The 72,089-nt window shown below is 33.6% G+C and overlaps 1 protein-coding gene across 3 annotated transcripts; it reads left to right on the top strand.

Moving 5' to 3' along the window:
* The first annotated feature begins 31,351 nt into the window (after positions 1 to 31,351).
* Positions 31,352 to 37,932, top strand: LOC120071160 (AUGMIN subunit 8-like). 3 transcript variants are annotated; one of them, XM_039023262.1, is made up of 7 exons: positions 31,352 to 31,636; positions 33,140 to 34,577; positions 34,909 to 35,028; positions 35,639 to 35,755; positions 35,834 to 35,923; positions 36,675 to 36,782; positions 37,234 to 37,932. In XM_039023262.1, exons 2-7 carry the CDS (start codon positions 33,270 to 33,272, stop codon positions 37,303 to 37,305), a joined length of 1,815 nt encoding a protein of 604 aa, XP_038879190.1. In that variant the 5' UTR covers positions 31,352 to 31,636; positions 33,140 to 33,269; the 3' UTR covers positions 37,306 to 37,932. The 3 variants fall into 3 exon arrangements, with proteins under 3 accessions (XP_038879190.1, XP_038879191.1, XP_038879192.1); XM_039023263.1 differs by lacking the exon at positions 31,352 to 31,636 and adding an exon at positions 31,905 to 33,004; XM_039023264.1 differs by lacking the exon at positions 31,352 to 31,636 and adding an exon at positions 31,905 to 32,689.
* The last annotated feature ends 34,157 nt before the right edge of the window (positions 37,933 to 72,089 follow it).

Consider the following 72,089-nt stretch of genomic DNA (forward strand, 5'->3'; position numbering starts at 1 on the left):
GTAAGTTTGAGTCGGCGACCTGGCCACTCGTACCCATGTAAATCAAATGACCGCCTCAATGGCAGGAGTTCCCAACTCACTCAGGATTGAGGTCATGTTACCTATAGTCATCATAGTAGTGAAGTCTCTATCATGGACAGTGTTATATAACGAGATGTTAACACTTCGTGGTCAAGTCTTATAAAAACTCTTTGTGTAGGATGCCCCTGCTCGCATGTTCCTTATACGAATGATCAGGATCAGATCATCTATGATAAGTCACAATACTTGTGATCATTCTACAAAGCGGGCCACATCCGTAGCTTACCAGGATAAGGTTTCCCTTCTACATCCATATACTACAGATCATTTTGGTTATCACTTAAGACATGATCCACTTGTATGTCACCATATACATACTTAAGTTACATATAAATAACCAGGAATTTTAGGTTTATTGGTTTGTGGTAAAGCAAATAAAACAAACAACTGAGCAAAATCAAGAAGTGAAATAAAATATCATATATTATACATCACAAGCGTTTGTACAAACTACAGGATACGAGACTTTAGGGCATCAACCCCAATAGATTCTGCCTAGATCCTTAATTTAAGTGCTACTAACCACATCAGTTTCTCTTACCAAGGATTTAGTTCCTAGCAAACGTTGCCACAGGAAAAGTTGACTCTTCGAGTCCGTACTGGTGAAGTTGTTTCAGCTGTTGTTGTAGGCAAGCTGAAGTTATTTTTTGACAAGAAAAATTATTTGTTTCTGGATAATGTTTTCATAGTTCCTCATATCAAGAGGAACTTAATCTTGGTTTCTTGTCTCATTTGACAAGCCTATACCGTCTCCTTTTCTGAGAGTAAAGTGTTTACTTTCAATAATGGAATGGAGATTGGTTTTGGTTCAATGGAAAGTAACTTGTATGTATTAAGGCTGTTAGTCATAAAAGCCTTGTTTAATACTGAAATGTTCAATATGACGACAACAGCTAAAAGACCAAAGGTTTCTCCTAAGGAAAATGCCCATATTTGACATCTAAGGTTAGGTCACATCAACCTCAATAGGATTGAGTAGTTGGTGAAATGTGGACTTATAAAGAGATTAAAAGAAAACTACTTGTCGGTGTGTGAATCATGCCTAGAAGGCAAGATGACCAAACGACCTTTTACTGGAAAAGGTTACAGAGTCAAGGAAATCTTAGAGCTTGTACATTCAGACCTCTATGGTCCAATGAGTGTTAAGGCTTGATGTGGGTATGAATATTTTATCTCTTTCATAGATGATTATTCAAGGTACAGGTATCTCTACCTAATACAACATAAGTCTAAAAACACTACGATCTAAAAACACTGCATAAGTTCAAGAAGTATAAGGCTGAAATTGAAAACTTGTTGGGTAAAAAGATAAAAACACTACGATCTGATCGTGGTGGAGAGTATATGGACCTCCAATTCCAGAACTATATGATATAACATGGAATTACGTCCCAATTCTTGGCCCCAGGTACAGCTCAGCAGAATGGTGTATCAGAAAGGAAAAACATAACTTTGTTGAACATGGTTCGGTCTTTGATGAGTTATGCTCATCCAGACTTGTTTTAGTTTTTTGCAGTGGAGATTGCTTGTATATTCTAAACAACGTTTCCTTGAAAAGTGTTTCCGAAACACCTTTTGAGCTATGGAGAGGCCGTAAAGTTAGTTTACGGCACTTCAAGATTTGGGGGGTCTCGGGCCTACGTGCTTGTGACTAACCAGAAGAAATTGGAACTGCATTCAAAAGTTTGCCTCTTTATAGGCTACCCCAGGGAAACGAGGGGTGGATACATCTATGATTCAAGTGAGAACAAAGTGTTTGTTTCTAAAAATGCTATCTTCTTGGAAGAATACCACATCGGGGATCATAAGCCATGAAATAAGCTTGTTTTACGTGAGATTTCTAATGAGACTGAGACTACTGAGGGTTCAACAAAAGTTGTTGAACAGACTGACAGATCAACAAGAATTGTTGAGGTCGGTACATCTAGTCAACCAACTCATGAGTTAAGACTGCCTCGACATAATGGGAGGGTTATGAACCCATCGGAACACTACATGGGTTTGACTAAAGCCCAGAACGTCATTTCTAATGATGGGATCGAGGATCCATTGTCAAGAATAAGTGGATTATGGCCATGAACCAGGAAATAGAATCTATGTACTTCAATAACGTCTGGGAGTTTTTGGATCAGCCTGATGGGATCAAACCTATAGGGTGTAAGTGGATCTACAAGCAAAATGAGGTGTGGAGGGAAAGGTATAAACCTTTAAGGCTAGACTCATGGCAAAGGGTTATACCCAGGTCGAGGGAGTGGACTATGAGGAAACTTTCTCACCTGTTGTCATGCTAAAGTCTATTAGGATACTCCTGTCCATAGCCACATTTTATTATTTTGAGATATGGAAAATGGACGTCAAGACTGTCTTTCTTAATGGTAACCTTGAGATTACCATCTACATGGCTCAACCATAGAGCTTCATAGTTTCAGATCAAGAGCAAAGAGTTTGCAAGTAATAACTGACAGAAATGCCAATTATTATAAGCCTTTTATTTAGAATTATGAGGGCTAAAAAGTAGAAAATGCGGTGATAATACTTAGAATTTGCGAAAAATTGAGTTTTGCATCGATTAGCACCTAAATCCTCACTGACCCCAATATTATGCGTTACTCCGTGCCAAAATGTCTATTTTGTAGCTATCATAGGAATTAAACGCATGCGTTGGAAATAAGCAATCGCAGACAAATGCATGCGCTGAAGCCAAGCGACCACAAAGACAAACGCATGCGTTGAAAATCAAGCTATTGCATAGACGAATGCATGCGGTGATCGCATGCGTCCCTGTCTCTTATACACATCTAGATGTGTATAAGAGACAGAGCCAAGCGACCACAAAGACAAACGCATGCGTTGAAAATCAAGCTATTGCATAGACGAATGCATGCGGTGATCGCATGCGTCCATCGCATGGAAGTTGCGGTGATCGAATGCTGTCTCTTATACACATCTAGATGTGTATAAGAGACAGGCAGTGAGCCATAACGAAATCATGATAGCTGTCGACGTTTAAACTCTATAAATAGCCCCTTGGACCTTCATTTCAAAGCATCTAAACTTCTGTGTCAAGGTAGAGGTTTGCAATCACAGATGAGAGCATGAGCAAGATTTTCAGTGAGAATTCTTCATCTCCACAAACCAGACTGAGTGACGACCGAAGCTTTCGCTGGAGATAGATCTCGAGAGAGACATCTCCACCATTCAGCCATGGCACCACCGGCAAACTTGACGTAGAGTCTTTCATTTCTCCTCTAACCTCTGTACTGTATTACATTTTAGCTTAAGATATTAAGACATTTTGTAATCAATTCATATGTTGATTCCTTCAATGCCATCTTCTTCATCATCTTTATCTTTATCTTCATTTACCTCCATCGTTTATTTATCAAAGGCGATCGTATACTTAATCGTGTAGCCTAGAGATAGAACGTGTAGCATCCTACTGAGAGGTGTGCGTTGTGCAAGTATAGTGAGTTAATCCTCTTTGCTTGGTGAAAGGCTGTAGCAACACTTGTCAATGGGTTGTTGCAATGCTTGTCTATAAGTTAATTAGCCGCGTCTAACTGCCTGAAAAGGTAAGAGATGGAACGAACTAAAGCAAAGTATGTATTGTTCCTAGAGATAGGCATAATCTTATGCTCGACGCAACCATGCACTATAGAGATATAGTCATGCGGCTGATAACCGAGAGGTGTGCGATGCGTTAGTGTGATGAGCTGGGATTACTTGAGCGATGGAAGATAATAAACATTACTACATGTTAACGGTTGTTGTGTATCTACCAATTCTCATCACAAATCTCCTATTGCTTAATCTGTTTAGTTAGAAGTAGGAGTAGTGTGTATTTCCATTAAAATTCTTCTTTTTACTTTTATTCATCGCCTTAAACGCATTGCTTCACAAGCATTATTGAGTGACAAGTCTCTGTGTTCGACCTCGGATTACCCAAGAAACTTGCGTTTCCGTTATACTTGGCGAGAAGGCAAGAAAACTTGTGATAGGAACGCATGGTCATTGCATACTAGATTAACGCATTTTCATTCCAATGCATGACCTCCGACACATGGGCATAAATGCATAGCTTAAGCATGTACAACGCATGATTGCGTGCAATAACTTCATCACCGTTCCCTCTTATCCAACAAGTTCTTGGCGCCGTTGCCGGAGACTTGGCAGTTAATGCTATGTTAAGTTTTGTGTTTTTGCAGGCAACCTTTTAGTCTTGGGCGTATTGTAGGTTGTGCGACTAAGCTGCAAACAATATTTGAAGTATAGGCGATGCGTCTTGACCCCGAGATAGAAAGGCTATCTGTCACTTGAGATGGAAACAATCTTAGGCGCATGTTAACCATCATGCATCCAACAATTGCTGGAAGCTCCAATGGTCAGGGCGAGACCCTTGACCCAACCAGTTGAGAGCCATCTCCTGCATGAGAGACTCCTTGTGGTGACAACACTCCAATTTCTCCAGGGACGTCTTCTACTCTATCTTTACGTTGTGTTTGCTCCTTGTAGGTGTGATAATAACTCTCCTTGGTGCATAGTTACAACGAAAGAATCCTCCACATCCTTCAATGCATGGCTTCGATTACATGAATTCCAATGCATTGTCGCATGTGTTATTCTACTTAAGGTTCTTTTTCTTGTTATCTTTTATGCATTATCCTTTTGAAATTCTTACTTTCCCGATTGCGTTGTTTTGCGATGCATCTATGATGGTACAAATAATTCACCGCATCTGCTAACTAAGCATCACAAGTCTTTCCTTACTTTTATTAGCTTCTTCAAATTTTGAAAGTCTAAGTTTTATTGTGCGCAAACCTTTGTTCAAACGTTTGTTACCGCATTCTTGTGAGTTTGCTTTTAGCTTGCGGTGAGAACGCTGCCAACCTCTAAGTTTATGGGTGGCAGCGGTCTCGAAGAATTTCGTTCATTACATTGCGGTGATTCCTTAAAAAAAATCGAAATAATAACTCCGCTGTCAACGCAATGGGGAAACCCATGTTGATTAGAGTTAAGTTGTGAAAGGCACTTACCTGTAGTTGGATGTCCGCATGACACTCGTGAGGGCAAGCCAAAATGAAGTCAAGTCACCAGAATCAACGCATAAGCGCAACTCCTTTGTCGAGCGCAAGCCAAATTAAGCAAGACATGAGTTGAGTTGAATATGGAGCGTAACCAAAGTTAGATGCCAGCATGACGCACGTGGGGGTAAGCCAAAATGAAGAGCGTAACCAGGTTCAACGCCACATTCGAATAAGTAATCGCATAATCTTGAATTGTTTTGAACGAACGCATTCTTGAAAGCTAAACGAAAAGTTGCGGAGAACAAATAAAAAGTTTTTTAGCAAAGGCTTACCGAATTTAACTTAGAAAAGATATCTTTGAAGAAGCAGCCGAAGTGAAGGAGAGCATTGCTGCCATGGTTAGAGGTACGACTAAATTATATTCTAAGAGGCTGGTCACCGCAAAGAAACACCGAAAGGTGAGTTAAGGATTTCTTGAGTATAACGCATGCTTGAGGACAAGCTTGATTATAAGTTTAGGGGTGTGATAACTGACAGAAATGCCAGTTATTATAAGCCTTTTATTTAGAATTATAAGGGTTAAAGAGTAGAAAATGCGGTGATAATACTTAGAATTTGTGAAAAATTAAGTTTTGCGTCGATTAGCACCTAAATCCTGACTGGCCCCAATATTATGGGTTACTTCGTGCCAAAGTGTCTATTTTTGTAGCTATCGCAGGAATCAAACGCATGCGTTAGAAATAAGCAATCACAGATAAACGCATGCGCTGAACCTAGACAACTGAAAAGACAAACGCATGAGCTAAAAATCGAGCTATCGCATAGACGAATGCATGCGGTGATCGCATGCGTCCATTGCATGGAAGTTGCGATGATCGAATGCACCCATCGCATGGACGTTGCGGTGATCAAGCGAATGCGGTGATTACTTGGAGATTGCGGGCACGAAGTGGCAACCATAATAGAAGAGTGATCGCAAGATGGGTAGAATGCGTTAATACATCAGCTGAATCAAGCTCGAACGCATGCCTTGGGAGTATCAACAAGATAAGGCAATGTGACATTGCCCATACCGCGACAAAGGCAGCAGTGAGACATAACACAATCATGATAGCTGTCGACGTTTAAACTCTATAAATAGCCCCTTGGACCTTCATTTCAAAGCATCTGAACTTCTGCCTCAAGGTAGAGGTTTGCGATCACAGATGAGAGCATGAGCAAGATTTTCAGTGAGAATTCTTCATCTCCACAAACCAGACTAAGTGACGATCGGAGCATTCGCCAGAGATAGATCTCGAGAGAGACATCTCCACCATTCTGCCATGGCACCACCGGCAGCCTTGACGCAGAGTCTTTTATTTCTCCTCTAACCTCTGTATTGTATTACATTTTAGCTTAAGATATTAAGACATTTTTGTAATCAATGCATATGTTGATTCCTTCAATGCCATCTTCTTCATCATCTTTATCTTTATCTTCATTTATCTCCATCGTTTATTTATCAAAGATGATCGCATACTTAATCGTGTAGTCTAGTGATAGGACGCATGTGGCATCCCACCGAGAAATGTGTGTTGTGCGAGTATAGTGAGTTAATCCTCTTTGCTTGGTGAAAGGCTATAGCAACACTTGTCAATGGGTTGTTGCAATGCTTGTCTATAAGTTAATTAGCCACGTCTAACTGCCTGAGAAGGTAAGAGATGGAACACACTAGAGAAAAGTATGCATTGTTCCTAGAGATAGACTCAATCTTATGCTCGACGCAACTATGCACTATAAAGATGTAGTCATGCGACTGACCACCGAGAGGCGTGTGATGCATTAGTGTGATGAGCTGGGATTACTTGAGCGATTGAAGATAATAAACATTACTATGTATTAACGGTTGTTGTGTATCTACCAATTCTCATCACAAATCTTCTATTGCTCAATCTGTTTAGTTAGGAGTTGGAGTAGTGTGTATTTTCATTAAAATTCTTCCTTTTACTTTTATTCATCGCCTCAAACGCATTGCTTCACAAGCATTATTGAGTGACAAGTCCCTATGTTCGACCTCAGATTACCCGAGAAACTTGCGTTTTCGTTATACTTGGGGAGAAGGCAAGAAAACTTGTGATAGGAACGCATGGTCATTGCATACTAGATTAACGCATTTTCATTCCAACGCATGACCTCCGACGCATCGGCATAAACGCATAGCTTAAGCATGTACAATGCATGATTGCATGCAATAACTCCATCATCGTTCCCTCTTATCCAACAAGTTTGTGGCGCCGTTGTCGAGGACTTGGTAGCTAATGCTATGTTAAGTTTTGTGTTTTCGCAGGCACCCTTTTAGTCTTGGTCGTATTGTAGCTTTTGCGACCAAGATTCAAACAATATTTGAAGTATAGGCGATGCGTCGAAAGTCAATATTGACCCCGAGATAGAAAGGCTATCTGTCGCTTGAGCTAGAAGAATTCTTAGGCGCATGTCAACCATCATGCATCCAACAATTGCTGGAAGCTCCAATGGTCAGGACGAGCCCCTTGACCCAACCAGTTGAGAGCCATCTCCTGCATGGGAGACTCCTTGCTGTGACAGCACTCTAATTTCTCTAGGGTCGTCTTGTACTTTATCTTTACATTGCTTTCTTAGTTTAGCTTATTATTTTTATTTATTGTTATTTTGGATATGCAGTTGCTTCCTTGGTTGTGGTGTGTTTGCTCATTGTAGGTGCGATAATAACTCTCCTTGGTGCGTAGTTACAACGGAAGAATCCTCCACATCCTTCAACGCATGGCTTCGATCGCATGAATTCCAACGCATTGTCGCATGTGTTATTCTACTTAAGGTTCTTTTCTTGTTATCTTTTATGCATTATCCTTTTGAAATTCTTACTTTCCCGATTGCGTTGTTTTGCGATGCATCTATGATGGTACAAATAATTCACTGCATCCGCTAACTAAGCATCGCAAGTCTTTCCTTACTTTTATTAGCTTCTTCAAATTTTGAAAGTCTAAGTTTTATTGTGCGCAAACCTTTGTTCAAACGTTTGTTACCGCATTCCTGTGAGTTTGCTTTTAGCTTACGGTGAGAACGCTGCCAACCTTTAAGTTTATGGGTGGCAGCAGTCTCGAAGAATTTCGTTCATTACATTGTGGTGATTCCTTAAAAAAAATCGAAATAATAACTCCGCTGTCAACGCAATAGGGAAATCCATGTTGATAAGAGTTAAGTTATGAAAGGCACTTACCTGTAGTTGGATGTCCGCATGACACCCGTGGAGGCAAGCCAAAACGAAATTAAGTCGCCAGAATCAACGCATAAGCGCAACTCCTCTGTCAGGCGTAAGCCAAATTAAGCAAGACATGAGTTGAGTTGAATATGGAACGCAACCGAAGTTGGATGCTCGCATGACACATGTGGGGGTAAGCCAAAACGAAGAGTGTAACATGGTTCAAACACCGCATTTGAATAAGTAATCGCATAATCTTGAATTGTTTTGAACGAACGCATTCTCAAGAGCTAAACGCAAATTTGCAGAGAACGAATAAAAAGTTTTTAGCAAAGGCTTACTGAATTTAACTTAGAAAATATTTCTTTGAAGAAGCAGCCGAAGTGGAGGAGAGCATTCTGGCCATGATTAGAGGTACGACTAAATTAAATTCTGAGAGGCTGGTCACCGCAAAGAAACGCCGAAAGGTGAGTTAAGAATTTCTTGAGTATAACGCATGCTTGAAGACAAGCATGATTCTAAGTTTGGGGGTGTGATAACTGACAGAAATGTCAGTTATTATAAGCCTTTTATTTAAAATTATGAGGGTTAAAGAGTATGCGGTGATAATACTTAGAATTTGTGAAAAATTGAGTTTTGCATCGATTAGCACCTAAATCCTCACTAACCCCAATATTATGCGTTACTCCGTGCCAAAGTGTCTATTTTTGTAGCTATGGCAGGAATCAAACGCATGTGTTGGAAATAAGTAATCACAGACAAATGCATGCGCTGAAGCCAAGCGACCACAAAGACAAACGCATGCGTTGAAAATCAAGCTATTGCATAGACGAATGCATGCGGTGATCGCATGCGTCCATTGCATGGAAGTTGCGGTGATCGAATGCACCCATCGCATGGAAGTTGTGGTGATCAAGCGAACGCGGTGATTACTTGGAGATTGCGGCCACGAAGTGACAACCATAATAGAAGGGCGATCGCAAGATGGGTAGAATGCGTTAATACGTTTGCTGAATCAAGCTCGGACGCATACCTTGGGAGTATCAACAAGATAAGACGATGTGACATTGCCCATACCACAACAAAGGCAGCAATAAGACATAATAAAATCATGATAGCTGTCGACGTTTAAACTCTATAAATAGCCCCTTGGACCTTCATTTCAAAGCATCTAAACTTCTGTGTCAAGGTAGAGGTTTGCAATCACAGATGAGAGCATGAGCAAGATTTTCAGTGAGAATTCTTCATCTCCACAAACCAGACTAAGTGACGACTGGAGCTTTTGCCGGAGATAGAGCTCGAGAGAGACATCTCCACCATTCATCCATGGCACCATCGGCGGCCTTGACGCAGAGTCTTTCATTTCTCTTCTAACCTCTGTATTGTATTACATTTTAGCTTATGATATTAAGACATTTTGTAATCAATGCATATCTTGATTCCTTCAATGCCATATTCTTCATCATCTTTATCTATATCTTCATTTACCTCCATCGTTTATTTATCAAAGGCGATCGCATACTTAAACGTGTAGCCTAGAGATAGGACACATGTAGCATCCCACCGAGAGGTGTGCGTTGTGCGACTATAGTGAATTAATCCTCTTTGCTTGGTGAAAGGTTGTAGCAACACTTGTCAATGGGTTGTTGCAATGCTTGTCTATAAGTTAATTAGCCGCGTCTAACTGCCTAAGAAGATAAGAGATGGAACGCACTAAAGCAAAGTATGGATTGTTCATAGAGATACGCACAATCTTATGCTCAACGCAACCATGCACTATAGAGATATAGTCATACGGCTGACCACCAAAGGTGAGTGATGCGTTAGTGTGACGAGCTGGAATTACTTGAGCGATTGAAGATAATAAACATTACTATGCATTAACGGTTGCTGTGTATCTACCAATTCTAATCGCAAATCTCTTATTGCTCAATTTGTTTAGTTAGGAGTAGGAGTAGTGTGTATTTCCATTAAAATTCTTCTTTTTACTTTTATTCATCGCCTCAAACGCATTGCTTCACAAGCATTATTGAGTGACAAGTCCCTGTATTCGACCTCAGATTACCCGAGAAACTTGCGTTTTCGTTATACTTGTCGAGAAGGCAAGAAAACTTGTGATAGGAACGCATGGTCTTTGCATACTAGATTAACACATTTCCATTCCAATGCATGACCTCCGATGCATGGGCATAAACACATAGCTTAAGTATGTACAACGCATGATTGCGTGCAATAACTCCATCATCGTTCCCTCTTATCCAACAACAAGCTTAATAGGTCTATTTATGGGCTAAAACAAGCGTTTAGATTGTGGAAGATTAGATTTGACAGTGTGGTCAAATCGTTTGGCTTTGATCAGAATATTGATGAGTCTTGTGTCTACAAGAAGATCATCAACAGCTCGGTAGCTTTCCTGGTACTGTATGTGGATGATATCCTACTCATTGGGAATGATGGAGGATTTTTGACTGACATTAAAAAGTGGCTAGCCGCCCAGTTCCAAATGAAAGATTTGGGTGAGGTGCAGTACGTTCTAGGGATCCAGATTATTCGGGATCGTAAGAACAAGAGGTTAACCTTGTCTCAGGCATCGTACATCGATAAAAAGTTGATTAGGTATAGGATGCATGATTTCAAGAGGGGTTTGTTACCCTTCAGACAGGAATCGTTTTGTCTAAATATCATTGTCCTAAGACACCTCAAGATGTTGAGGAGATGAGACAGATTCCCTATGCTTCAGCTGTTTGAAGCTTAATGTATGCAATGTTGTGTACTAGATCCGACATTTTCTATGTAGTAGGGATTATCAATCATTATCAGTCCAATCCAAGATTAGATCACTGGGTGGCGGTCAAAATGATCCTTAAGTATCTTCGGAGAACGAGGGACTACATGCTCGTGTATGGTGATAAGGATTTGATCCTTACAAGATACATAGACTCTGACTTTCAGACTGATAGAGATTCTTGTAAATCGACATCGGGGTCAGTGTTCACTTTGAATGGAGGGGCTGTAGTATGGTGAAGCATCAAGCAAGGATGCATTGCAGACTCCACTATGAAAGTCGAATACATAGTCGCTTGTGAAGCATCTAAGGAGGCTGATTGGCTGAGGAAATTCCTTACAGATTTGGAAGTTCTTTCAAATATGGATTTGTCGATCACTCTCTATTGTGATATCAACGGGGCTGTGGAAAATTCGAAGGAACCTTGGAATCATCGTAGAGGCAAGCATATAGAACGAAAATATCACTTGATCAGGGAGATTGTGCATCGCGGTGATGTGACAGTCACGAAGATCGCATCGGAACACAACGTTGCTAATCCGTTTACAAAGGCTCTCACGGCTAAAGTGTTCGAGGGTCATCTGGAGAGTCTGGGCCTACGGGACATGCGACATCTTGTCTAGGGCAAGTGAGAGATGATACTGGGGTATAGAGTATGTCCTAGTTTATTGTATATTGTACTTGTATTTTTTATGTATTGTACATTAGTCTCCCGAGGCATTAGGATAAGTGGGAGATTGTTGGGATTGGTGTCCTAATTCTCCAGGAGTCTCGTAGTTTGTAAACTCTACACATTGTTATGAATAAAATAAGAGTTATTTTATTTGGCATTTACTCATATCCAATAAATAAAGCTCCATGGTTATTGTATGTAAACTTAAGCATATATATGAGATATATAAGTGGATCATGCCTTAAGTGATAATCTAAAAAGGTTTGTAGTATAAGGATTAAGGAGGGATACCTGATCCTGGTGACATTACGGATATGGCCCGCTTTGTAGAGGTTTACAAGTATTGTGAACTACTACAGATGGTTAATCCTGACCATTCATGTGGAGAAATGCGAGCAAGGGTGTCCTATACAAAGAGTTTGTATAAGACCGAACCACGAGATGAATAGTCTCTTTATATAACGTCGTTGATACTTGAGACTTACCTAAATGACCATAGGTGGCATGACCTTAATCCTAAATGTCTTGAGAACTCCTGCCTTTAAGGGTGGTCCTTTGATTATTATGGGTGAGAGTGGCCAGATTGCCAATTCAACGTGCTTACCTTTTTGGGGATTTGTCTGATTTGGGAGTTGGGAACTCAGTTACACAAGATGGAATTCACTCCTTCCTCGAAGCAGGGGTAAGTAGATAGATTGCTCCCTTAAAGGCTGATTCCAGGTCTTGAACATAGTGGCCACAACTTCTCTTTGGAAGAGAGGACTCAGTCATAATAGGACTATGATTTATGTTCATTAGAGGGATCAGTGGTATTTAAGGAGTTAGATGTAACTACAGGGGCATAACGGTTATTGACCCAGTTGTACTTACGAGTGATCTGTGAAGGGTTATCGCATTGTTGATTGGTTGATATGGACACAAAATATATATGTAGTAAGGAGAGTGCAGCTATTGGTCTTTAGTGGAGTGCCTGACAGTTAACGGATGGTGGATCCTGTGACTAAAGAGTTTAGTCAGTTATTCACGTATTGTTGGAGTTTCAAGCTATAGGTCCATAAGGTCCCCTTGGTAGCTCAATGGATTCAAGTTGAGAATCAGTTCTTGGTGTTGATTTGAAATGTTCAAATTGACAAGAGAAAATTTGATTATATATGATATAATCGGTGTGATGTATGAGATACATCAAGTGGAGGATTAATGTAAATGTGATTTACATTATACCAAAATAGAAAAAGAGCTATGGTTTATATGTTTCATGAGATGAAATATTAAAACTATATATTATAAATATAATATGGTAAGTTGGTTATCATATATATTTATAATAATATTAATTATTGGATAATTATCTCTTTTTTCTCTAATAACCAATTGAGTGGGAGGTTATTGGTGGTTTTATGGTAACCATGAGATAAAAGGAAAATTTTTTTCCTAAATTTAAAAGAGTTGCTTAATTCAGAAAGAATTCACGGAGATGTTTTCAAGTGAAATGGTTTCACTAAACGATAGTTGCTAGAGAGACTAAACGATCGTGGAGTGTTACTATACGATAGTTCACTCAGCTGGTCGTAGCTAAACGATCGTAGGACATTGTCTATACGATAGTTGCGTTCTTCTATACAATTGAGCATTCGTCTATACAATAGACACTTCTCATCACTCACTTGCTCAATCGTCTACACGATTGTTGTTCCTCCGGTCTCTTCCTCTAACAAAGTCCACATAGAGCCCACACTTCTGGATTCTCACACCAAGAATACCAAGATAACCATTGTAGTGGTGTCCTCACTTAACTCGATTGAGTTTGAGGTTTTGGAGGCCATTTTTTATGTGTTCGCGTTGTTCATGTGGTGGTTGTTGTTGATCGTGTTGTGCTGCTGTCTTGGAGATTGAACGAGCGTTCGTGATCGAGGGAGTTTGAAGAATGAGTCTTCAAAGGTAAGATATTCTATCCCTTGATGATCTTAAAGCATGTTGTAATTTTGTATTGTGCATGACCTGTTAGTTTCCGTTTCTTGACTGTAATTGTGTATGTTCAATATCGAATGGAATTTGGAACAATCATTCCGCTGTTTATGGAAATCCTCATGTCTAATTTCCTTCAATCTCATGATTTGGATCGTTGGTTCAGCAACACTTTCTTGAATTATATCGTCTTGGCTAGCTTTTGATGACCACCCTTGCCAAGTCGCCGATCTTTTTCGCTCACACACATGTTTCCTATTTTTGTTTCTATTTTGAACATCGTTTTCAACAATGACGTTCTAGGATTGTTAGTGTTTAAAGTTGGCCTTCAAGATCCTATGAGCAAAATGGTCATATGGAATGAAGACAATGAAACTCCCTACAAATGGTTTGATGTCAAATGCAATCATATTTCTAATAGTCACATCGTTCTGAAGTTGCAATTCCTTCAAATACTCACTTGCCAACAACTTCACTTGTATAATTAACTTTACTCTTTCTCACCTTAGAGGAAGTCCATCGTTGTAGACATCCATAAGTTTTTAATATCCCCCACCGCTTGATCGTCATCTTCCCTCGCATACGCACATTCTATAGACAGCTGGAAGTGTTAAGAACATATTGGATAATTTTTAATTTTTGCTTCTGAAATTTTTAGATATTGTGTATTTGTGATTCTAGAATATTTAGATAGAGTGTATTTGTTGTATTCATGTTTTTGTTAAGTAATGTATCTTTGCATCCTCGTTTGTACTTAATTTTATTGTTTTAGGGTAGTTTTATCATTTACTAATTAGTATTTTCTATATATAAATTCATTTTGCTATTTTTATAATTTTGGAACCTTTTTGTCATTTTCTAAATTGAACTTTAAAATTTGTTATTTCTCTTGTCAGCTTTTTTTATTTTTTTGCTATGTTTGAGAAACAACAATTAATGGCACCCTCTCGATTTTCATTTTATTTTTTTTTTTACTAAATCTGTAATCATTTCTATATTAAGAGTAAAGTTGAAAGTTTAAAAATTTATTAAGCATTTTAGAAAATCTATTGACCAAATAGAATAAAAAATCGTAACTTATTACGTATTAGGAAAGTGAATTTGTTTCTCTATTTTTTATTAAAAGAAAAGAAAAAAAAAAAAAAAAAAAAAACCTTTTGAAATACCGCGACAGCGAAAGACAAACTAAGGGCGCCCACCGAACCCTAGAAAGCGGAGTCGGCACGAGAATATGGGCCAAATGTTCGGGTCCACTAAGGGAAAATGGGCTTCGAGTTATATACAAGCCCAACAACAGGCCTATAAAGTAAAAGAACCCATCTTTCCCTCAAAACAAAGTGGTTTCTTTTCTTCCCGTTCCCATCAATAATCTCCCGTCATTTTTATTTCTGGAGAACATAACTTTAAAAATATATATATAAATATAAAAAAAATAATAATAATAAAAAAATTCCACCGAGCAATACATTATTAATTATAGAGAGAATAAAGAAGATAGGAAATCCGAAAGGTACAAAGAAAAGACCAAAATGTTCCCGTCGGCGGAACAGCAAGATCTAGAGACTGCAGGCAACGTGTCGTTTATGCAGTCCGACACGTAGTTTTTGCAATTCCCTATGGAGTCTGTGCAAAGCAATAACGGACATTACCAAATTTAAAAAAAGAAAAAGAAAACAATGGAACAGAGAATCACAGAGGCGTTTTGTGTTTGTAATTATTTGGTATCCTATGTCAATGTCAACCACAACAATCTTCCTCCAAATCAAACAAAACTACAATTATTTTCCCTTTCCTATTCTAGCCCCACTCTCCATTATTTTCATTCACCTCTCACTTACCATTAACAAATGTCGGTCACTTCTTCACCCCAATCTAACTCAATTCAATAATCTACGTAAAAATCTTTACACGACAATATCAGTCAACATTATGTATAGACAAAGATATGCACATTTATATAATATTTATGACACATTTTGATATTAAATTAGAGAATAAAGAAGTATAGCAAAATTAGAGTTTGAGAATGAAAGTAAAGTTGCTTTCACTAGAATTATAATATGGCCGACTTAAGTCATCTTAAGGCCAAATTAAGATAGCCACCTATTTTGCCCAATCGCAACATGTCCATTAGACCTTGGCCGAGATTGAATCTATTGGTTTGAGTTTTTGACTCAAGCTATTCCTTCCCCAAGACTCATTTTGGTTCTATTATGTTATTTTTTACTTGAGTCTTGTAGCTATAAATTTGTTTGATGTCGATTATTTCATTTGATCCAAAATTTCTCATCATCAATTAAAAGATGGATAGTTTGGATAAATGTTGCTAATTTGAGTATAATTCAATTAGTTTAGATATATACTTTCTATTAAAGAGATAAATGTTCGCATCTTCAAACTATGTCCATTGTATAACCTCATTTTTTAATTTTTTTTAAAAAAAATTGTAAAATGTCTAGCTAAAATTTTAAAGAGTGTTTCCAACTCATTTAAAAACGTTTTCTAAAATTCCCAATTATGAAATGTGGTTTGAAAAAAGCACTGAGGCGAAAGTGAGATATTCAACTTTTTTTTCTTGTAAAAAATGATTATTATGTTTGACTTTTAAAAAAATATGTGTCAAACTTATCTTTAGTGACTACCAATTACGTCAGGCCGTAGAGGTAATTTAATTCATCTTTATAAATGGTTTTAACGGCAAATTCCACGTCAATCTCCACTTTCTTCCTAATTTCTTTTTTTTTCCTCCTAATCTCTATTTATAATTATGGAAAATTACAAATTACACCTATAAAATTCGCAACATTTATAGACTTTTAATCCCAAAACGGAATTGACATATAGAGATAAATAACAAAGGTATGACTTACATTTATCTCTTAAATTAATCATTTTTCAAAGCCTTGTCGTTGTTTTTTTCTTTAATTTCATTTTTTTATGACAAAGAATTGTCACATGAACAAATAATGATGAATAAATAAATAAATAAAAGTACATGTCAAGACATGTAAATGTTTGTTTTGTTATTGTAGAGTGCAAGTTGAGCACATGAGACACTTATACTATTATGGGTGGGGACATTTTGAATCTACCATTTTTTCTCTTATATTCCTTCCCTTTATTTATTTTATTTATTTATTTCCTCTTTTTTAATAATTTTTTTAATATAATTCAAACCTTAGTCCTTTTGGTAGAAGATATACATTTTATGTAATTCAGTTATAGTCACTTTGATTGAACATAATAAAAGCAATTATTTTTTAGAAATACTCAATAATTTATTTAATATAATATTAATTGAATAAGCGCTCAAGTACTATCATTATATGAGTCCGCATGTAAAGCAATTCTTTTGCATGCAAAATCAATTATCTAAATTCAATAATAATAATAAAAGCAATTAATGACCAAAATGATATAATATGTAAAGTTTAATGATTAATTAAGTTCGTTGAGGTATTATGCCTCAAAAAAATTGACCAAAGGAAATATAAAAGGTTGATAGGGATTTTGATAATTAAATAATGTAATATTTTTCTAGTACAAGTAAGTAAGAATATAAGAATTTAAAACATAAATCTCGTAATTACTAACATATTCATATATCAATAGAGTTATGTTCGTGATTATTAAATAATATAATATTATAATGGATAAAGGGTACGACTTTAATTAGTCGTTAGAAATAGGAATTCAATGATATGGTTCAATTAGGGATCATGAGTGTCTATGGTATGTCGACAGTCACTCATTTGCTATGATTGTCTTTATTTTATTTTAATAAGATTGCCTTTATTTAACTATAATATATATATATCTTTGTAATTATGCAAAATTTGCCGCTTATTGCTCAATCAATCATGGCCTTATTAATTAAATTGTAGAGTTAATCAATGTACTTTGAACTTTTGAAAAAAAAAAAACCACAATGTTAAATATTCATTTTCATCCCATTCACGTTAGACGTATTAATTAATACGGTTAATTAAAGTATAAATTATGTATATGAATTAATAATTATTTTATTAGATTGGATTATATTATGTGATCTAATTGATTAACGTCTTAGATTCCTAATTGAGTATAGACTTAATGGGTAGAAGTTCATTCCTAGTTAATTAGAATTTAATGTGAACCCTAATTAAACTAGTATATAAAGAGATGTTAGGGTTATGGTCTCCGATATACCAAAACAATAGGTACTCAATCTTTCTCAATCCCATCTAGAGAAAAATCCCACTTAGGTCATTCGGAGTTTTGGTTAAGGAAGACAATAACTGCCTTATAATTGCCAACAATTTTGCAATAGAATCTGGTATGTTATTTTTGACAATTTAGCATAAAAGATCCTAGGATTATATATATTCAAAATAGATCTAAAGTATTTATGTTAACAAGTGGTATCAAGCATGAATTTCATGTTGAATTGTTGGCATATGTTTGTTTTTCATTGGTATTATGATTCAATTATGATTTCGATAAGGATGATTAAAGAATTTAACAATTTTTTTTAATAATAAAATAATAAAAAATGCTCCTCCTTCCTCCATGGTTTTTGACGTCAAGGAAATCCAATAGTCTGTTTCTTGTAGCTGCACTTCAAGGTTAGTAACTTATTTTTCTTTAACTTTAATTCTTCTTTCTTTCTTTCATCACGTGTAAACTTGGTCTTGAATTGGAGGAATTATGAGACTCCATTTGATTGTCAATGTTCAATTTCATTAATTTAATCAATTCATGTCTTTTTTTTTATTATTAATTGATTGAAAATCTTGCATGTCTAAGAATTAATCAATCCTGTCAGTAATCCCTATTTAATTAAAAATTAATTGATAAATTAAGAATTAAATCAATCAAATTATGAAGTTAGGTTTAAATTTGATTCATCACATTGTAAATTTAAGTTTGAATTTATGATTAATTATGTTGTGGTTTAAAATTTAAATTTGATTGATAATGTGGTAAATTTAAATTTAAATTTGATTGATATTTTGGTGAAGTTAAATTTAAATTTGATTAATGAAATTTTGTGATATTCACATGTTTATGTTATTTTAATTATATTGTATGCAATTATTGGGTGAACTTTGGTAAAGACTATTTAGTGTTCTTCTCTTATTATTTTTGTACAGTAATATTATTATATTATTGTGTCTTATATTTTAGAATAAATTAGTCAAAATAATATGTTATCAAAATAGCCTCTATTATCTAGATTAATTTAATTATGAAATATAAGATGTACATATTCATGAATTTATGTGAATAATTATCTGGATAATTATCTGTCTAAAGGAAGATAATTATTTGGCCAAATTGTGGGTGTGCATGTAGTAATAAGTATGTGATAATTATAAAGATTGCTCATGTGAAAAATAGTTGGTCCAAAGAAAGACTATTTTTTGACCAAGTTTATTGTTAGTACTTTGATTACTACGTTGACAATACCATTTACAGTTGGTGTCTTTTTCCAAAGGCTGAACATCAATGTTGTGCTAGGTAAGGGCCCACCACATATAAAATTATTTTGTTATATTTTAACTGTGAGTATATGTTTCGTTGCTTATTATTTCAATTGGTCTTACTCAAATATCTGGAAATCTAAGTTCAATCCCTAAGTTGAATGGATCGAACTTCAAGATTTGGAAAGAAAGCCTAGAGATACTTCTCGGGTGTATGGATTTGGACCTTGCATTAAGAACCGATAAACCTATTTCTACTGAGAAACAACCAAATACGACTAATATAGAGAAGTGAAAATGGTCAAATCACATGTGTCTGATGATCAATAGGCACTCCATTCTGGAGTCTTTTCGGGATCACGAAAAGCAAAAATACTAATAAATTCCTACTCAAATTAAGAAATATTTTGCTAAAAATGAAAAAAGGGGAAACAAGTAGTCTTTTTACTTCTTTAACTTTTATGAGGTATAAGAGCAATGGAAACATAATAGAGTACATTATGAAAATATCCAATCTCGCAAGTAAACTAAAGGCACTTGATATCGAAATAAATGAAAATTTATTCGTGCATTTGGTACTTATCTCTCTTCCTGCAAAATTCACTCAGTTTAAGATAAGTTATAATGCTCAGAAGGTTAAATGCAATATTAACGAGCTTATCTCATAATGTGTGCAAGAAGAAGATATGACTAAAAGAGAAAGGACAGAAAGTGTTCATTTGGCAACTGACTCTCGTGATAAGAAAAAAAGGAAATTTGTGGATGCTGCAGACGAGAAATCTTAACAAAATAAAAATAGAAAACAAACTACAGAAAATCCTTATTAATTTTTTTTTTGCAAAAATGAAGGTCACTTCAAAAAAGATTGTCTCAAGTATGCCAAGTGGCATGTAAAGAAGGGTAAACTTCTTATTTTGGCTTGTTCTGAAGTTAATTTAGCTTCTGTACCTACAGATACTTGGTGGGTAGATTTTGGTTCTACTACTCACATAAGTATATCAATGCAGGTTGCCTGTGGAGTCGACCGCCAAGTGATACTGAAAGATTCATCTATGTGGACAATGTCAAAGTAGTTCCAGTTGAAGCTATTGGAAATTTTAGATTACTTTTAAAAAACTGGTTGTTATTTGGATCTGAATGAGACTTTTTTTGTACCCTCATTTAGACGAAATTTAGTTTCTATTTCCAGTTTGGACAATTTTGGTTTTTCTTGTTCTTTTGGAAATAATAAAGTTAGTCTTTTTCAAGATTCCAAGCTTATTGGTATTGGTTCTTTAATTGATAATCTATATATGCTTGATTCTTTTTTTTTTTTTTTTCATTTAACAAGATCATGTTATCTAATTCATGTGGTATAAAGCGTAAATTAAATGAGAACTCTGCTATATTATGACACAAGCGTTTAGGTCACATCGCTAAACAGATAATTCAGAGACTTGTGTTAGATGGAATTCTCGATTCTCTTTATTTAGGTAACTTTGACGCTTGTTTGGAATGTATTAAGGAAAAATAGACAAACGTAAGAAAATTAGGTGCCAATAGATGCTCAAACTTCTTAGAATTAATACATACAGAAGTTTGTGGTCCATTCACTACGACTTCTTGGAATGGACATCAATATTTTATTACATTCATAGACGACTATTTAAGATATGGGTACCTATATTTAATTCATGAGAAGTCTCAATTTTTGGACGTTTTCAAGTCTTTCAAAGCTAAAGTTGAACTTCAATTTGGAAAGAAAATTAAGATTGTCAAATTTGATCGTGGTGATGAATACTATGATAGATATGATGGATTAGGTAAACAACGTCCAGGACCCTTTACCAAATACCTAGAGGAAAGTGGAATCATCCCGCAATACACTATGTCTTCTCTACCAGAACCCCTCTAGGGCGAGGAACTAAAGACTACAACATATATCCTTATTAGAGTACCTAGTAAAGCAGTAGCTAAAACCCCTTATGAGTCGTGGACAAGAAAGAAGCCTAGTATTAGATATCTTCACATATGGGGTTGTCTAGTTGAGGTTGGGCCTTATAGGCCTAATGAAAGAAAATTGGATTGAATAACTATTAGCTATTATTTTGTTAGGTATTATGAGCGCTCTTGGGGTTTCAAGTTCTTGAGATGGGAAATGCTAGATTCCTTGAGGATGTTGAGTTTGGGGGTGAAGATAACATAAGGAAAGTTGTTTTCGAATAGGAATTAGTTTCTTTTTCTAATGTGGTTATAAATGATGTTCAGGCTCCAATTCCTGACTTCATTATTGAACCAATTATAGAACAAGACATCATTGAAGTCCCCATTGTTGAACCTGAAGTTCAAACTCAACAACTTCAAGAAATGCCACTAAGAAGATCTACTAGAGAAAGAAGAAGTACAATTCCAGATGATTATATTGTATTTCTTCAAGAACATCAGGATGATATAGGCGTAATGGAAGATGATCCGATCAACTTCCAACAAGCTCTATAAAGTTCTAACTCTCAAAAGTGGATAAATGCTATGTAAGATGAAATAAAATCCATGAAAGACAATGACGTTTGAGAACTTGTTGAATTGCTATTAGGAGTGAAAACAGTAGGTTGTAAATGGATATTTAAAATCAAAAGGGATTCACATGACAATATTGAAAGATATAAGGCTCATTTTATTGCAAAGGGCTTTACTCAAAAGGAAGGCATTGATTATAAAGAGACTTTCTCTCTAGTTTCATCGAAAAACTCTTTTAGGGTAATCATGACACTAGTAGCTCACCTTGATTTAGAGCTATACCAGATGGATGTAAAAACTATGTTTCTCAATAGGAACATTGATGAAACGATTTATATGGTGCAACCAAGAAACTTTGTGTCTGGTAATTCAAATTCTATGGTGTGCAAGTTGAAGAAATCCATCTACTATCTCAAGCAAGCCTCTCGTCAATGGTATCACAAATTCCATGAAGTGATAACCTTCTTTAGTTTTGAGATAAATATAGTGGAAGATTGTGTATATCACAATTTCAGTGGGAGTAAATCAATCTTTCTAATGTTATATGTCGATGACATACTCATAACAAGTAATGATGTAGGTTTATTGCACGACACTAAGAGATTTCTCAAAAAGAATTTTGAGATGAAGTATCTTGGTGATGCTTATTTTATATTAGGAATTGAAATATTGCGAGATCGTTATCAAGGTATTTTGAGATTGTCACAAAAGAACTACATTGAAAAGATTTTGAGTATATTTGGCATGAAAGATTGTGCATTAGGATATACCCCAATCACTAAAGGTGATAAATTTTATTTAGGTCAATGCCCCAAGACCACACTCGAGACTAAAAAAATGTAGAGAGTTCCCTATGCATCGATTATTGGAAGTCTAATGTACGCGTCCAGATATTACGTTCATAGTTGAAGTGTTAAGCAGATATTTGAGCAACCTAGAGATGGATCATTGGAAAGCAGCCAAACGGGTTATGCGGTATTTACAGAGAACAAAAGATTATATGCTCACTTTTCAGAGATTGGTAGTTTTGGAGATTATTGGGTATTCTGATTCTGATTATGCTAGATGCCAAGACACTTTGCGATCCATACTTGATCTATGTCATTGAATGTATTGGAATTGGTGATCAAGAAAGGTTTAGTTACAAGGGTAGTGACAAAAGCCGCATTGATTTCGTGCTAATACAAGAGATGGATCAGATTAAACTAAAGGAAAATTCTATTATTAAAATAACTTGTTTATGCACACTTAAGGTTTAAATGATTTAATTATATCAAGTACACAAACATAGCCCAAGTGCGAGATTGTTAGACATATTTAAATAATAATAAGTTTAATTAAAGTATGAGCTATGTATGTGAATCAATAATTTATCACATTGGGTTATTTTATTGGATTGTGTCATATTATGTGATCTAATTAATTAATGCCCTAGATTCCTAATTGAGTATGGATGTAATGAGTAGAAGCCTATTCCTAGTTAATTAGGGTTTAATGGAAACCCTAATTGAACTAATATATAAAGATCAAACCTTAGGGCTATGGTCTCTGATATATCAAAACAATAAGTACTCAGTCTTTCTTGAATCCCATTTAGAGAAAGATCCCACTTTGGGCATTTGGAGTTTTGGTTGAGGAAGACAATAGTCACTTTATAATTGTCGTTAATCTTACAATAGAATCTGATATGTTATTCTTGAAAATTTAGCATGAAGGACCCTAGGGTTATATCTATTCAATATAGATCTAAAAGTATTTATGCAACAATTGAATCACTGTTGGGCTTGAGTTGCGAAAATGGGCTGAAAGAAAACTGATTTACTAACTCTTTTGGGCCTTAACAAAACGATGGCCCTTAAACGAATACCAGATACCACCTTGTTTCTTCACACAAACACAAAATAGCGTGTTGAAAGCACAATTCCATGTGATGAACGATCTCGATCTTACACTTTGATGACTGAGATTAGAACTTCACTCTTTTGCTGGAAATGCCCTTCGAATGACTAATCTTTTCTTTTCTTTTTGCAGAGAAAGAACGAGAGAAAAAGAAAAGTGAGAATTGCCAGGAGGCTGCCAGAAATCGCAGAGGCGATGAGTCTTCAGTCATCTAGGTGATGGGAGGTAAAGCTGGGGTCATCTAGATGATAAGGCACAAGTCGTCTAGACGATGAAGGCTTTACTGAAGATCGTCTAGACGAGGTCGTCTAAACGATGGTCGTCTACACGATGAGGCTTGCATAAGTAAACGATCATTGGCTAAAAGCTAGACGATCGTTTGCTAAAAGCTACACGATCGGTGGGTCAGAGGTATACGATAGAGGAAGACGATGAGAAGAAGAAGAACACAATAGTTTTACGTGGTTCAACCAAGGGAGGCCTACGTCCATGAAGAAGCTGATGGGAGTTCTATTCAAGATTGCTTCAAGATAAGTGTAGTCACTCAATTACAATATGCTCTCACTCTCTGTACAAATTAGTTATACAAAGTATTTAAAGGTAGCTTGATTTGTAACTGTTTCTGTAACTGAATGAAGTTATTTTCATCTTCTGTATAACAATCACAAACTTAAAGTTTCATAAAATTCATTTTATTATTATGCTTTAAAAAATATAAATTTTATTATTCATTTTAAATAAATTATTAAACCATTTTGTGATTGGTAACAAGACGTTCTTGTATACTGATGATACTATTCTCTTTTCAGGATAATGATTCTTTGAATGTTTTTAACTTTGATTTCAAGATTTTTTTTTTCCTGAGTTTGAATGGTGATTCACATTCATTCCCATTGTTGTCACTATATTTAAGACCACATTCATTTAGAATTGGTAGATGGATGACCCAAAATAAGGAAAAAAATCAAATATATCATACTTTCCAAAATTGAAAATTTTGATTTTTTATTTATATCATATTTGTTTGTATCATAAACCCATTGTAAACGTTCCAAATGGCCGGCGACGACACCTCAACAAAATTTTGATGGCCAATAAATGATCAATGACGAATGGAGAAAGGGAAAATGGTAATTTTGAAAAAAAAGAGGACGAGAGAAAAAGAAAATTAAGAGTAATTTTGTAATGATGTAAGTAGTGGAAAAAAATTCCTAAATTTCAAAAAATGGAGCAAAAACCACTTTAGACTTTAAGATTGGATTTATGATACAATTATCATCATTTATTTACATGATTTTAAAAACCTTGTTAAGAAAAACTTATAGATAAACCACTAATTACCATCTTAAAAGTGGATAGTTCTATCTCTTTCATTCTATCATTATTGAACTAAAAAAATATATATAAAAATAAAAGATTTAAACTTCTAATCTCTTAATTAAAAGTATACATTTTAACCCGTTAAGTTATATCTCACATGGACAAATTTCAATTAGCATGATTTTAATTATTAGAGAATTTGAAAATGAAAAGAAGAAAGTGATGATATGCAATTTATAGTTGGCTTCTACTTGCATAAAAAATTTACAACTATAACTCACTTTCCAAAAATTTCTTTCTATAATCCACAATTTCATACCTGTAATTTTAGGGCTCCCTTTCTTTATTTCACACCTTTTGGCCGAAAGCACTCCCCTTCTTAATTAACCAACTTTGCTCTTTCTGCCTTCTAATCATCAACATTTGGTTAAATAACCATTTTGTTCCTTCTACTCTAGAGTTTATTCAACTTGTACTTTTTAATATTCAATTTTACTTATTTTTAATAAATTCAAATTGGTTAAATTATTATTATTATTTTCATACAAGAAAAATATAATATGCATATGAGTGAAAATGCTAATAGATAATAATCCTTTTTCAATAAAAAACAAAAATCAATGATATAAACTATTAGTATGAACTAAATTCAAGAAAAATAAAATTGAATAACTCTCCTAAAGTATAGAAACCAAAATGATGTTTTAACTTATATTTATATTCATACATGTTAAAAAAGAATAATAATAATAAACCAACTCATAAAGTTTTTAATATGTGTAGTCTCTGTTTTGATTTGTTTTTTTTTAGTATGTATAGCTTCTTAGTTATAGATTGTATGCATGTATAATATTTAAAAAGAAAAAAAGTGTCCTTAAAAGTAACTTTAATGTAACTAATTATATATTATTGTCTCAAAGTTTTTTTTTTTTTTAAAAAAAAACTATTATATGTATGGAAAAAAGAAAGATAGTTTATGGAATTGGAATTTGGATACATTCATTTGAAGGGAGTGGAGTATTGCTGCAGCTAAAGCTCTCAGCTAGGGCAGCCAGCTGGTTGATGTGGATATAACTTATAAGGTTCATCACATATCTGCACATCCACGTGCCCTCAATTTCACTCCAACTCATTTTCTTCCCCCTTCTTAATTTATAAGTTTTCCATACATATATATATATATATATATTAATTCCATATTGATATTGAAATCCCTCTTGGATAAGAACTAAGAAGAGTACTTATTTATTATATATATATATATATATATATATATATATATATATATTCTAAAATGATATGATATTGTTGAGGGTTGTCCAAGGTAAGGCTTAAAGTTCACAGGTGGATCCGAGCTCACAAAATATCAAGAAAAGGCATAGGAGAGTGTGCACTCCAAAAGAGAAATGTTAGTGCATCAAGGTTTGGATCGACCAGTTGAACTAGTGAATATATACTAATTGGGTAATAAACGAGTTGGGTCTAGACTGACACTCTGTAACTTCGAGTGCCAGAAACGTCCTTGACACCATTATCGTCACACTAATCGTAGATGTGTGTCAAAGGAGTAGTTTATAAATAGTCTCATTCGACCACTTAAATGGGAGAGTAAGAAATTTCCAAAGGAGAGATCCGACCTTACTTCTCTTTGTGCTTAGTTGAATTAGTCACTCCTCGTACTAAATTAAGCATCAAAGTGTAGTAGGGTCAATACCACATTGATGCAATGATCTCTTACATAGGTTAGCTTGGAGAATATCAAGACTAGACCAAAGAGAAGCGGAATGGAGGTTAAGGTCATCGGACATCCACAACAAAGCTCAATGCAGACGAGATCTGAGCACCAACAATATTTTTCATTTAATTCAAGTTATATTACTAAATTAATTGCTTTTAATTGATGCAGACTATATTAACATCTATAATATATATATATATATATATACAAAATATTTTTCAAAAGCTTGATTTATATATAGTTTCATAATCTTAAAATATACAGACTATACACCAAAAGTACAAATTTGAATTACCAATTATATAGTAGACTATGAGCCAATTGTCAAATGTCAAAACATTATTGTTTTTGAGATCATGTAATATGCACTAGTTTTTCTATTTATATTTTGAAGAAGAAGAAACATAACAATATTCAAATAAAATATGCTTTCTTCATTTGCACATTTGTTATTTATTCCATTTCTTTTTTTTTACTTTCAATTGTTTAGTTTAAAAAATAAAACTATTTTAGAGTTGAAGATAGATTATTTATCAATTAAAGAAATAAAAAAGATTTCCCCCCAAAAAGGGGCGATGACTAGTAAGGAGCAGATAAAAGAACTTTATTTTATTAATTGTAAAAGGAGTCATCAAGATTTGATTAAATCCTGACCGTTGAAATCCTAAATCTTAAAAAGTCGTTTGACACGTAATGACTGAGTTTGGTCAATAAAACGAAGACTTGTGAAGGCATTAGAAAATTCCGCAGTCAAAAAGATATTTTTGATTATTTTTTATTGGCTGGCGACCACATTTTTGAAATAACGGTGGCACAATTTCCAGCCAATGATTGTGCGCCACGACATCGCCGACGTGCTGAAATGACGCTCCGTGACGTAGTTCTTCCCATCAAATAATCCTCTAAATAAAATATGGTCTAAACTTCAAAATAAGAAGCTTCCGCACGCCTCTAATTTTGTTGATTTATAAAATTACATTAAATATATATTATAAAGAATCACATTTTGAAATTGAAAACCACAATAATTTAATATTATATTACCTTCCCAAACTCGCCCATCTTTTCCAACAATTAATATTTTTTTTTTCATAACATCCCTCAAATAGTTATTTGTGTCTACAATATTTATTAGGTTCATTTTTTTTTAATAAATCGATGAGTTGATGAGATGATATTTTTTAAAGAATATATTGTAGATATATTATATGACTAAAACATTTAAAATTAATTCTAATTATACTCTGTCATTTAAAATATTTAACTTTTATTGTTGGCTTTTAAATTGATTCATATATATCATAAACAATTTTGCAATCAAAAGAAATGATAGAAACTCACACAACTTTAAGTTGTGACAAGCACTAATATAAGAGGTGAGTTAAAAATAACAATAATGAGGTGTTTGGGGTAAAAATTATCATTAAAATATAATAACCACATCTTGGTACAGTAAAAACTATTTCAAAACCTCAAATTAGCTACAGTCAACACTATTTCAAAACTCCATTTGCTACTATTATTTTACATTCAACATTTTTTTTATTATTTGCTACAATGTTTACTATTTTCTTTTCAAACTAAAATAGTTTACACATCAAACACATACTATTATAACACAAACTAAAATAATTTACCTCTAAATGCAAACTATCATAATCAACTATAATAACCTAAGACTATAATTACTAACTCATTGCCCCGAACACCCCCCAAATGTGAGTTGAAATGTGAGCAAAGAATAGTTCTTAGTACTTGCCATATTTATCATTTATTTTATTAAAAAAGTCAAGTCTAATAATGCTCTATTTACAGGTCAATAATCGTATTAGTTTCCATAATTTATTTCAACAGTAAAATTATTTGAAGACATATTTATATCAATTTTAAAGATCAATAATAGAGGTGGAACTTTTTCCATAATAGAATAAGGAGAAACTTTAAATATAGAAAAAATGCCAAACTATGTATAAAAATAGAAAAAAAAAAAAAAACTTAAACACTAATAGACTTCTATCAGCGTCTATCACATAGTATTAATGATAGATTTCTATCAGTTTTTATTATTGATAGACATTGATAGACTTCTATCAATTTTTATAAAAGAATATTAAATTTTATTATTTTGTGTAAATAGTTTTTCTTATTTTTCTATTTTTGAAAATCCCCTAAAATAAACCTAATTAAAATTAACCTCAAAATTTATGATTATTTTAAATAATTTAACATGTTACATTCGATATAATTACATGTTACATGACATAATCATGTATTTATATTAGAATCTTCACCTTTTATTCACAATCTTACATTCAAAGAGGGAACATATTAATGATCCAAATAGAATTTAAAATAATTTAGTAGACCTATAAAGCAATTACTTTTATCCCTAAAAAATGGAAAAGGGTAGAGAAGAAGAAGAAGTTGGTGAGGAGACATTTTAATTGTGATGGTGGATAAAAGTAGAGACAAAAGGACAAAGGGGAATTGGGTTCCCCAAAGAAATTGAATAAAAGAATTTTGAGGAATGGGGATGAGAATGACATGATGTATATGCTACCCCAATACTCTTCCAATCTCCATCTTCCACCTCCCTAATCTCCATCTTCCACCTAACTATGTCCTAAATATTTATGTGTCTCACATCCATTTGTCCTTTTATTTAATTAAAATGTGGGTTTGTCCCTTGTCCCATTTCATAATTCAAAAATGAAAAAAAAAAAATCACTTTGACCCACAAGTTTGTCAAAGTTATAATTTCACCAAATTGCATCTTAAATTTAGATAAGTATTACGATGTTAATCTGATATTTAACGATTATTGTAGTTTTAATCCTAAAGAATTTTTCCTCTAGATATGATAACAAATACTAGTTATCTTTTATGTATTTGATGAGTTATAAAACACTGGTACAACATGAAATTGATAAAATGTTAGGAAAAAATGTCGTTAGAGCTAAACTTTTTGTTTGAAATTTATAAATTGTTAGGTTGTAAAACTTATTTTTGTGCAAAACTTTATTTGATTGAAATTAAAGAGTTTTTAAGATATATATACTATTTTTTTGAGTTCGAACTAATGGACAAAATTGTGAAAAATTAAATAGATGGTAAAAATTGCAATTCTATTAAAATTTAAGATGAAGAAATTAAAAGTTTATGGTACAAATTATTATAAGGGTTGTTTTTTAAATATATAAAAATAAATCAAAATATTTATAAAATATAACAAAAATTTAAAACTATCAATGATAGATGTTGATAGATACAGATAGACTTCTATTAGTGTTTATCAATATCTATCATTAATAGTTCTAAAATTTGATTATATCTTTTAAATATTTTCGAACAATTTTAAAAATATATTATGTTATTTCTTTCTTATAGGGCAAGAGCTATATATTATATTTAGACATAAAAAATAAATAAAATAGGTCATGTCATTTTTTTAAGTTATAAGAGAGACATTTATTTCAAATGGCTGAATTTAAATTTAAAATATTCTCCCTTCATTCCATCTCTTGATTTGAGAGAATGAAAAAACAAGTGCATCATAGTCTTTTGTTTTACTTTAGTACCGTTTTTCTTTTTGTTTCATTTCAATTAATTGTTGCCCATGCCCTAAGAGTAAGGTCCCCCCTCCCCCAAATAAACAAGAGGAAAAATTCAATACTATTTTCTCCCTCTATTCATTACACACTTGAATGCCCAAAAATGTTGACTAAAAAAAGTCACATAATTTAGTCTCGGCAGCTATTTTATTTTATATGTTTATGTTTAATTCATATATTCACTCTTTTTATATTTATTAAAATTAACATATCTACATGAATATGTTGGCGATTAAGAGGTATCCGGTTGCAGTTCTAATTTCTCTACATTTAGTGTACTATATGTATATATGAGTTATTTGTACGGACCCATTCACTAGTCCCTTATGATTAATGACCTTCCCCCACAAATGTATGAAATCTAACATTCTACTTACATCGGAGCACTATCTCAATTTATAACGTATCGCGCTAGGGATGGTCATGTCTATCGTAATCCTAACGCAATGACCATCTTTATTGCGATTTTTATTTTTCTGTTGTGTTTTTTTTGTTTTCTGACAGTTTGTTGTTTTTTGGATGAAAAATAAAAATTGTGATAGAGATAACCACCATGTTCGGCCTACATGATTATCTATAGCGCGACACATTATAAAATATTTGTTGTATTTTCCCATTTTTCTTATCGTTATTGGATTTCCTAAAAAAAATAAAGATTATGATAGAGATTACCACCGCATTAAGATTACAAAAAGTTAGATTTGATACGTTTGTGGAGGTGTGGGTCATCAACCATAAAGACTCTTATGAAAGAGTCATCTATTAAAAAAAAAAAAAAAAAAAACTCTCTCTATATATATGTATGTAAAAAAAGAATGTAAATTACTCCTAGTGTTAAAGAGTTACTAGTTTCCTTTTGTGCCCAATTTGACCTATTTTAGAAGAATTATAATTAAATGATATATTTTAAAAAAACAAAATTATTATTTGAATAATAATAATACCTTTGATGAATATTATAAACAAGGATTAAGAAAAGCAGGTGGCGCGAAAGCAACTGTCTTCAATGGTCCCTACCATCTCAGAAGTCCTAATTATAACCGTTTTCTCGTTTTTCCATCAAACCCTTATTTATTTATTTAATTAATTTTAATCTTCTCGCGCTTTTCCTTTTCTTCTCCCTCTCTTCAAAGTTCTTCGAAAATCTAAACTCCGTCAACTCTGCCCGCTGGAAAAGCCTTGTACGGCTAATTCTCCTTCCAAATCCCAAAACCTTATCGCCTTCGTTTATTCCCTTTTCTTGAAGAAATCGAGCCCTATGGATTTCTCCTATCAAATTGCGCCTAATTTCCTCTGATTTTCAGTTCGAAATTGAATCCTCCGGTAGCGTTTCCGATTCACCGCGTGATTTGTTTGGCCGTATCGGTGAGAACTCTTTGCTTCAACTCTTTAATGTCTTCTTCATTGAACTCTGAGAATCCAATTCGAATTGGAACGTTTCTGCGAGTTTTTTCGTTTTCATTCTCTTCTTTTTTGAGTAGCTTAGGAGTTGGGAGATACTGTATTTTGTTTTCTATAATAAGTTTGAAGTATTTCTCGTGGATCATCCGTAAAAGGCGTTAGATCCTTTTTTTTTTTTTCTTTTCCATTTTTAAAATTCGAGAGTATAATTACTGAATTTTCTTTGTCGTATTTGTAATTTCTGAAATTCGAGTATGTCTCGTGGTTTTATTTATATTCCTCTCTCTGCAAGATCTCTGAAACTTCTGTCGAGAGATTTATACTAGCAGTAAGGGCTCAGCGTAGGCCGGTCTCCAGTATCAGATGCACGAATCTGTCGAAATTCGGGCAGTTAGAAGGATTCCTCCACAAAACCCTTGAAAATTTCGTCGGCATTTATTGATAGCCGCAGCCGAATTATGAAAGTTTTAAAGAGGAGAGGAGAATATTAAAAGCGTGTTCTTATCTAATCTTTACATATAACCATAATAAATCTTAATTTTGTTCCAATGCGTTTCTCTTTCGTGTTGACTTCGGTTTGGTAATTAATATGCCATTTATTACGGCCATGTAAATTCTCAGAACGGACAAAGGTTCTTCTCCTTGCACGTGGATATCCACCATTTTGTGTGAAGAAAATTAAATATTGCTCACAAGTAAATTCAATGGTGTCTTAGTTGATTTTTTTTAATATAATGTTTTGTTTTTCTAATTAAACATTGACAGTTGGAGTTGAATGATACATTTTCAATTTCACCTGGTCCCTAGACCTACAAAGTATTATTTCTGATTAAGATACTTGGGTAATGCGACTTCTCTACTTTTACAAGTTTCAGAATTATTTTTAATGAGAGGATCTTTATGAAGAGAGAAGTTTTGCACAGAGAAAAGAAGATGAAGGTGAAGCAAATTGTGAGTGGGAATGTACGAAATCTTTCATGTTTTCATCCCCAACCATCCATAGCCAAATAAGTTCCAGTTAAGTTCCACTTCCTATTCTTATCCTGCAGCCACCTGCAAAAGCCCACACTCTCTATCCTCCCGCCCGGGAGTTTCTGAGGGGACCTCTACTCTGTAAATGCCATTTGTGTCAAAGCAAGCCGAATCCAAAGCTGTAACAATTAGACGTTGATGCAATTTATGGCAGTTCCCCTTTTTTAAGTGGCCCTTTCTTTACCCTACCCTGTCTTCGTCTTCCTTTCGGTGGTCTGATCTAACTTGGGTTAAGAGCATTGCTTGATTAGAAACTAATCAAATTCAAGTTTATATTAGTTTTTAGTGTTTCAATTTCAGGTTCGCCTTTCTATTGATCTTTTTCTGCTGTAGAATTGTATGTTCGATGGTTTTCTGTTTCTATTTCTTTACTTTGACGTTGGTTTATTCCTTTCTTTTTCGTTCATTCTTTTAACTGTGCATTTGTGGTGGCAGATATGGCAGATATAATGCAGGGAAAAGGATCTTTCTTTTTGTGAGTACTGTTTTCTCCAGATTGCGGGGAATGCGAATTGTGTAGTTATGTGAAGAAATCTATAACTATGGTCTGATTTCAATAGTTTGGATGGATGTATGCGAATCGGCGCGGGCATTTAGAAAGCATACAGTAGCAGCAGCAGCAACAGCAACGCCAAGACAACCGTTGGTTCCAGCAGAAAAGAACAATGAAGTTATCACACGGTCTCCCTCCCGTTCCAAGATCAACTCATCTTCTCCTTCATCGTTGTCTGGACCTCGGCGTTGCCCATCACCAAGCATCACGCGGACGGTTTCTACATCTTCCCAATTGGTTCTTAAAAGAGCTCAATCAGCAGAGAGGAAGCGACCCTCCACGCCCCCTTCTCCTCCAAGCCCAGGCACACCAGTTCATGGTTCACCTGCAGATGTACAGTTGCTATCGAAAAGAATGATCGGTGGTCGAGCTGAGAGTTTGTGGCCCTCTACGATGAGAAGTTTGAGTGTCTCATTCCAATCTGATACCATTTCTATTCCTGTTTGTAAGAAGGAAAAACCCGTGTTATCTTCTCTTTCTGATCGAACTCTGAGGCCTTCGTCTAATTTCCCATCTAAACAAGCTGAAACACAAACTGTTGCACGGAAGCCCATGCCAGAAAGAAAGAAGAGTCCTCTTAGAGGCAAAAATGGGTATGATCAATCAGAGAATTCCAAGCCAGTTGATGGGTCACGGACCCAATTCGTAGATCATCAGAGATGGCCAAGTAGAGTTGGTGCGAAAGCATCCTCCAATTCATTGAATTGTACCGTGGATCTCACCGATAAAAGAGTCCCAAGCTTACATAAGCCACTCCGAGGAAGTGGTTTATCCTCTACGAGGGCAACTACAGGCGAGACTGTGAACAAACCTTTACAGAAATCGACCAGTGGTGTTATGAGGCTACCTTATGTTGATGGAAGGAGTAGGGAAGAATTTGAGGCAAATTCAGCTAATGACAATTCAATGCAGGAATCTGCAGCTAACAAGGTCGTTTCTTCAAGTTTAGCAGGCATTAAAATAACAGCAAACCGAGTTGGGAGATATGACTCGCCTACTCTTTGCCCACGTCCATCTTCACCTTCTAAGACACCAGTATTATCCTCTGTTGCTAGAGGAGTTAGTCCATCTCGATTAAGACCATCAACTCCACCTCCTCGAGGAACTAGCTCATCACGAATTAGACCTTCAAGTTCAACTCAATCCAATGCTTCAACTTCTGTACTTACTTTCATAGCAGATTATAAGAAGGGAAAGAAGACAGCAAGCTATATAGAAGGTGCTCATAAGCTACGGCTTCTATATAATAGACATTTGCAGTGGAGATGTGCTAATGCACGGGCTGAGGCTGTCCTTCGTAATCAGGAGGTGACAGCAGAGGTAGGTTTTAATGCATGACATCTTGCTTGATTATAAACCCTTTTTTGGCTAGAACATGACCGTGTGCTCTGTTGGCACTATACATGATTATTGTTGCTTCCCATGATTTCATCTTTGCCATTGTTTGTTCACATATTTTCTTGTGCTTAGAAACCATGAATTATATTCTGACTGTCCAACAAGCGGAAGATTTTATTTCGACTTGGCAGTAACTTTTAGAGACAGATTTTGTATCTTTTATCCAATTAGCATCTTAAGTTGCATGTCCGGCATATTGATTCTATACTTTAAGTGCAAGTTAAAGATTAACAACTTTTGTGCTTTGGTGCAGAAAACTCTTCTTGGCGTATGGAATACAACATTAAATCTTTGGGATTCAGTAATCAGAAAAAGGATCAATCTCCAACAGCTGAAGCAAGAGCTCAAATTGATCTCAATTATGAATGATCAAGTAATAAGATTAATTCATTCAAAGCTAGTATATATCATTAGTGTACTCTATATAGCACGATTCATTTTGACTTTAGTGCAATACACAGTTTTGAGTATAGATGGCGCTCAATTTATATCACGTGATACGTAACATTATGCATGGACAGAATTGAGCTAAAATACTTGTTATGGGTGTGATTTAGTTTCTGGCATTGTACTTGCCAACCATGGTGTAAGGATTATGAATAAAACCCAAGACTTATGCAATAGGTATTTTGGCAGGTGGTCTGAACCTCAATGCTTCACATAGTAATGTATACAAGTTTTAGCGTAAAATGTCAACTTAGAATAGTAGGGTAAGGAACCTGCTTTGTTTCTCCAGCAACATAGAAGCATAACTAGTTGTAACACGTGTTTTCACAAGGCTAGTTTTTAGATGAAGTATTTTCTTTGAGAAACATATTTTATTTTTCTTTGTTGGTGAATTTAGTAAACGAAAACCCTTCTAATCCTTTGAATTTGAAGTTGCAATTCCCCTCCTACTTGTATTTGATGTTTGAATGACCATCTGCTCTCATATATGCTTCATCGAAATTATGTGATTTTTACGTTGCATGTGATTGATGTAGATGAGCTGCCTCAATGAATGGGCTGTGCTTGAAAGAAGTCATAATCGATCCTTATCAGGTGTCATAGATGATTTGGAGTCGAGCACTCTTCGTGTTCCAGTAACTGGAGGAGCTAAAGTATGCTACATTGGCCAGTAATTTGCTATAATTAAGGAAAGCCAAATATGGTAACTGACAATACTTGCTTATTTACAGGCAGATGCTGGTTCTTTAAATGGTGCAATTTGTTCAGCCGTCGAGGTGATGCAGGCAATGGGATCCTCCATTTGCTCCTTACTCCCAAGGGTATACTTATATATAACTCTTCTTTGAATGTTATCAATATTTAATAGTTTTTCTCCACATCTTCCTTGAAATCTTGAGCCTCTGCAATTGTAATGGACATTGACCAAACTTGCCATCTTATAATGCAATTGATGTTCTTACTACTTGTGAATTTGATTTCTTCTGATCATAATAGCTATAGGAGATAAACTTAATGTTGCAAGTATCTAAACCTTTGTAAACCATCAAATTACCTCTGATTTGGATCCTCTCTCGACCAGTTAGCATTGTATCCTGTGAGCTCTACATGTTACGGACATTAAAAAAAAATAATAATCATGTTTATCATCTCCCTAATAATTGTAATAAATATATACTAGTTGGAATCTTCGGGTGATGTACTTTATTAAGTTTGGCTCATGGATTCCACGACTGTTTATCATCCATCATAGTGAAAGGAACTTTCATTTGCTGTACTGTCTCCTTTCGAGGAAATATATATTATATCGCCTGCCATATTCCATTTTATATCTGTACTGTTTTTCATCATGGAGTGGCTTTGTCTTATACTTCTACGTCTTTTAGGCCACTGAAAATCTGATATGTTGAATTGTTTGCTGATGTTTGGATGGGAAATGGTTAGATATTTATAACTATTTATACTTTACAAACTCAATATACATTAGAGTCCCAAATATTTGGTTGGGAAACTTTCTTGTCTGCAGTTCTAGTCAGTGTTATCTTCTGTTAATCTTTCTTATTTGTTTTACAGGTGAAGGTAATGCAGACGTTAGTTTTTGAACTTACCATTGTCACAGCCCAAGAAAAAGCTATGCTTGATGAATGTATAGCATTGTTAGCATCAAGAGCGGCTTTGCAGGTGAGGATGATATATTTCACGGTAGTATAAATTGACTAATGGACTTGCTTGTCTTGATCTTGATTTGGAACTTTTTACTGTCCCAAAAATCTCATTGAAGCAATTACATAAATGCTATTTCCCAAATTTTATGCATTTTGCCCCAGAATTTGGTGTCGGAATCACTTTTTCTTGTTTAAAACCACATACCTTTAATTATTCAAAATTAATTCAATGTTCAATTTTACACTTTTGAACACATTTTTCACACTATTAAAGTGGATTACTAGTAAATTAACCATTTTAGAATCACTCTCAAACATGCTATAGGCATTCTTGCTTATAAGAGCTACTTATTTAACGAGAATAAAGGGCAAGTTACAATTTTCTTTCACTATTTGCAATTGCATTGAAAACAAAAATCTGTCTTTGTTTTCGTGAAACCAAGTAACGGTATATAATTTGAAAGCAGGTTCAGGAGCAGAGTTTGTGGACACATCTCATTCAAATGAGACAAGGACTGGAAAATGTCTGCCAGTTTTAATAGCTTATAAAGGCAAGCTTCCTAACCTGACTAGCCCAGCTAGGCTAAGCAAGCTAACAACAAAATCCATCTATTTCTATTTGTTACCTCATTGAAGAAGATGAGTTATTCTTCCATAGCAGTCTTCCCCTGCATGTAAATTCATTCTTTAAATTCTTGGCGGGATTCTGTAGCTGTAAATCTTTTCTAATTTTAATCTATTTAATCATTTGGAAATTTTTTTCAACCTTTACACAATTCTTCCATTACAAGAGCCCAGAGAAAAGCAAGATAAAGGAGATGGCAGAGATGTTGAAGGTAAACATGCAATGTCGGGCCCAAGTCAGGAATACAAATGGAAGTGAAATCCTGAATATTTCAGTTCAAGTTCACTTCTGTTTCCATATACATGGTTGGTAAGTAGTTACTTGAGCCAAAAATTGGAATGGACAAAAGTCAAACTTGGTAAAGATGAGATCCATGGTATATAAATGAAAATAACTATCTTTGATGGTATAGAACTTTTTGGATGAAACCAAAAATAAAGTCACGAGGACTTATGCTCCAAGTGAACAATATTATACCGTTGTATAGATATTTGGATGATCGTTATTCTTTACAAGTGGTATTAAAGCAATACTCCTAACACATAGTTGTGTTGGTGTGCCTCGATGACATAGTCATCGTGATCCATGGTTGAGCTAATCTAATAGGGAATGGTAAAGAAAGAGTTAACTTGGTTAAAAGTGATTGCTCTAGAGTAAATAAGGATTGATCCATTGTGGAGATGTTTGATGTTGGTTGTCCATGACATCTTGAATTTAGGTCTTTTGAACTGAAATGTAAGGTGCCAAGTTGGGCTCAATCTTGTCGATAGGGGCTTTTAGAAATCAAAATGTATTGCTATTTAGTATGTTGGATAGTATCGAAAATCTTTTACCAATAAAGCATGCCTGAACATCAATTGGTTAAAAGTCTTGTACCAACCATTAAAAAGTTAAAAGATCCCGTTTGGGATCCATTAAATTTTTATTTTTATTTTTTAAAATTAAGTTTATTTCATCCCCATGTTTTTACTATAATTTGTATTTTTCTTAAATACAATGATTGAATTCTTAACCAAATTCTAAAATTAAAAACAACCTTTTTTTATACCTTTTTGTTCTCAAAATTTGGCTTGTTTTTTAAACCACCGGTGAAAAGTATACAACAAAGAAAGAAGTATGGAGATGGAAGTAATGTCCATAGACTTATTTTTAAAAAAAAACAAAAACAAAAAACAAAATAGTTATCGAATAGGACATAAATGTTCGAAATTTTCATTTCAAATGTTCTTTTAACTCAAAAAAGTATTTTACCATTAAAATATATTATATGAAATTGAATCACAATATCAGCCCCACGATTCAAAACTAAAATTAATTCTGAAAGATTAAACATGTTTGGTGTTTTAAGGTGAATCAGGCTCAATTGTTAAGCATAGAATCTTACGGTTGGAACAAAATTATATAATACCATGTAATGTTAGGCATTTTGATTGATGGAACAATATCTCAAATTCATTAGAACATATTTGATAATTTGATGACGGAAAATGATAATAACAACAATGCCTAAAAAAATATGAGAAAATATTTTAAATGATAAAACCACTAGAAATATTTTATAATATAAAAATAGAAAACTTTTTCAATGGATTGAGAAAATTTTTTGCTATATATGAAAACAACCCATAAAATATTGTATTTATGAACATTCAATTTAACACTTTTTTTGTATTAATTTTAAAAAAAATATGAATATATTTCAATGACATCAAACCTTGAATTTGGAGATTTGATCCCTACTCTACATATTTGTCAATAAAGAAAAAAATCAATTAAAGTAAACAAAATATACTCTACATATTACTATTCTCCCTCATCGGACAGAAAAATCAATAAAACGACGCCGGTTTTTCCAGAGTGTCATCATGGGCCATCAATATTTGGGCCTCAACGAGCCCATGGAAATGAAAAATATACATGGGGGTGAGAGAGGCTCGAACTCTCGACCTCAGGATTACTCTTAAGCTATGAGACCTACGCGCTACAATTTAATTAATTGTAAAAACTTTCATAATTGCCTATTCTCCGCGCTGAATTTTCAATAATGCCCCAACTCCATGCCCTTATTTTCTCAAAGGCTGACGTTAGTTGAGAATGTAGATTATATTTTTGCATACTTCTGTGATCAAACAGTATAAAGTATGAAATCAACACATTCAGAGGATGTTTGGGATGAATGAATAAGTTGTCATGAGTTGAGATATTAACTTAATTTGGATTTGGGAGAACAATTTTGTATGTCACCGATATTTTATATTCATGTCCACCAATTTAGGTAACATTGCACTTATCCCTCACAGATAAGTATGAATTGGAGTATGAGAGACAAAGAAAATTGTCTAACGTATCTATCACACAGAGGAATTTGGATGAATGTTTATGTAATTTTTTTTTGTATAAGTGAACTTCACCATTTGTTAGCCTATATATATATATATATATATATATATATATATTGTATCATATAACTGAATCAGAGAATGTGATATTTGTTACATATTTTTTTGTGATAATCATGCGACTATTAATAAGGTAAGTATAGTACAATTATATTTTGAGGATATTTCACTCACAATATAAATATAAATCTAAATTTGTTTTTCTAATGAATTCAATATAATTTTGTCCAACTTAACTAGAAATATTTCATGCACAAATTTGTAAAATGATTGCTTAAAGTAAAAAAAAAAAAAAAAATGCATGATCAAAAACTAAACCTTAAACCCTGTTTCCATCACCCCAATGATACATGTAAACTTTTTAGAAAAACAACAAAACAAAGTGTAATCCATATTTATTAAAAATATATATGTAGAGTTATTGAATAAAACAGTTTTCAAATAAAAGAAACCACTGAAAAATAAATTACTTATTTTAAAAAAACTGCACTAGATATTTAGAGATGTCCAACTTTTCCATGGGAACGGGGCCCTGCCCTGAACGGTTCCCCGATTAGGCGGGAAGGAGGGAGGGAGTGGGGGAAAAAATTCCCCGTGAGCTAAACGGGGACGGGGACGAGGAATGCATACCCGTCCCTGGCCCCGTTCCCGTCCCGGCCCCGATTAGCTTTTACATATTTATTTAGTATAGTTATTTAATGTTATTTATTATTATTATTATATAAATATTAACATTTAAATTTAAATTTTGATTATTTATTGGGAAAGATAATGAATATGTTTAAATTGAATGTTTAAATTTAGATTAAATATGTAATAATTTGATTTATATTTATTTCTTTCTACTAAAAAGTTAATTAGCTTTTTTAGACCAAAATTTGAGTAATCTATCTTTGAATTCAAATTGTCATCTAAAACTAACCATAAATAACAATTTAGTGATAAAGTTATTTATTTAATTAAAATTTGCCCACATTAATGATTTAAATTAATTGGTTTTTTACAAAAAAAAAAAAAAACAAAAGATAACGGGAAAAATTCCCCACAGGGAATCCCCGCTCCGATCCTGTGGAGAATTTCACGGGAATGGGGAATGAAATGAGAAACGGGAACGAAGATGAGGAATGACATCCTCGGCTCCTTGAACATTTCTACTGACACATAAACCTAACTCAACACCCCAAACACACCAAGCATGGACATATAAACTCCACAAACATATGAATTAAAATTATTGAAAATGACTTTTGGGCTTAGGCCCATAGGAAAAGTTAAGAAGAGTGGGAAGTTTTGTCCGACATGGATAGATTTAGAATTTCCTAGAGAGTATAAATATCAAGGAATTCTAGTTGAGAATCCAAAGTGTGTTGATGGTGGAAGTATAACTCTTTCACCACACGCGTGTTGCTGTGCTTGTGCAAAAAATAAAAAATAAAAAAATTTATTACTTATCTTTTTAATTTTGTTAATAAAATTATTATTAAATCAGTTTATTATTATCTTATTAGTTGTTCATTTTTTACCGTTAACAGACCGTTTGGATTGTAATCGTTGGGTTTGTGACCATTGGGTTTCTGTCCGTTGGTTTCTATCCGTTAACGGACCATTTGAATTTTGACCGCTCATTTCTGTCCGTTGGTGTCCTCCTCTCATCTGCTATTTAACTCAGATCAGACTTGAGAGAGGGGACACAACAAACTCGATTTCCATCTTCTATTTCCCTATATTCTTCTTATGTTCTGAGCAATCTTCTCATCGGTTCTAATCCATTTTTTGACAAGTGCACGTCTGAGTTTGGAGGCAGCATTCACCTTAGAGAGCAACCGACATAAGCGATTAGCACCGAGGTCGCATCATAATTGCTTTCAGGGAAAACATTTTGTGACATCTGTTCTAGACATCTGTACTAACAATCTGAAAGAAATTATCCAGATGTTGATCAAGAATGGTAAGGTTCTCCCCGATTTGTCCAAACTCGAACCACTAGACGAAGCAAATTATCGTTGCTAGTCTTAAAAGTTATTGATCTTCTTCGAGCAATTGGAGATTGATTACATCCTCATAACAGAAGTGCCTACTGATACTAAGAAGGTGAACACTGTCTCTGATCCAGGATCCTCCAAACAACCTCTTGATGTTTCTGATCAATAAAAACAATCCTCCACGATTGATCCTAATAAGTACGAGAAGGACAACAATACAGTCCGTGGCCATTTGCTACTTAATCATATGACAGATTTGATGTTCGATTTATTTGTGGTCCAAAAGTCAGCAAAGGTAGTTTGGAGTATGTTGGAGTCTCTATATGGATGAGATGATGTTGGTCGCAAAAAGTACATTGTTGGTAAATGACTATAATTCCAGATGAGAGACGAGAAACCAGCAGATACATGAATATGAAAATTAGGTGACCAATGTTCTGGCCGAGGGTATGAAAATGTGTGAGATTATTCAATGTGTTGCTTAAGAAATTTCCCCCATCCTAGAGCGACTAAAGAAATCATTTGAAACACAAAAAGAAGGATCGACACTTTAGGAGTTAATTAGTCACATGCACATAGAAGAAGCCAACGGGCTAAAAGATAAACTAATTTCTGGAAAGCTAAATTCAATTAATGGTAACTTGGTTGAATCTTCTACTGTTACAAAGAAAGGTCTAAAAATCATAAGAAGTAATCTAGAAAGAATAATTCTTCTAAGAAGAATGGACGTCATACAATTGCTAGTGGGAAGATTGAAAAGAAAAATTGATTTGCTTTGTCTGCGAAAAACCTGGACACAAATCCTATCAATGTAGTCAAAAAAAAGGAAGGCTAAATCAGCAACCCACACCATAAGCTAATCTTTCTGAGCTAGATGATGTAATCGTTGCTATTATGTAAACAAACCTAGTGGAAAACAAAATCGACTGAATACTTGACATCGGAGCTTCGAGACATTTCTGTTCAAACCGAGAGTTCTTCCATGACTACGAGGACACTACTGATGGAGAATGTGTGTTCATAGATAACTTGACCACAGCAGAAGTGCTTGGAAAAGGGAAGGTTCTTTTAAAATTAACCTTTGGAAAAATTTTATCCTTAAGTAATGTATTGTATGTACCTTTCTGATGTAGGAACTTGGTATTTGGGATTCTGTTGAATCAAGTTAGGGTTAAAGTTGTCCTAGAAGTTGACAAGGTTGTCCTCACAAAAAATGAAGACTTTGTTGGTAAGGGATATCTTGCTGATAGTCTTTTTGTACTAAATACTGTCCCTATTACAAATATGATGAATGCAAGTGCTTCTAATTCTGCTTATATAGTTGAGTCTCTTAATACGTGGCATGATAGACTAGGTTATGTGAATATTGCATATGTTAAGAAACTTAAAGATTTAAAATTGATTAATGCATCTGAAACACATGGAACTAGTAAATGTCTTGTTTGTATTAAAACAAAGTTTATCAAGAAACCTTTTAAACCTGTTATATCTAGAAGTACAGAATTACTAAAACTGATTCACTCTGATTTACCTGATTTTAAAACACCACAAGTAAAGATGGAAAAAATTATTATAGTTCTTTTGTTGATGATTTTTCTAGATATACTAAAATCTATCTTTTAAAGACAAAAGATGAAGCTAATAGTATGTTTTTGAAATATAAAGCAGAAGTAGAGAATCAATTAGATAAGAAGATTAAAAGGTTAAGATCAGATAGAGGTGATGAATACATTGATAATATGCTTAAAGAATTTTGTGAATCAAATAGCGTTATTCATGAATTAGTGCATCTTATTCACCATAATAAAATGGTATAGGAAAACATAATAATAGAACTCTTAAGGAAATGATGAGTGCTATGTTGTTAAGTTTTGGATTGTCTGATAATATATGGGGGAAAGTTGTGCTTTCTACCTATTTTATTCTTAACAGAGTACTACAAAAAGAACTGAATAAGACATCTTATGAACTCTGGAAAGGATATGCACCTAATCTTTCTTATCTAAGGGTGTGGGGATGTTTGACTAAGGTACCATATCCTGCATTCAAGAAACTTATGGTAGGATCTAAAACTTTTGAGTGTGTGTTTATTGGTTATGCACAAGATAGTACTACATACAGATATATGTGCTTGAATGATAGACCTGTATGTGAATATAGGGATGCAGAATTTTTTGAGCATGTTTTTCTATTAAAAAAATGAAACACTGAATCTGTTAGAACAACTAATTGTGAGAATGATTCTGTTTCCATGCCTTCTTTGTTTAATAGTATGCATGATATATCTTAGTAGTATGTCTGACATTGTAGATGTTAGCACTATGGAGAGAATGCATGATATAGAACCAAGAAGAAGTAAGAGACAGAGAACTGAGAAAAATTTTAGTCCTGATTTTTTTAACTACTTTTTTAGTTGAGAGGCCAAAGAATATTGATTATCAGTTTGCATATATTGAAGGAACCTAGGAAGGCCCTGAGCGAAAACGTGGATTAATCCCAAAATTATTTTCATAGAAAAGAAATTTTATAGAACAAAAATATGCATCCAAATTAAAATTTACAACATGCTAAAAAAATTGAGAAAAGGAAAATTAGGGTTTCTAGAAAACCTTACCTTTGAAGAATTTTTCTTCACGAATTTCCTTTTCCAAATTATCACGAACCATTATAAACGATGCAAAATGGTCATCACTAATTGGAGCCTCCTACTCACTATATGAGTTTTAGAGAGAATTAGGCAAGGGGAGTTATTTCCCTCCCTTTAAATTAAAATTAAATTAATTTTGATATATATATATATATATAACTCATAACCTATAATTTAATATTGTATCAAATACATTATAATCTATAAGTTTAGCCCAACTTTTAAAAATGTTCAAAACATTCTTAAATTTTTTTGGTTTTGTTTCTATTAGATTTCTAAAGTTTCAAATTCATATTCAACAATAAATCTTTAACATATCAAAAAAAAAGATACTAATTAAATGTTAGGGTAGATAAGACAAATAACAAATTTTAAGTGGTTTTAATTTAGTAATAAAAGATAATTTCAAATCTAAATTGGGAGAGCAAAATAAGGAAGTATTTCATTTATTGTGTAATATTGAATTAGTTAGATTATAATTTGGTTAATTTGGTAACTAAAACTTCAACAATTACACAGTATTTATACCTGCATACTTAGTTGCTTCAACATAATTACATTGTATTTATAACTCAATCCTTAGTTGATCTATGAAGCTCATAGAGGAAAAATCAGGAATTCGATAAATGACCACCTCGTGATCTACACATGATTCACAAAAAATCTTATAAATTTCAGATTATGCCAAATATCTGAAACTTAACTATATTATTCAATTTCTCTAAATTTTATAATAGGATAAAAGTTAATTTTGTATATGATAGGTGGACATTTCTTTGGGCCGACAAGAGGAACATAAGATTTTAACTTTTCATTCGGAACAATAGCAACATAAGAACAATAGCGACAATATTACACAATAAATGGCAAAACGAATTAAAAATGAAATAATTATAAATTTGTAAAAGTTCAAAATCCCAGTCATGTAAATGAGATGTTACTATCTTATGAAAAAAGATTCTTAAATACACTATAATTAATTAAAACCACCTAAAATTATATATTAACATACCTCTAATGGGTTAGAACATGTGTCAATAAATTTTCAAATTTGGAACTCTAATAGTTGATTCATAAGTTTCACATCAATCACTTCCAACCTTGAAGGAATAACCAAACACTCTCCATGACCCGATGATAATCCCAAAACAGAACCAAACCCTCTCCATTACCCCAACCACAATCACAAAATATATTCAAAAGCTTTCCACATTTCGATCATCAAGCTACTCCATCAATATTTAGAAATTTCAGAAGAAAAATCCACAATCCTAGAGTGAGAACGTTGAGTAGTGATGCTTTGATCATTCTTCTAAAGAAAAGTTACATTGTACAATTACCTTCCAAACATTGAAACAAATGCATTAGGGATTAGAAGATAAATCAAAGTTCCTAAGGTATACAAAGTGGTGCTCCAATCATTCTTTTGAGCCTGATTTCGTTAATAAAGACAAGGAATTATGGACTAAACCCTTTCATGATTAAAACAAAATTAAACTAAAGATAATGATCATTTCAAATTCTAAAATAAGTAAAATTGGGGGAAAATGAGATGTATCCTTATATTTCATGTTTAAAAATAAAATTATAATAAAGAAAATGATTTAAAAAAATTAAATTTTGTATAAATTAGTTAGGATTAACAAAAAATTGAATAAAAATAGAGGAATTTTTATATATAGAAAAGTGGACCAAAGTATTTAAATTTATAAAAAAAAAAAGAAATTAAGAAACAATTACAGCTCAAACCAAACCCAAAAAGGAGGTAAAATACCGAAAAAGCCCAGCCCAAATGCAAAAACGATGGGAGAAAAGATAGCGACCCGACTCGGAACCTGACTCAACCATGATTAATTGACGCGATTTTCTTCAAGGATTTTTCCCTCCAATGAACGACACTTCATCTCCTCCAATTCTTTCCATTTCATTGTTCTCTCAAAATCAATTTATTCTTCTTATTCTTCTTTCATCGATGTTGCTTCACCTTCTTTTTTTTTCTATTTACGTTCTTTTCCGTCTGCTTCTTCATTTCCATCCTCATCCGCTGCTTCTTGGTCATCATCTTCTTCTTCTTAATCCTTCTTTTGCTACTGCTTCTTGCCACATCTTTCTTCTACCACTACATCAGTAATTACTCAACTTCAAAAGGTATACCTCTTTTCTTTTCTTCTTATCAATTTATGAGTCATTATAGTTATTAAGCCAATTCTAGTTTCTTGTTGAGTGGTAATATTTATTAACCCTAAATTTCGTGTACAGATGGTAAGTAACATCAAAAGAAAGACAGTCAAAGAAGAAGAATCATTAAAAAAACAAAAGAAAATAAAAACTCAAAAGGGAGTGTTGGGTTTTATGTCCTAAAACTCATGGCTTGTAAACAATAAACTTATTATGTTATTAATAAAGATGTTATTGAGGTTTTATTCAATAAAGTTATTATTGAATGTATGAATTGCTCATTTCGTTTTAGAAAGAACCTAAATCCAATAAACTAAGATCCATGGCTATTACATGAATACTTGAACTTTATGTAGTGACATAAAAGTGGATCAAGTTTGAGTAAATAGTCTAAACAATCTATAGTATATGGATAAAGATGGGTACTTTATTATAAGGACACTATCGGATGCAACCCACTTTATATTGAAAGAACTCTTATCAAAGAGCACTTCTGAGCAAAAGCACGATCATTCCAAACTCATTGTGATAGAAATACCACATTCACAATCAAACATACAAGTTATGCATTAAACAACAAATTACAGCATGCTTTGAACTTTAAACAACAAAGAGAACAAGATACATACCAGTTGAAGAACTCTTCTTCGTAGAAATCTCGCTCTTATCAAGGAAGAAAATCTCGCTGTCATTGAGATCGTCCAAGCTATCGTCCACCAAATCTCGCTGTCATCTACCCACGAATGAACTCCCCATAAACAAGGCAACAAGGAAGATACCACCACTTGGAACCCTCAATATTCTCAGAGTGAGAACCTAAGAGGCGTGGACTTTGTTGGATTTGGTAGAGGGAAAGAGGAAGGAAGGATTGTTTACCACGACCAAGCAAGTGGGAGATAAAGGGAGTCTATTGTATAGACAAATGCTTGATCGTTTAGGTAAAGGTACACAATCGTGTAGTTAATTGGGGTTGATCGTATAGACGATCGTTTAGGTAATTATATGTGATCGTTGAGGAAATGCACGCATGTACACTATCATTTAGTAAACTTTGAGCTGTCTTGTATGTTCTCGGTTTGCTAGGCGATGGGTAGTGTACTCAATGTTGGGGTTGATGCCCTAAAGTCTCGTGTTCTATAGTTTGTAAACAGTTTGTACGAATGCTTGTGTTGTATAATATATGATATTTACTTCACGTCTTATTTTTTGCTTAATTGCATGTTTTATTTGCTTTACCACAAACCAATAAACTTAAAATCCCTAGTTATCTATATGTAACTTAAGCATGTATGTGGTAACATACAAGTGGATCATGTCTTGAGTGATAACCAAAATGGTCTGTAGTATATGGATAAAGGAGGGAAACCTTATCCTGGTAAAGCTACGGATGCAGCCCGCTTTGTGGAATGGTCACAAGTGTTGTGACTTCTCACAGATGGTCTGATCCTGATCATTCGTATTGGGAACATGCAAGCGGGGGAATCCTATACAAAGAGTTTATATAAAATTTGACCACGAAGTGTTAACGTCTCGTTATATAACACCGTTCATGACAAAGACTTCACTTCATTAGGATGACCATAGGTAATATGACCTCAATCTTGAGTGAGTTGGGAACTCTTGCCATTGAGGACGGTCCTTTGATATGTATGGGTGCGAGTGGCCAGGTCGCCGATTCAAACCTACCATTTTGGGGATTCGTCTGATTTGGGAGTTGGGAACTCAGCTACACAAGATGAAATTCACTCCTTCCCGAAGCAGGGGTAAGTAGATAGATAGCTTCCTTAAGGGCTGATTCCAGGGCTTAAACGATGTAGCGCCACATACCTTCTCTTAGCCTGAGAGGTGTTCACACATAGTTGGACTATGTTATATTGTTCATTAGAGGAATCAGTGGTACTTAAGGAGTGAGATGTAACTACAGAGGTAAAATGGTAATTTGACCTAACTGTACTTGCGAGCATCTGTGAAGGGTCATCGTACTCATAATTGGTTATATCCGATGGACATCGAAATATATCTATTGTAAGAAGAGTTCAACTATTGGTCTTTAGTGGAATGTCTAACAGTTAACGAATGGTGGATCTCGTGGCTAAAGAGTTTAGTCAGCTATTTACATACCGTTGGAGCTTCGAGCCACAGATTCATTAGGTTCCCTGGGTAACTTGGATAAAGTCGAGAATCAGTATTTGGGTTAATTTGAAATGTTCAAATTGACAAGAGGAAGTTCGATTATATATGATATAATTGAACTAGTTAATTATATATGATATAATTAACTAAATGTATGAGATACATTATTTTGGAGAAAATTAGATATAAATATGATTTATATCAAGTAGAGGAAAAATTACTATAGTAGATATGTGATATCAAACTATAGGGTAAGAATATAATATGATTATATTTATTAATTATTGAATTGGTTAATTATATGATAATTGGCCAAAATTTCTCTCTGACGTGTGTTAGTGGGAGCAGCCGCTTCGATTATGGTAACCGAAGGATAAAATGATAATTAGTTTCATTTTGCAAAGGTTTGGAAAAATTTGGCATCGGTGTGGAAACGTAAACGATCACATAAGTCGAAAGCCTATACGATAGTCGCTTAGCACCTAAACGATCGCACACCTCACGCCTAAATGATCGCACGCTAGTTCCTAGACGATCGCTTAGCTTTCCTAAACGATTGCATAGTGTGCCATGTTTTCTAAACGATCGTTCACCTTTTACTAAATGATCGTTTAGTAAAACCTACACGATCGTGTAGCTTCTTTTAAACGATAAGCACTGAGCTATACGTTAGCTTCCTTTTCTCTCCCACTTGCTTATCGTCTACACGATTAGTTCTTTCTCAAACCTCTACCAAACTCACCATAGACCACTCTTTGGATTCTCACTCCGAGAATACCAAAGGCTCCATTTTGGTGGTGTCATCCCCTTTGCGTTCACTTGTTCGTGATAGTTCGTATTGCTGCCGTTTGTATAGACGATCGTGTTGTTGTAGACGACTTGTTTGCTAGGCGATAGAGATCGCTTAGAGGTCTTCCGCTGCATCAGAGTTCATCACTTGAAGAGCGTCTTCAATTGGTATGAGAACTCTTTCCCTTATTCTTTAGTGTTTAAAGCATGCCGTTAATTACTGTTTGTTTGCATAACTGTATGTTAAAATGTATATGTTGTATTTCGATCCTGGTGAAATCGGAAATATCTGATTGTTAGAGTAAACAACATGCAGCAGAAGTATCAAGGATCCATAAACATTCTAATTCACTAATTTTGCCAAAAACTAAAGCATGTTGTTCATAAAAATGGGTTTTCAGAACATACCTTTGAAGAACTCTTTAAGAAAATCGTCTGTTCAGCTGCTGTCTTCACTGGATATCAACGTGAACCACCTCAAACTCTTCCCTACTATGCTCTTGGAGCTTTAGGCAGAGTTGTGGGACTCAAGAACAACTTGAGGATGTAAAGAAATAGAGAAAACTCATAGCAACAAGTTGAAGAAGACAGTTTCTTCTTCACCGAAATTTCTCTTAAAATTCAGTATTTCACTCTTTTCTTTACATCTCCAACAACTCCAATCTTCTTTATATATCAAGATGAATATGTAAAGAGATAAAGTGCATGGCTTGTAGCTCATGCTTGGAGAATCAAAGAAGTGAAGATCATGGTTTGTGTGTGAGCATAAAGATGATGATAATGGGAAAAACTCTTTTTCCATTATGTACAAACATGTAAAACGAATTTCCATTTTATTTTTAAAATAAAAAATGACTTGTAAATCATTTTCATTTAAAAAATTGATTTTCTTAAATTAATTTCATAAATTAATTTAATATCAAATATTAAATTAATTTTTGCACAATAATCATCTTTATATATTTAAATCTTATTTAAATATTTATTCTCTTACTCCATTTAATTTGAACGTTTCAAATTAATTTCTCAAGTTACCCTAAAACGTACCCATTTACGAGTTAATAGGGGGACCTCGCGGACCTACAGATCATGGGCTCCAACGATCTGAGATTAATCGACTAAACTCATTAGACCGATCTAACCCCCATTCGTTAACTAATGGGTGATTCCACTAAAGCCCATAGTTGAACTCCCTTCACTGTAGATATATTATGTCCACTCGATATAACCATGATTAGTAAGTTAACCCTTCACAGATTGCTCATAATAACGGCTGGATCGAATCTCTGTTTTACCCCTGTAATTACCTCTTATTCCTTAAGTTCCATTGATCCCCTAATGAACAATTGATTTGTGATCCAATCAAAAAATTGAATCCTTCTCAGGTCAATGAGAGGGTGATGCCTCTTGTTCAAGACCCAGAATCAACACTTGAAGGGAACAACCTCTCTATTAACCTTAATCGGGTAGGAGTGAATTCCCTTTTACACCCTATGTTCCCAACTATTCATCCGGTCTTATCCCCAAAATGGTAAGCTTATTAAGCAGAGGCAATTGGTCTACTCTCATTATTTGCAGATCAAAGGATAATCCCAAACAAATAGGAGTTCATAGTTAGCTCAGGATTAAGGTTAAGTTACCTAGGTCATCGCTTTAAAATCGTCAGTCTTAAACAGTAAACAGCGTTATAAAGTAAGAGTGACAAGTTTCGTGGTCCGATCTTGCACAAAACGCATTTGCACAGGACACCCCCATTCCTCATGTCTCAACATGCACGAATTAGGATCACTTCGTATGTAGCACTTTACAACTCTTTGTAACAACTACAGAGTAGGTCGCATCCAATAGTGTTACCAGAATAAGGTACCCAATCTTATTCATATACTATAGATCATTTTGACTATTTACTCGAACCTGATCCACTTGTATGTCTCCACATAAAGTTCAAGTACTCATATAATAGTCAAGGGACTTAAGTTTATTGGATTTCTAAAAAAAAAAACCATATATTCAACAATAACTTTATCGAATTCTCAGAATAAGTTCTAATGTTTACAAACCATGAGTTTTAGGACATAAAACCCAACAAACTCCCACTTGGACTAAAACTTTAGTGGTAACTTATATATCCAATATATAAGACTGAGTTTCTGAGTTTTATAGAGAAATACGATAAACTAGGGCATCCCATACCCATGGTTTTATCATTTGGTATCTCATACCTGATATTTCTCCCAATTGCCCTAGGTTATTAATCTCTGGTATTTCTAGTCTTACTAGATGATTCTTACACTTTAGCCGAGAGAATCATTGTAAACATATTAGTATACAAATAGGTTTATTATGGAGAATTCACCTATTTCTCAAATAATGGCTAGGAAACACATTTTCCTCCCACTACATTGAGGTACTCTCAACTCTTTGATTAAGATGGTCCGACCTGTCTTAACAACTCTTGTTAACAGTCAGAGCTAGAAATCTTAAATTCATTATACTTCGATCTTAGCCATTTAAGTATCTGAATATTTGCTGATGGCTATTAACAATTTGATTTTTAACAGAAGTCACTAGAACAAACATATTTTTTGAAAATGAACATTTCATTTAACACAAAAATAATTACAAAAGGTTCATTACAAGATTTAACAAAAGCAGGTAATTTGCATCTTCATCAGAAACTTCTCCTACTGAATGAGTTGAGCAAACGGTCTCCAGGATCTAAGCAGCCTGTTTACCTTTCTCTATTCTCTTCTTTGCAAGATACTTAGGGCAATTTCTCTTCTAGTGCCCCAGCTCGTTGCAGTGGAAACATTTCCCTTTCTCTACAGCAGTTTTCTTGCTTTTCTTACCAACAGGCTTTTTCCCTTTCCCTTTGTCTTTTTTCGCTGGAATACTCCTAGTCTACGAAGACGAGGCAACTTTAGGCTTGGAGGACATTCCTCTCTTTTCAACAGAAGCAACATTTACTTCTGGCACTGGTTCCAGACCTTTAGTTCTTAACATGGTCTGAAAAGCCTGTAGCTCATTAAGCAGAGTAGTCAAGTTGTATTCGATTTTATTCATCAAGGCATTGGTACAAAATTGCAGAAAACTCTTCGAAAGAGATTCTAGAATAAAGCCAACTTGATTTCTCTCATCCATCATAACACCGTTCACTTCAACCACATTAAAATGGACCATCATGTCCAGGACATGTTCACAAACATTGGTCTCCTCTTTCATGCGACTATTGTAAATGTATTTGATAGCATCATGCCTCAGGGTGAAGGACAGCTGTCCAAACATCCCTCTTAGAGATTCCATAATCTCTTTGGCAGTGTTCCGTCAGACAGCCTAGCGAGAATATAAGCACGGGCTTTATCATTAGCCCTGATCCATTTATCAAATGCTTTCCGAATAGTTTGGTTGGTATTTGAGCTAGGAATAGGAGGACATTCCTCCGTTAAGACAAATCTCAAATCGTCTATCGTGAGTATTGTATTCAAATTTGATTTTCAGTTTACATAATTGTCCCCAATCAGTTTGTCTGAAGCCAACAATTGTATAATAGAACTCGTCATTCTGAAATTATAAATAAAATTTATAAGTAAATTACTTTTAAATCCAATCAAGTTTTAGCAAAGTGATAATGTACCCATAATCATTATTTTTGCAACGATACTTAAGTGATTTAGAATAAATGCTACCGTGGGGTAGTCAAGAATTCCTCCACAAAAGCAAGACAATTCTTGACCAAATACTATCTTTAGAATAACTCATATTTTGATAGTCATTTAGTTATCGTTTTCGGTAAAGATCATTACTAACACTTAGTAAGTCTTGTAAATGTAGACCCACCATTTTCAGATCTTATAGAACGGTATGAGTATGCCTCCGAAATAGAAGACAATACCCAAGACGAAACTATAAGATTCTATTCATTTTACTGAAGCTTGGGTTGTTCTGAATCTTATGTTACATCCCTCCGTAGGGATTGCCACGGTTAACGACTAGCTAGTGCCGCATGAAAAACGACAACAGGCACAACATAAGAATCTCACGGTTCAAACTAATAGGGGAGACCGTAGGACAATGTTGACACATTTCCTTCACCCACTTACTATGAACGACTTCCCCCATTCACCTTGTTATTGACCCATGCAAACATTTTTCGTATGGAGCAATCGAGGTAAAATTGACAAGAAGCCGAGCATGGATCTCACAATGTGAACTCTTGAGAACGTGAGAGGTAATAACTTTTATTCTCGCACTGAAGTGTTCTAAATGTTTGGGTATTTTACTTAGGCAACACGACTAATTTCATACAACCTAAGTCTAAGTAGTTTATCCAAATATAACTCTTATAATTGGATTTAACCTACAATGTTTAGGTGATAAACCATTTTATTACCTCACATCACTCACGAATACTCATAAAATCGGTTACCAACGCTCAATTATTCGACTATAATTCCCAGGTAGGAGGTGTTCCGTAGACCGTCAACTTAAATACCCCCAGCCTTCGACAGGATTATATACCGGTTGAGTTTGTGACCATAGTTTTACAAGTTTAACAACCTATTTTAACTATTAAAACAAGCAGTTAACCTAAGTGAGCATGCAACTGTTCTTTGTTATGGATTTTAAACTTCTAACCAATTTTATAACGGTTTACAAAATTTAGACATGCTAAACATCCACAACAAACAACGAAGGTATCTAATATAACTATTATATTAAACATAACCTTAACATGCATACTATATATCATAACAATTATAACATACTGTCAAGCATGTATCATGCTTCCTACGGAGGAGTTTTAAATCTACATGGCATATTGTATGCATATACATGAATTTATTTAATTATCACATACATCTCATGTATAAACAATTAAATACTAACTGTTATGATTTTTGTTTTGGCATAAACAAGCAAACAGATAGCTAACTATTACAAATAGCTTCATAACCATCTTTGAATCGCTTGAACCATTCCAAATCGAACCCAAAATAACTTGAACCGAGCTGGACGAGTCTGAACCGGACTAACCACAACCATTTGAGGCTGAACCGGATTGAACCTTGAGTAAACCGATCGAACCGGTTGCTCTCGATCCAACCTCAATATGCTGCTAAGGCTGATCCTGTAACGCCTAGAGATAATCGTCTAGCGTCGTCGCCTTGGGTTGCTGAAAGCTATTACAAATACATGATCGCATAGTGTTTGCTGAAAGCTAGACGTTCGTTTAGCTTTATCGCATAGGACTAGACGATCGTTTAGTTCCATCGTAGTGCAATCGTTTAGCTCCATCGCATAGTACTAAGCGATCACATAACACCATCGCCAGTGCATTCAATTCATCGTTTAGTATCCGCCGTAGCTAAACGATCGTATAGCTCCATCGTCTAGAACATCATCGCATCGCATAGCATTTATCTACACGATCACTTAGCTCCGCGACCAAACGATCACTCAGCGTTATCGCGTAGCACTTCATCGCATCGCTTAGCGCGCATCATTGCTAAACGATCGTATAGCACCATTATTTAGTATAATCAACATATCGCCTAGTTCCCATGATTAAAACTAAACGATCGCTAATGCTATCATATAGCAAATGAGCACATCGCTTAGCTCCCGCAGGTACACAATCGTTTAGTGTTCAACATCACAACGACCAACGCATATTACTAAACGATCGTATAGCTTTTCTTCTCATCGTGTAGCGTCTGGAGTTAAACGATCGTTTAGCAACTGGACCTCAGCAACAGATTCAAGCAGAAGCTGAAAACTCTGGAACAACAGCTCGACCTCCTTCGCTTGTTTCTTCAATTACATATTAATTTCAACATTAATGACTCCAAATAAATTACAACATGCCAAAACTGGACCTCAGCAACACATAAATGCTCATTAAATATGAGTCAATTACAAATTTAATTGAGAAAGTAAAGAGAATTAAAATGCCAAAACAGAGAAAACCATAACAGTGCAACAGTTTCATATATCTCATGAAAAAACACCCACCTTGCTAAAATTAGACCGAATTGAAAGCTTAAAAAATGCTCTGATACCAATTGTTAGAGTTAAACAACATGCAGCAGAAGTATCAAGGATCCATAAGCATTCTAATTCACTAATTTTGGCAAAAACTAAAGCATGTTATTCATAAAAATGGATTTTCAGAACATACCTTCGAAGAACTCTTCAAGAAAATCGTCTGTTCAGCTGTTGTCTTCACTGGATATCAACGTGAACCACCTAAAACCCTTCCTTACTATGCTTTTGGAGCTTTAGACAGAGTTGTGGGACTCAAGAACAGCTTGAGGATGTAAAGAAACAGAGAAAGCTCACAGCAGCAAGTTGAAGAAGACAGTTTCTTCTTCATTGAAATTTCTCTCAAACTTTTGTATTTCACTCTTTTCTTTCACATATCCAACATCTCCAATCTTATTTATATATCAAGATGAACATACAAAGAGATAGAGTACATGACTTGCAGCTCATGCTTGGATAATCAAAGTAGTGCTGATCATGGTTTGTGTGTGAGCATAAAGATGATGATAATGGGAAAAACTCTTTTTCCATTATGTACAGACATGCAAAACGAATTTCCATTTTATTTTTAAAACAAAAAATAACTTGTAAATCATTTTCATTTAAAAATTTTATTTTCTTAAATTAATTTCATAAATTAATTTAAAATCTAATTAATTTAATATCAAATATTAAATTATTTTTTGCACAATAATCATCTTTATATATTTAAATCATATTTAAATATGTATTCTCTTGTTCTATTTAATTTGAACGTTTCAAATTAATTTCTCAAGCTACCCTAACGCGTACCCATTTACAAGCTAGTAGGGGGACCTTGCGGACCTACAGATCATGGGCTCCAACGATCCGAGATTAATCGGCTAAACTAATTAGACCGATCTAACCCTCATTCGTTAACTAATGGGTGATTGCACTAAAGCCCATAGCTAAACTCCCCTCACTGTAGATATATTATATCCACTCGATATAACCATGATTAGTAAGTTAACCCTTCATAGGTTGCTCGTAATAACGGCTGGGTCGAATCTTTGTTTTACCCCCGTAATTACCTGTTGTTCTTTAAGTTCCACTGATCCCCTAATGAACAATTGATTTGTGATCCAATCAACAAATCAAATCCCTCTCATACCAATGAGAGGGTGAAGCCTCTTGTTCAAGATCCAGAATCAGCATGGAAGGGAACAACCTCTCTACTAACCTGAATCGGGTAGGAGTGAATTTCCTTTTGCACCCTATATTCCCAGCTACTCATTTGATCTTATCCCCAAAATGGTAAGTTTATTAAGCAGAGGCAATTGGTCTACTCTCACCATTTGCAGATCAAATTATAATCCCGAAGAAATAGGAGTTCATAGTTAGCTCAAGATTAAGGTTAAGTTACCTAGGTCATCGCTTTGAAATCGTCAGTCTTAAAGAGTAAACAACGTTATAAAGTAAGAGTGACAAGTTTCATGGTCCGATCTTGCATAAAACTCATTTTCACAAGACACCCCCACTCCTCGTGTCTCAACATGCACGAATTAGGATCACTTCGTATGTAGCACTTTACAACTCTTTGTAACAACTACAGAGTAGGCTGCATCCAATAGTGTTACCAGAATAAGATACCCAACCTTATTCGTATACTATAGATCATTTTGACTATTTACTCGAACCTGATCCACTTGTATGTCTCCACATAAAGTTCAAGTACTCATATAATAGTCAATGGACTTAGGTTTATTGGATTTCTAAAAAAAAAATAATATATTCAACAACAACTTTATCGAATTCTCAGAATAAGTTCTAATGTTTACAAACCACGAGTTTTAGGACATAAAACCCAACACCGAATGCGCTCATGGATGCTCTATGTTAAGAGATCCTTCACTTAATCGATTAACGAATATCTGATCTCTTGCAAAATGAAAATCATTTTCATTTTATCCTTTAGTTACGAAAATTGAATGCAACCTCCCACTATCTCATTCGGTTACGTAGAAAAAACCACCACAATTATCCCATAATTGTTTAAATTAAAAAATAAATATAATCATATTATATTTATAACTTATGGTTTAATATCACATCATATGCAATATATGAACAACAGTTCTTTTCTTCTTCACTAGATATAAATCATATTTCTATCCTTTTCCTCCAATTAATATATCTCATAAATCATGTTAACTATATCATATATAATTGACTAGTTCAATCATATCATATATAATCGAACTCCCTTTTGTCAATTTGAATACTTCAAACTGATCCAAAAACTTATTCTAAACTTGAATCTGTTGAGCTACCAAGGGGACCTTATGAACCTATGGCTAGAAGGTCCAACGGTATGTGAATAGCTTACTAAACTCTTTAGCCACGAGATCCACCATCCGTTAACTGTCAGATATTCCACTAAAGACTGACAGTTGCACTCTTCTCACCACAGACATATTTCTGTGTCCATCGGATATAACCAATCAATAGTACGATAACCCTTCATAGATGCTCGTAAGTACACTAGGGTCAATTTACCGTTTTGCCCTTGTAGTTACATCTAACTCCTTAAGTACCACTGATCCCTCTAATGAATATTATAACATAGTCCTACTATGTGTGGATACCTCTCGAGCCATGAGAAGGTGTGTGGCTCCACATCGTTCAAGCTCCGGAATCAGCCCTTAAGGGAGCAATCTATCTACTTACCCCTGCTTCGGGGAAAAAGTGAATTTCATCTTGTGTAGCTGAGTTCCCAGCTCTCAAATCAGACGAATCCCCAAAGTAGTAGGTTTAAATCTGCGATCTGGCCACTTGCATCCATGCAAATCAAAGGACCGCCCTCAAAGGCAGGAGTTTCCAACTCACTCAGGATTGAGGTCATGTTACCTATGGTCATCCTAGTGAAGTGAAGTCTCTGTCATGAACAACATTATATAACGAGACTATAACACTTCGTGGTCTGATCTTATACAAACTCCTTTGTATAGAACGCCCCCGCTCGCATGTCTCCACATGAATGATCAGGTTCATACCATCTGTAGCAAGTCACAACACTTGTAACTATTCTACAAAGCGGGTTGCATCCGTAGCGTTACCAGGATAACGTTTCCCTCCTATATCCATATACTACAGACCATTTTGGTTATCCCTTAAGGCATGATCCACCTATATGTCTCCACATACATGCTTATGTTACAACGAAAACCAAGGATCTGAGTTTATTGATTTGTGGTAAAGTAATTAAAACATCCAATGTTCCATAGATAATAGTGAAGAAAATATCATATATTATTACATCACAAGCGTTTGTTCAATATAGTGTTTACAAACTACATGACCCAACGAGAGTTTAGGGCATCATCCCCAACATATATTTAGTACAAACGATGTGATCGTAAATTGTTCATGTGGAGACATGCAAGTGGGGGCGTCATGTGCAAAGATAAGATCAGACCAAGAAATAAGTCACTCTTACTTTATAGCGTTGTTTACTGTTTAAAACTGACTATTTCAAAGCGATGACCTAGGTAACTTGACCCTAATCCTGAGCTAACTATAAACTTCTATTTATTCGGGATTATCTTTAGATTTTCATGGGTGAGGGTTGACTCAATAATGTCGGCTCAATAAGCCTCCCATTTCAGGGATAAGACTGGGTAGATAGTTGGGGATATAAAATGCGAGATGGAATCCACTCATACTCGCTTTTAGGGATAGTAAAGAGGTTGTTTCCTTAAGTGTTGACTCCGAGTCTTGAATAAGGGGCCCCACCCTCTCATTGGCATGAAAGGGACTCGGTTTAGTGATTGGATCACAAACCAATTATTTATTAGAGTATTAGTGGGACTTAAGGAGCAAGATGCAATCTCGGCAGTAAAATAGCTTTTTGACCCAATCGTTATTACAAACAACCTGTGAAGGGCTGACTTACTGATTATGGTTATATCAAGTGGACAAAAATATATCTATAGTGAATAGAGTGGAACTACTAGGCTTTAGTGGAGTGACTCGGTAGTTAACAAATGTTGGTTAATTGGGTTAAAGAGTTTAGCCGGTTAATCTTGGATCATTGGAGCCCATGATCTGTAGGTCTATGAGGTCGAGGTCCCCTCACTAGCTCATATCGGTTTAAACCTTAGAACAGTGTGAAAAACGAATTTGAAATGTTCGAATTTGGTTTTTGGAGCAAAGCGTCAAATATATACGATATATTTATCCTAATGTTTAATTGTGAATTAAACATAAAGAGAGAGAAAATAGAAGATATTTAAATAAGATTTAAATATCAAGATTATGAATAGGGATTTGTATTGATTGAGATTAGTGTTGGATTTAATATTAAATTAAATTAATTAAATTATTTAACATTAATTTAATTTTAAAATCAATTATTAGAATTAATTTTGAAATTAAATGGAATTGATCAAAATTGCAATAAAAGTCAAAATAGTTAACAAGGTCAAAATTACATCAAAAGTCAAAATTGTTGACTAGGTAAAAAAAATGCAATAAAAGTCAAAATATTGACTTTTGATTTTGAAAATCAAAAAGTCAAAATTGTTGACTTTAGAATTTGAAAGTAAAAAAGTCGAAATTGTTGACTTTGGACTTTAAGAGTCAAACTTTGACCTTTGACCAAGTTAGTAGAAAGATCCAACAATTTTGAGAGGGAAATTCCAACATTTGCATTGTTAGGTATTGTTTTCAATTGAAGACATTTGTCCTATTAATTCCACTTTGAGCTAGTGGATTTTTTAGGGTCAAATTTTCATTCAAACTCAAAGTTGCATGTTTTGCATGATATGGTCTATAAAAAGAAGAGTTCTATGATTTTATTTTAATTTTTAACCAAGTGGTTTTTCATGAGATTTTTTTTTTAAATCTTAACCTAATTTTCTCTCAAATCCTTAATCTTTTCCTCTCCAAATTAGTCACTCACAGGATCCCACCATCTCGTTCTAAGGTCAGAGAATAGTCGGGAAGACTCTCTTAGTGGTCTACGAACCGTTCATGAGGAGATTGGAGCGGATTTGGAAAAGATTTGGAAATACAGTGGTTGCATATCTTCTATCCCTTTATTCTTAATTTAATTGCATGCTTATTATTTGAAATTAATCTAATTAGAGTACTTTAGATCCTTTATTTCTTCCATTGCGCATGTGTTTGTTTCATTAGGGAGAACAAGAAAAACTAAAACTGAAGGTATAAACAAACCTATGATAGACATTGATAGTTGTGTATCACTGTCTACTAATGATATAAAGTGATGGAACATTTTCTCATATAAGTTTGGCCTGATTGCATATGTTTTGATATTTGATTGTTTGGCTAGGGGCTACTTATTAGATTCTATATGTTTTGATATTTGTTTTGTTTTCAGTTTAGTTTACTTATAGGATCCAGTTCGTGGTTTAGTCATGTTGTGATATAAAGAAAAGAAGTACAAAGAAAGTGATAGAAGTCTATCGATGTCTGTTACAAATAGACAATAATAGACTACTTTCAATGTCTATATGTGACATTAAGTGTTTTATGTTGTCTATCATTCATACCACTACCAATGCATACATATGTTTTCTTAGATATGTTTAGTTGGGGGCTACTTACAGTTGGTATTTTGATATTTCTTTTACAGTTGGTATTTTTATCATTCATAGACTACTTACACTTGATGTCATGCTTTAGTATATAAAGAAGTACTTGATAGACAGTGATAGACACTATCACTGTCTATCACATTTCATGGTTTGCAATAGACAGTATATATCGCTGATAGAAGTCTACCAATGTTCATTAAATGATAATAGTGAGTGATAGTCGATGAAAGAATATAGACTGATAGTTGTATGTTTAAATAGGTGGAATAGGAACATGAACATCAAACAATAATGCAAGATCAGAACAAGCATTTGAAAATACAATATGCATCTCATTAGATGTAATACAAATTATAAAAAAGCAATTAGATGCATCTCATTAATGAACTCATCTTCACGTCATTTCTGTCTTTTGTCTCGTGAAGTTACTTCACGAGACGAACTTTATGAGAAATGAACTCAATTTCACGTCATTTCTATCTTTTTTCTTGTGAAGTTCATCTCGTGAAGTTACTTCACGAGACAAATAGCATGGTTGAGGAACCACGGCGCCATGGACAAGGAAGAAGCTATAGACAGACGCGTGTAGAAAATCAAAGAAGAGAATTGAGGAAGATCCGTAGACCTACACGTGCAGAAAATCAAAAAAAAAAATTAAGGAAGAAGTCGTACCATGGTTGAGAAAGAATGTCTTCAATGAAGAAGAATGCCAAAGAAGAAGACGTCGTCGATGAGGAAGAATGCTGAGGAAGAAGCTGAAGAACAACGAGGAAGAAGCGTAGGTGAGGACACGCGGATTTCAAATCGCAAGGATATTTTAAGAATTTTGAAAAAAAGGAAAACTTTGCTTCCTTTGACAAATTTTTTTGTTATAAATTGTAAATACTTTTATTTTTTTATATATATATTTATAAGAATTATTAATAAAAATATAAAAAGTTAGCTTTAGGAAAAGTAATATAATATGGGATTTGAAAATACAAATTAACATTTGAAGATAGAAAATTCTTTAGATACAAATTTGGAGAATTTTCTAATTAAGAATCGAAATTTATGCCAAAATATTCGCATGGAAGAAGGAACTTAACTCATGTTGAATATCTAAAAGGAAATAGATAGAGCCCAAATTATGATTTTGATAAATTAACTAAAGTATAATTAATGAAGTTGTTGGATTAATTTCAGTGTAGTTAAAGAAAATTTAAGAGCATTTTAGGATTAACAAAAAATGAATTCATGTACCTCCCATTTGTTTTGCTATAATTCTAATAGAGATCGAATTATGGATTTAATTAATGAAGTTGTTGGATTAACTACAGTGAAATTAAAGAAATTGTTAAGGATATTTTAGGATTAACATAAAATAAAGTCATGTTCATCCTACGTGTTTTGCTATAATTTTGAAAAGTGATGTGTTTTACTATATTTCAAAATGAAAGTGTAATTTGTATAGTAGGACCCAGTATTCTTTTTCTTTTTTTTTCTCTCTCTCCAAATGAATGAATCTTACTAGTTACAAAATTGGAATTTTAAGGTTCAATTAAACATAATATTAAAATAGTTAATTTTAAAAATTTTGAGTATATGCTTTTAAACTTATTAGATATACAGTTACAAAATTAGGATATGTTAGATAGACAATATGAATACATAAATTTAGAAATAACGGATTCAATGAAAACAAAGTTATATTTCATGCTTTCATATATATGTTTGATTGCAGGTTCATAAATAAAATTCCAATTTAAACAATTGTTCAAAATATGTTTGATAATATATTTACAAACCATAAAATTAATTATAGTTACACATTAAAATTTTGGTTGAGTAAAAACTATTATTAATTAATTTATAAAGTTGGTTTATGTTAAAAAAAAGTTCATTATTATTTTGTAATATCATATATTAATATTGAACAAATTGCAAAAACCACTCTTGAAGTATAGTGATAGTTGTAATGATGTCCTCAAACATTCATTTATAAAATTAGGCCCTCAAAATTCTTTAAGTGTTAAAATTGGACTCTCAAATTTACACTAGTTATAGAAATTGAATCCCCAAATGACAAAAAATGAATTCTCATATAATTGTTCTAATTTCTTCAATTAAATAAGTTTGAGAGTTTAATTTTAGTACTTGTAGAAGTTATTAAGAGCTTAATTTTTATAATTAAAAGTTTGAGGGTGTTTAGTATGGCCCAAAGTCCAAGGCTAAGCTAATGATGTATCTGAAATTCATTTTGAATTAGAACCAATATACAATTTAAATATCAATATTATCCTTTAAGTATCATTATAAATGATGTGTTTCATATTTGAATATTGTTGATAGGATTTTTTTTGAAACATTTGAATATTGTTGATAGGATTTTTTTTCTCTGAATCAAGTATATCAATAAACTGAAATACGAAATATTTGTTATACAATTGATAGGCCGAATCAAATGTAACTTATATATCATTAAAATCATATCAACATTTAAAAATAGCATAAATTAACTAATATACTTTATATTTGGTATATCAGTTGACAAAACTAATGTATTTAAGATATACCATCGGAATAAGTTTTAAAAACAAAACACAATCAATATCAAAATCTAGGATAGACCATCAAAATTAATATAACTCTATATCAAAACAAAACAAAAAGGAAAATCTACCTTTTTAGTCCTTACTTTTAAGAAATATATGAATTTGGTCCCTAAGTTTTTAATTTGAGTTCTTTTAGTATCTTACTTCCGAAGAACAGGTTTAAAAGGTTTATCTTTCTATTTTCTAAATTAATTAAATATTTTTAAAGCAAATTCTAAATTAAAAAATAAAAAATATATATTTATATTTTTTTCTCTCTCACTTCTAAGTATTAAAAAATGTTTCTAAAGGTTAAAAAAGTGTTTTTAAGTAATGTCATTTTAAACAAACTCTTGGCATGTAGTGGCATGTAAAACCTGGGATTTGGCTAGAACTGAAGTTGAAGAGTATAAAGCGTGTATTCTGATATGATGATTTTAAGCATAAAGGATTTATGTTTAGGATAGTTGTCACAATCGGTAAATTTCAAGAAACAAAATTTTGATGAGACGTAGGTACAAATCCTATCACATCCAAACTGTTTTCATATAAATAAGGTTAATTTTACGAATGTTTTCGATTGTCTCAATATGTCCTTCAATTTAATAAAGTGTCATATAGGTATTTAAACTTCTAATTTGTGTCTTAGGTTTCTATTTTTTTTTAAAATATAGATCATTGATTTATTCAATACTTTTTAAAATTTACGAACCTACTACAAACAAATTTGAATGTTTGGGATCCCACCATACATAAAATTTAATTTTGTATGATCAATTAATTTTCAAAATTTTGAATATATCAAGGACCTATTGGAAAGTTGAAAGACCTATTAGACTTTTTAAGACTTAAGGACCTATTAGACCTAAAATTAGACATTGAAGAATCTATTAAATGATTTTTTTTTTTAAGTTTAAAGACTAAATAGATACAAATTTTATAACTAGGTGCAAGGTGCACCAATCTCTCATGCAACACTCAACGGTGTGTCACGTGGCAGTTTTTTTTTTTTTTTTTTTTTTTATAAAAAACTATATTTTTAAAATTTTTAGTGTATCAGGAAAATGAGAACATTGAGTTAAGTGTCTACACGTAATCATTACCTTTTTCTTTGAAAAAAGACAGGATGTGGCCGCACCTATATCTTGTGCAACCAATCAAATTCATCTGTTTTGAGATTGAATATGATTGGTTTCTTTAAAGATATGATTTCAAAAATTGTGGAGAATCGTCCACACTCATTTTATCATATTTACAAAATCTGACGAACATCGTCGGATAACAACCGCAATATCAGTTGTCATCGACAGTTCGACCCTAGAATTGCATCACCAGACAGATTATCACTCATAGCTACAACCAAATAACACCAAATAATAATATGCCATGTGGCAATTTTTGTTTTTTTTACTCTTTAAGGATTATAGGAACATTGAGTTAGGTGATTATATCTAACCATTTGATTTTTTTTCATTGGAAAAAAAAATTTGGGTGGCTGCTGCCATTTCTTATGCAGTCCTAAGCAGCATTAAATAACAATGTGTCATGTGGCAATTTTTTTTTAAAAAATGATTTTTTTTCTTAGTTTTTTTTAGTGTGTATGAGAAAAAAGAGCATCAAGTTAGTGATTGCGGCTGCTTGTAATCATTGTACTTTTCTTTGAAAAATTTGGATGAAATCTAAGTTGCATCTATCTCTTGTGCAGTCCAAACAACACCCAATAATTATGATGTGATAATTCTTTTCAAATATATATATATATAGTTTCTAGTATGTAAAAAAGGAGTACAATATTATAACTGCACCTAATAATAAAGAGATGACTTTGTATATTTGATTCAATAATATATGCTATTTAATAATCATCCTATGTACTCGGCTGATGCAACCTATACAAACATCTCCTGAGTCAAATTTCTTGGTTAATTGGTAAATCGGTTGAAGTTATGTCATGTACTATGTAATAAAAGGCAAGAATACAACATTGATTTGTCTAGCTACTCAGTTTTCACGTTTGCTTACGACCTAACGTGTTATGAGAAAATAATTTTGAGTACAAGAAACTCATAATGAACAAAGTATTTAATTATGCAGAAAATATTTGTACTAATTGCTCAAAAATATTTGTGCTATGTACTGAGCTTAACCAATTGCATTTACTTATGTAAATAAATGGAGTCGAACCCCTTCTTACAAGTGGTTAGGAATGTATTTAATTTGTACACGGAAGTGGAATATAGTTGAAATATACCTAATTGTTTATTAGTTGGATTAGTGATACTTAAGAAGTTAAATGTAACTATAGAGTTAAAACGATAATTTTGACTCAGCTGTAGTTACGAGTAATTTGTGAATGGTCAATTTGTTATTGATTGATTATATTTAATTGACGCAAAAATATATCTATAGTACGAAAAGTGTATCTGTCGGTCTTTAGTGGAGTGACTGAAAGTTAATGAATGTTTAAATTTATATTGTACCCTTCAATCATTGCTAATAGGATGTGACTTTTCGAGTTGAGATGTTTGTTGAGAGAAGGGCATTAAATAGTTGCAATATTTGCTAGCGGAAAATGACTATTTGAATAGACGTAATTACATCGAATCGACTCATCCATTCACCTACGAAAGCAATCCAAATAGTTTAATTTGATAAATAACTCGTTAAACTTTGTTATAATTGCACCCTTGCACTTATAATTTGATTAATTGGCTCCTCTAGTTTATTAATGGTTGCAATCATCCTTACAGTTTGTTAAAATTGTACATTTACCCTTATTCTTGAGTTATAGATATTTTTACCTCACTTTTTTTTAAAATTTTATTGAAGTAAATGGAATTTTAGAAAATGAACAAGGAATTGAAGTCGAATGTAAAAATGAATTTGAAATTATAGCAGTACTGTTTAACACCTTATTTTATTGTGTAAGTGGTATTTTCCTTAATTGTCTGTGCACATGTGGGTATAGAAAATCCCTTAGCATGATTCTGGTGCATCATTTGTGTGCATATATTCTTCTACTGCGAAGGTGAATAAAGTGTGGAATTATCCGTGCATATATTGCATCTAGGATTTTTCTTATTATTAGTATAAAAAACCAATAGATATTGTAGCAACACAATATTGATTCACAAAGATACACCGTGTCCCTTCTTCGGCCCAACTTTTGTATATAAATCACGCATGCACACATGTACACATATTTATATTAATATTAGTATTAATATTGGAGATTTTATTAATATAGGGAAGAAAACACATACAATAAATACACACAGAAAACGAAAGAAGAAGAGGAACAAAGTGTCCACAAAAAAAATATAAATCAAAATAAAAGAAATCAAATTTTCCTTAAAAAAACTAATGTAAAATGTTTAGGAGAAGTGGTGAATTGAAGTAAACACATAAGGACTTAGTTGTTGTTTTTGTTTGATAATGCTTTGTTCTAGGATGCTGACAAAAAAGGTATAGTGAAGAAAACACACACAAAAAATACGAAACAGTAAACAAAAGAAGAAGAACAAAGTATTTACAAACAAATATAAATCAAAATTTCCTGAAAAAATAAATGTATGATAGTGGTAACCTTTTCTGTAGAAGTGGTGAATTGTGTAGAGGAAAAAATTTAATGATCAAAGGTGTTTGACAAGTCGTTATGTTATAACTAATCATTAAAGAAGGATATAATAAGAATATGATTGAAAATTTTCCTACTTTTCCTCTTTTAATATAGCATAGATAAATCCATACATATAGCATTGTTCTTTTTGGAAATCAAATCTAATGGGAAGAAAAAAATAAAAGAAAATCAAACAATTCATCCATTCAAGGAGATCTATTAAGTATTTAAGGGTCCAAAGGCATGTGCTCCCTTCAAATAGATTTATGTATATTGTTTTTCATAAGATATACAAATTATATACATTTATTAATATATTATTGTCCCGTTTAAACATTATTGTAGTTGGGAGTCCAATATTTTGACACAGACCGAGGTTCGAATCTCCAGAAGATGGCTCTGCTCATCGCCCCATTATTCCACCTCCAGAATTCCTTTCAGATCTCATCTTCCTCTTCCTCCATCCATTTCCACTCCCTATTTCTTCTCAGCTTTGCAATTTGACTTACTAATTTTAACTTCCATCAAATTGACGAGTTGCAACACTTTTGGCATCAAACTTTCAATGAAGTGTGCAACAATTAATGATCTCATAGGATTAGATCTTTTGAGGCTATTAAAGATATAAATTATGCTTTTCAATTCTTGATTGATTTCGTAATGGATTACTTGATTTTGTATGTTCATTAATGGAATTCGAAGAACCTGTAGCTAAGCAGACACTACAATATTATTCCTACTTGGAGAAACAAAGGTTGCCATAGTTTGGGTTTTGGTAGAGTTGAATTGTATGTGCAGGCATGAGAATGACCGATCACAATGGTGAAAAAAAAGAGAAAAGAAAATGGAAGGGAGGAGGATAATTCCATTGGAGAGGATAGAAGAAAAAGGTTGGAGAAGAAGATGAAGAGAGAGAGAGAGAGAAAGTAATAGAAACACTAAAAGAAAATGGCATGTAATCTATAAAATAATATAATATAAATTCAATTAAAGGTACCTCAACGTGTATTAAATTGATTGAGGGACCATTTAGAATTATTTTCCAAATTTTAAGAACTAAAAATTTATCTATGTGAAGTCATATGAAATGATGCATTGTTTCACCAAATTAATTAATATTTTGTTCAATTATATCCTCTAATTTTTATTTTGTATTTTCTCTAAACTTTGGATCTCATGGAAAAGAATGTAAATGCAAGTATTTATTTATTTTTTTTACACGTGCATCTCACATATACATTGGAAAGATTAATACACCAATTCATGTGTGTAACCACCCCTACTATGCATCTAATTGGCATTTGTTGCATCTTATCTCTAGAAGAAGATCAATAATATTAAAAATGAATAGGTATAAATTTTTACTGAAGGATCTCTCAGTGAAGAGTCTATGAGCGGAAGCGATGGATCATCCCAAACCCAATTTTTTCATAATTAAATTTTACAGAATAATCAAAGAGAGATTATGCAATTAGTCATACAAAATATAGCATGTCTGTGAAATTACAAAATAATAATAATAATAATAAAGGTTTCAGAAAACCTTACCCTTGAAGGTTTCAAACTTCTCTCTGAAAAACTTGTAGTAAAACCAAATGGTCAATTGGACACCACCAATTGATGATCTCGATATTCTCTAATGAGAATCAAAGAGGTGTGGGCTCTAATAAATTTTGTTGAGAGGGAAGGGAAGTATTGAGAGTTGAGAGGAGGAGCAAGAGAATTTTATTTTTCTTCATAGAAAACTCCTACGTCTACTGCACTCTCTGTATTTTTGCAGGAAGAAGATGAAGATTTCAAGAAAACCCTCAACTTTCCCTCCCAATAATTCAAAACAAATTGAATTAAAATTAATTTAATTTAATTTAAATTATATATAATAATAATAATAACAATAATAATAATAATAATAAAAAAAAAAACTAAATAACTATACATATATACATACATAACTATATGTCATATCACACACAACATATAACCAATAGTTTTTATATTGTATCAAATATAATATATCCTATAGTTTCAATTATCTCTTACCAAAGGCTTTTAATATAAATCATATTTACATTAAAATTTAATTATATGAATCCAATTCATATAATTAATATTTGAATCATATTCAAATATTGATTTTCTCTCATAAATATCTAATATTATAATATATCAAATACATTATAGTACATATATCACATATAATTAAAAGAACTTAATTATATCATATATAATTAATTTCCTCAATTAATTTGAATAATTCAAATTAATCCAAAAATTTATCTCATTTAATCCTATTGAACTACCGAGGCGACCTCATGGACTTGTAACTTGAAGCTCCAATAGTACGTGAATAATTAATTAAACTCTTTAATTAAATTATTTACCATCCTTTAATTATTGGGCACTCTACTAAAGACTGACAACTGCACTTTTCGCACTACATATATATTTTTGTGTCTATTGGATATAACCAATCAATAATACGATAACCCTTCACAAATTTCTTGTAAGTACAACTGAGCCAAAATTACCGTTTTGCTCTTATAGTTACATCTAACTCCTTAAGTACCACCGTTTCCTCTAATGAGAAATAAATCATAGTCCAACTATGATCAAACCTCTTTTAGGCCAGGGTATGTCACCACTTTGTTCAAGCCCTAGAATCAGCCCTTAAGGGAGAAATTTATCTACTTGCCTCGACATTGGGGAAGGAGTGAATTTCATCTTATGTAGCTATGTTCCCAACTCCCCAATCAGACGAATCCCCAAAATAGTAGGCTTGTTGTGTTGGCGATCTGGCTACTCTCACCAATACAAATCAAATGACCACCCTCATAGACAAGATTTCACAACTCACTCAAGATTCAGGTCATATTACCTATGGTCATCTTGGTGAAATGTAAGTCTCTATTATGAACGACGTTATATAATGAGACTAAATATTTCGTGGTTCAGTCTAATACAAACTCCTTTGTATAGAATATCCCCACTCACATGTCCCCACATGAATGATCGGATCAAATCATTTATAGTACTTTACAACAATTGTAACACCTATAAAGCGAGCCATACTCGTAGTGTCACCAGGATAAGGATAAGGTATCCAACTTTATCCATCTACTACGACCATTTAGGTTATCACTTAAACATGATCCAACCGTATGTCTCTGTTAGGGTTGATGCCCTAAATCTCGTAGGGTCCTGTAGTTTGTAAACATCTGTATGAACAAACATTTGGTGTTTTATAATATGATCTTTTATTTACTTTAGTCTATAAAATATAAGATATTTTAATTGCATTAACCACAAACCAATAAACTAAGATCCCTGGTTATCGTTGTAACTTAAGCATGTATGTGGAGACATACAAGTGGATCGTGCTTTAAGTGATAACCTAAATGGTCTGTAGTATATGGATAAAGGAAGGAAACCTTATCCTGGTGACGCTACCAGTATGACCCGCTTTGTAGGAGTTACAAGTATTGTAAAGTGCTACAAATGGTCTGATCCTAACCATTCATGTATTAGATATGCGAGCGAGGATGCTTTATACAAAGAAGTTTGTATTGTTGGGATTGGTGTCCTAATTCTCCTGGAGTCTCGTTGTTTGTAATTATATACATTGTTATGAATAAAATAAGAGTTATTTCATTCTAAAATTTACTCATATCTAATAAACAAAGCTCTATGATTATCGTATGTAAACTTAAGCATGTATATGAGATATACAAGTTAAGTGATAACCTAAATAGGTCTGTAGTATAAGGATTAAGGAGGGATTCTTGATCCTAGTGACACTACGGATATGGCCCGCTTTGTATAAGTTTGCAAATGTTGTAAACTACTACAGATGGTAGATCCTAACCATTCATGTGGAAACATGCGAGTGTGGGTGTCCTATACAAAGAGTTTGTATAAGACCGGACCACGAGATGATTAGTCTCTGTATATAATGCTGTTGATACTGGAGACTTACATCTCACCTAAACGACCATAGGTGACATGACCTCAATCCTGAGTGTTTTGGGAACTTCTGTCTTTGAGGGCAATCCTTTGATTAGTATGGGTGAGAGTGGCTAGATTGCCAACTCAACATGCCTATCTTTTTGGGGACTTGTCTGATTTGGGAGTTGGGAACTCAGTTACACAAGATGGAATCCACTTCTTCCCCAAAGCAGGGGTAAGTAGATAGATTGCTCCCTTAAAGGCTAATTCTGGGGCTTGAATATAGTAGCTACAACTTCTCTTTAAAAGAGATGACTCGATCATAGTAGGACTATGACATATGTTCATTAGAGGGATCGGTGGTACTTGAGGAGTTAAATGTAACTATAGAAGCATAATGGTTATTGGCCGAGCTATACTTACGAGCAATTTGTGAAGGGTTATCGCACTGTTGATTGGTTAAGATGGATACATAATATATCTGTAGTAAGAAGAGTTTAGCTGTCGGTTTTTAATAGAGTGTCTGGTAGTTAACAGATGGTAGATTCCGTGATTAAAAAGTTTAATAAGTTATTTACGTATCGTTGGAGCTTCAAGCTACAGGTCCATAAGGCCCCCTTGGTAGCTCAATGGATTCAAGTTGAGGATCAGTTCTTGGTGTTGAATTGAAATGTTCAAATTGACAAGAGGTAATTCGATTATATATGATATGATCGGTATGGTGTATGAGATACATCTAGTGGAGGTTAATGTAAATGAGATTTACATTAAGGACCATGAAATAGAAAAAAAGCTATGGTTTATATGTTTCATGA

The sequence above is a fragment of the Benincasa hispida genome, chromosome 2 (assembly GCF_009727055.1).
Source record: "Benincasa hispida cultivar B227 chromosome 2, ASM972705v1, whole genome shotgun sequence".
Lineage (NCBI taxonomy): Eukaryota > Viridiplantae > Streptophyta > Magnoliopsida > Cucurbitales > Cucurbitaceae > Benincasa > Benincasa hispida.

What these genes read in the sequence shown, in the direction of transcription:
- LOC120071160 (XM_039023262.1), top strand. Translation starts at nt 33,270, where the DNA reads ATGGATGTATGCGAATCGGCGCGGGCATTTAGAAAGCATACAGTAGCA. An exon ending in ATCAGGAGGTGACAGCAGAG is followed by an intron (nt 34,578 to 34,908) that starts GTAGGTTTTAAT and finishes GCTTTGGTGCAG; the next exon opens with AAAACTCTTCTTGGCGTATG. An exon ending in TTTGCTCCTTACTCCCAAGG is followed by an intron (nt 35,924 to 36,674) that starts GTATACTTATAT and finishes TTTGTTTTACAG; the next exon opens with GTGAAGGTAATGCAGACGTT.